The 68,857-nt window shown below is 48.5% G+C and overlaps 1 protein-coding gene across 1 annotated transcript; it reads left to right on the plus strand.

The window, feature by feature from the left end:
- The first annotated feature begins 17,933 nt into the window (after window positions 1–17,933).
- Window positions 17,934–44,864, plus strand: LOC139054848 (neprilysin-like). The gene is made up of 4 exons (XM_070532507.1): window positions 17,934–18,521; window positions 25,810–26,029; window positions 29,646–29,779; window positions 42,478–44,864. The coding sequence occupies exons 1-4, from the start codon at window positions 18,006–18,008 to the stop codon at window positions 44,554–44,556; spliced, it is 2,949 nt and encodes a 982-aa protein (XP_070388608.1). The 5' UTR covers window positions 17,934–18,005; the 3' UTR covers window positions 44,557–44,864.
- Window positions 44,865–68,857: the final 23,993 nt, after the last annotated feature.

The following is a 68,857-nucleotide window of genomic DNA, read 5'->3' on the forward strand; positions in this document are numbered from 1 at the left end:
TAGAGGGATCTTGCGTACAAGATTGTCATTAGTCAGAGTCTGGGTCCTGTGAAGGGTAGTGCTTCATTGTTGCGCTGTTGCTGGGACGCAAAGAGGACGCTCCTTTTCACACCAAAGAAAATCTGTACAAATTCTCTGCAGTTGAATTTTCTGCATTAATGTAGTAAGCGGTCTCCGCTATCGACACATGCCAGCACCCGTTGAATTCGTCAGCTAACAGCTGATGGAGCGTTAAGATGTGGCAACAAATATTGAGCGCCTTGACTCGCCTCTCTGAACATGCACATCGGTGAATCTGCAGCGTGGCACGACCTTGAACCTTCTACTGCAGTTCCCACCAAAGTTAGGTTCCTAAAGCTGTGTCACCTGGTGCAGCTTTCCCATAGGTATAATAACTAATTACATGATTGGTTACTCATAAACAGGTAATTGAATTACATTGAGCATAGGCGAGCAAAAATTCACTAGTTAGGTTATAAGATTACCATATACTGTAATTACAAGTAATTAATTGCATGTAACTCGTTACGTACAAGTCGGCTTCAGATGTACTAGAAGTTCGCGAATGCTCGCATAAATGGACACTATTACGCCAACTAACTGATCCACTGACGCATGGAACTTGAGTTTAAGGTGAACACCGCTGCAATAGAACAGAGCACTCTTTATTTAATCGTAACGCTTTTAAAATTGTACGCTCTCATAAAACCAGTGCCTTCTTTGGATAAACGCAGCGGCAAGCCAGTTCAGCACTCGACGGCGCCAGTGTAAAATTCTCCAACACATTTTTATTGTATCCCATGTACTGACATTAACATCACCACGCTTATATGCGTACACGTGATGTGGATTAAAGCACGCAAATAAGCACCCGATTATTTGAGGCCTTGTTCTCTTGCGTTTAGCAAAAACTGTAGCACGGCTTAACATACTTGACACCGGCGTCTGATGCCTTATTTGAATGATTCACTACCTTCATAGCGACGGAAGTGCTCCTGGAACGTCGAGGAACAACTCAATATTGAGCGACTTCAAGGAGCCTTCTTCGTATTGTTTGAGTGGGTAAATTCTCCATGTACTCACTTCGGAGACGCTGAAAAGTATTGCCCAAATGAGCTGCCAGGACAGAGGCAATTTTCAGTAGTGTCGATGTATATGGAAATGGTGCCTTGTCACTACTCCATTCCATACTGCGTTCGCACTTGGATATAGTTCGATGTTTTTTTACCGCCATTGGGCGCAAGTTTTTTTTTTACATAGCCTCAGTATTGAATGAAACAAGTGTTAATCCTTAGAAACAAGCACACTGCTGTATACGGCTGCTAATGCGTTGCCTTAGATAATTTTTATTTTTGATTTTTTTAGACTTTTTTTATTTGTAACCTGACGCGAGGACCGTCACGTACATGCTCGCGTGAGTGAACGCTGTTGGCGCACAGAGAAGCATGGAAGCGGCGCCCAGCGAAGCATAGACGGAACGCGCGGAGTGATAACTTGCTTTGACGGAACTTGCTGCGTACCTTCCACAGCGTTGACTGCTATGTATGGAACAGAGTATAAGTGCATCGTGGTCTCTAGAATAGTGAGCGATGCTAACGTTTGCTGTGAGCGTTCTTTTAATGCCTTTTTTGGACTTCGTCGTGCCTCCTCGGTCTCCAGACAACAATGACCGGCCCTTGAAGGTGACGGTCGTTGCTATATACGAACGGTCAGCTGTGCGGCCTGGAGCCGCTGTTGACGTTGGCATACACTCATAGGTGCCTCGTGGACAGTTAAGTTCACGCGCCCGGTGAAGATAGCCTCGGAGATCGTCACTTCATGGCCGCCAACCATGAGGGAAAGCCTCTGTGATTTCTTCAATGTCTCTTTGCACTGCCACGGCACCCGTGATTTTTCTCTGACGTCACGAAGAGTTCTTATATGAAAGAACGGGGATGCCATGAATTCCCGCGGCGGTCGCCAGATCGCCCTGGGAAACAGGGCAACTATGTTATATGCGAAGTACTAAGGTGGGCGGTTTAGAGCGAGGCTATGCTGCAGCAATTACCCTAATCAATCTCAGAAAGGCTTCCTACCAGATGATGGTTCTCTCAAGCACGATCAATATTTTTTAAAGAGGCTCCATCAGGCTCGTATATCTGATGAAAATTTATGCCGCGCATTCATTCGCTTTATTAACCCCTTAGATCCACGTGGAGCTTAGGCAAGTAGTTTTTTCACACAACTGTGTACAAATCTCTGGATGTACAACCAGGCCATGGTCGCCGCTGCTGATGGCATCACATCATCGATTTCAACCTAAGCCGGGATTCGAGAAGGCTGTCCGCTGATTTTGCTGCGCTTTAACTTGGTCTGAGCGCCCATCATCAGACGCTTTCATGCTGGTGAGCGGCTACATAGCATCTTCGCATGAGCCGACGATGTCACAGCCATCGTGGCAAGCCCTGCTCGACAACATAGAAGTATTGATGGAATCGAGACTGACAATGGATTGTTGCTTCAACCTGACACTTTCGAAATAGGGCTACTTCTATCTCATTCCGTAAAGACGAGCCTATCTCGTTTATATAAGGCCGTCTCCAGGGTGACTTCAACAGCCCAGCGCTCTTGGACCAGCCTATTGGCTTCAAGGTACTTTCGCATGACGTGCACATCGTGGTCAAAGCAAAGAGAAGCCAGGCGTCTGTCATCAATGTTGGCACCTTGGCAGTGCCTCGAGGCCGTCCTCATTTTCGGCTAGCCTGCCTTGAACTTCATGATATGGTGAGGCACATTAGGACCGAGTGACTGGCAAAAAGTCAACGATGTGCTTCATTATTTCCTAAAGAGGCCGCTAGCTTATCATACAACGCGCTTAAGGAGTTCTCACACAGCAATCTACCCAATGGTGCTGTGCCATGCCGCTTCCTGCCGAGCTCAACAGTCTCTGGCGTATCAAGAGCGCGTGCAAGCTGATGACGTCGCCAGACCTAAATGTGCGTGATATGGCATCCAGTGATCTGTTCCAGCCTCCAGCCGTCTACGCCGGCCACCTGATGAACGATATCTGGCGGCCCAGCGCAGTGGTTTCACAAAGGATGACTTCCCAGCGCTAGCCACGCAGATCCAGTCAACTTAGACGGAAGCGCCAAAGCATCCCATTGTCTCAGCTTCAAGAGGAAGCTTCACCTTGGTGGTGCTCGGATCAATTGCGGTGAGAAACCTCACTACAAAACAACGTATAAATTGGACCTGATGGCTCGGGGTCTTTCAATCTGCCACCAAGGGTGTTGCTGTCCACGCCCAGCTCAATCAATCAAGGCGAAGTCATGCAGTGTGTGGCGGGCTACCCTGCCGGGTCACATTTTCCGCGCAACCTAAACTCAAACGAACGCGTCACCACTTGAACGAGTAAGCTCGTTCGAGTAAGCTTTCTGTGTTTAAACAAATATTCGGTACTTGGTTTTCGCAGACCAAGACCCTGAACTTCTTCTTTCCTGCCTCGGTGCAATGAACTTTAGCTTAAAATTATGTCGCATAAACAGAGGAAATATTACACTTCTCAGAGGGAATATAGTATCTATATATTAAGTTCATTCATACTTGAGCAATGGGGGAAGGGGAAGTAGGATAGCGGTTTGTATGAGTCACTATGGAAGCTCTATATGCGAAGTTTTGTAGCAGGTTGATTTTCTTAGCCCACTGTTGGACCCAGTCTCCGAAGGACGCCATCGCTTTAGTCAGGCACTTCTGGAATGTCTCCAGCCCTTCCAAGGCCACGTCCGGCGATACACACTTGGATTTACCTTCCTTGCGCATGGAGTGCACGGAGGTTAATGAGACCGATCAGGGCCATTCCGTTGCTGTCGCCGCTTCCATGTGGCGATTACGTCGTCCGCTAAGGCGCATGCTGCATCGGCTTTGGCTGAAATAACTTGTACCTGTCGACATAGGCTTCTCTGAATAGTGCCGTCAGCATCACTGGCCGGTGAAACGTGGTTTTCTTGGTGGCGTTTCCTAAAGTAACGCCATTTTCTTTTTTTTTATTCTTCATGGCCTTGCTGTAGAAATGCGTGGGCAAGACTTCACGGGTTGGGACTGGCTATTGCGCCTTGCCCAGCTCGGCTGCATAATCAAAATCAATTTAACTTGAAAGTGTTTTATACCTTGCACCATGGTAAAAGTAGTGCGCTGTACGTGCGTCACGCCATCATGGCCACAGAAGGTTTGTGCCATCCCCGCAGGAAAGCGACACTTTGCCATTTTGTATTGGTTTCCCGTGCAAGGGAGAATAGGGAGAGGGAGATCCGTAGGAGTATTTGGAAAGTGGAAGTGAAGGAAAACGATGACCACGTCGTCCCCGCTGGTCGCTCGCTTTTAACCGCATGCTCGCCGTCAACGCAAAGAAAAAGAAACTTTGAGGCCTTTGCTTTTGCCTTCTGTGAGCTCGGAGCACCAGAGTTTTTTTGTAAAGTAACATTGTCGGCTAATGAAGCTGTCGTCCGGGGCGTTTACAGCCACCTGGGGCTCATCCGTATTTTTTATTTGATTTGTACGATTACCAAGAAAGCTGCCAAAACCGAAATGTTATTATTGCCGGGGACTTCAACTTACCTCATAAGTGGTATTCAGTGTCATGTGACTCAACGGACAATAAAAGTTCTAAAGTCTTACTAGACATATTACTAGCGCATACGCTTACCTATACTATTTGCCTCCCTAGAACGATTACAGACTTACTGAAATCAATCGCAGATCTTGTGCTCTACTAGCGTCTCTGACTAGTTCATGAGCGCTGCCATATAGCGTATCTAGCGGCACCATCTGTGGGAAGTCGGCATGCTGGCGTGCACGGGTACTCCGTGTTCTATGCCATGGTGTACGCCCGTCGGCAGTCCGTCGTGGTTCTCGCACTCACGTTGTCTGCTTAGCATGAAGTGGCGTCTTCTAGGAAAACGGTTCTGTGAGTAGTACCGAAGCGGTTCAAGCCAGCATGGCCGGAGCATCTGCTGACCTTAAGGAGGACGGGGAATCCAGCACCACGTGTGCGAGTGTGTTCGCGCCTACAATCAGCCTCTGAGGTCAGTTGTGCATCCGCCTGATCCTGCTGCGCATGATCCAGGGACCTCCCTGATGGCTTTTACTCAAATGACCGACATGCGCGCTGAACAACAACGCGACTAATCCTTACGGTCCATCATCGCCGGAGTGCAGTCTGGCAGCAGTGACGCCACGTGCCGCATGTTCGCTCTGCACGACGGTATCGTCTACCACCGCAATATAATCCCTGACTGCCCTGAGTTGCTCCTTGTCTTTCCTCATCATCTGCGATCTGTTGCTTTCGAACAACTTCTGTATGCACCGACGGCGGGACACCTTGGCGTTTTGCGTACATACGAACGCGTACGACGCCGGTTCTTCTAGCCGGGTCTCCACCGCTCCATGCGTCATTATGTCGCAACTTGCGAATTGTGTTAGCGCTGGAAGAAACCTCCCCTGCCACCTGTCTGACGACTACATCCAATTGAAGTTCCCTTTGAACTGTTCTTTCGCGTAGGCCTTGTCCTGCTTCGCTCTTTTCCGACGACGACTTGAGGGAATAAGTGGATCGCCGTCGCTACTGGTTACGCGACACGCTACGCGATAACAAAGGCGTTGCCGACTGGCTGCGCAACAGACGCCACCGATTTCGTCCACCACGACGTCATTCTCCACCACGGTGCACCTTGACATTTACTTACAGACCGCGGCCGCTCGTTCTCGTCTCGAGTTGTCGACGGCCTCGTCCACTCTTGTGTCACTGAGCACAAGCCGTCCACCGCCTCCCACCCACAAACGAACGGTCTTACGGAACGTCTCAAGCGAACAATCACAGAGATGTTGTCGGTCTACGTCTCCAACGATCAGCGTGACTGGGGCGCCACGCTGGCCTACGTGACGATCGCGTATAACTAGTCCCGACATGACACCGCAGGATATTCAACTTTTAATCTTCTGCACGGTCGCGACCGCACGTTGCCGTTTGACACCATCCTCCCTTATGTGCCACGTGTTGCAACTGTGAACGCTCGAGAAGTCATCGATAGTGCTCACATGGCACGTCAACTTGCCCGACCTCGTTTAATAGCCTCGCACCCTATACAAAAAGAGCTTTATGACTGGTGTAATCTCGATGTTAAGTTCGCAGCAGGTGCTTGGGTGCTTCTTTGGTCACCAATCGTCGGGTAAGCCTCTCCCAAAAGCTTCTCTCTCGCTACACAGGGCCTTAGGAGGTCCTACGTCAAGTTAACGACGTCAATTATGAGACTTCGCCGCTACAATTTGAAGCATCTTAAAGTTCGACGCCTGTTCACGTCGTCCATGTTTCGCAGTTGAAGCCATCGTTCACTCGCAATTCTTTGCCTACCATGCGCGGAGACAGCGCTTCACCACTGGTATTCTTGTTACGGAACGGTGAAAGAAGAGAGAAAGGAGAAGATCGCGGGACGCTGGCTGCTGCGTGTTCGTGGTCAGCGATCTTAACTAGTCGGACTCATTGTGTACATATATTGTAAATGCAATCTTCTATACTCCCAACATTCCTGTAACAATATGTTTCAGGAATGTCACCTTAGTGTAGCACTCCCCCTGCGATTCTAAATTCTAAGGTTTGGTTTAGCAGCAAAGGTGAGTAGTTACGAGAACTATGATGATCCTAACCGCGTAGGGACTGTTCTGCTCCAGAATAAGTTGCGCTGTTTACTTTGAGAAGCGCTCAAATTCTGGAGATACATCGCGAGACTCCGTTGTTTGCTGAATGAGATTCTCGCCAGCGAATAATAGTATTTTGCTTAGAAACAACAGCATGCCCTACACTGTTAATCACATTTCTCGAGTGACCGAGCGATCGGCTGCAGACTGCGCGGGCGTCCGAGGCAGCGGTAGATATTACTGTGTCATGGAGCTGTTTGTTCAGTTTAGCGCATGGCCTAAGCACGCGGACGAAAAAGGATACGAAAGAAGACGATAAAAATAAATTTGTTTCGTATACTTTTTCAGTCTTGTTAGTGCCGCCCTCTACGACGCACTCAACCGTTTTGCATAAATTCTGTCCTCACTCATGTCTGTCACATACTTTGTATGCGATCACCCTTGGATATTATGCCTTATAAGGCTAAAAGGCAACGCCGAAGCACAAAACTCATATATGTGACTATGGTTTACCTGCCGCAGTAATCGCTCTGTTGAGCAAGGCCATCGGCCTCATGCATGGGTTAACGTAGACATAGTATAGTTATTTCAAGTCCACTAGACTAACTACGCGAGAATGATGCTTCTGGCTGATGCAAATGTTTTATAACGATAGGATCTTAGATGTTTAGGGGTTCGATTCAGTTGGCCGCACACGAGCACTCTTATGTTTTCGTTCCCACGCTAACTGGTCATATAGCGAAAATATTTTCCGATTGACGCTGGCGATTCCCACACCCTGGTACCTCTTCTTTGAGCGAAAACCTAGAGAGCCAAAATAGAGTTAATAATATCGAATCATGATTAATCAAATATTTGCACAACTGTATCCCGCAAAGCGATTAAGGTTCAGTGGTGTCCACCTCTCATTTAATCAGTTAAATCGATTACGCTTGCTCGACTAATCGTTTTCGAGAGGTCGACAGGAGCGGCGCAAAAATTTTGAGATCGTACTGGAATGGAGACGCACGACCAGTGACTTTGCGGCTGTGGTAGAGCGACTGTCGACTATTTTTCTTTGTCCAGTGTGAAGCTGAGCCGAGCACTTCCCCTCTCTTCCCCCCGCACCACACACGCCACGACAGCATTCGAACCCGGGGACTTGAAATGACCTCGCGATTCAAGGCATACCATAATAACCCAGTCGTTGATTTTCCTGTCACTCTCAGCCCACTAAAGACGTGGCACAGTATGCGTGCTGGTTTGAAGCGTGTACTGACATATTGATTGAGTTCATGTCGACTGCAGCAAATTTATAGCCTCCGAGACTATTATTGCACGTTGGTTGTGTGGCCAATCAAAGAAGGTGTCGGCTTCCCCGAAAGATCCTCACCCAATTGACATTCCTTCTGTCTGCAGAAAAAAAAAAATACATTGTGGGGCTTTACGTACCAAAAGCACCGTTTGGTTATGACGCGCGCCGTAGTGGCGCACTGCGGAATAATTAGGACCACCAGTGGTTCTTTAACGTTCACCCAGATGTATGTATAGGGGTGTTTTCGCATTTCGCAGACATTGAAATAGGCTGCCGTCGCAGGGATTCCATCCGGCTACCTCGTGCCTAGCAGCCCAACACGTACCCACTGAACATATGTTCTAAAATCTTAAACCAGTAATTTTCTTTGCCCTTTGTGCATTACAATTACTTGCATACTTCAGTAACATCCTACCTTTCACTTCTGCCATGTTAAAGCGAAGCTTTCTTTGCCTCTTCCTTCGATTCTCCCACTTCTGCTGCTGCAGCTGTCTGGGACACCGCTAAGAGGGTATTCAGAGCGTGTGTATACAAGGTAGGAGCGAGACAGAGAGTAATGACGACGTAAGAAAGTGATTTGGGTCTTTGCACCGCGTCGAATGTGTGCAATGCCTTCCGCAGCTCCTGAGCCGAACAATATCAGCCTCTTGACAGCTGTAATTATCTGTCATCTCCCGCAAAAGCATTGCGGACATTGCAGCGCTTGCTTTCTACTAGCATGCAGTTTCTGAGGCAAGCTAAATAGAATGGTAGAAAGGAGAGGCGAGATGAGGCAGGGCAGAACCAACGGAGTCGCGAAGTAAGTAACAGCCTTGCCAGTTTCATCATATGTAGGGCAAACGGGCAGACGCCTAAATGACAGATTACATGAGCATAGATATAAGGTGGAAAACCAGCTCTCCGGTCATATAAGTGCGCATTTTAAGGCTAACAAGTGCGTCCCAGATTTTTATAGAACCAGTGTTCTGTACAGAGCTGATCATCAACTCACAAGGGAGATATTGGAAGCGCTTGAGATCAAAAAAGCGTGGTGGTGATTGTATCAGTGAAGCCTCGGTTTCTCTTTCGACAAAGGAACTGGCGTATCTTGAGAGCGACGCTTAGAAGTTATTCTGTATCTTGACTTCCTTGTGCGATGCAGATGACTGCCCTGTTTATTCTTGTTGTTTTGATCCTTGACAGCAGCTATATATTACTGTCAAGAAATAAAACACTCAGTTGTTAGTGCGCCTACGTGCTATCTCGTGTCCCCCTTCTTCGTGTGTTGTTTTATTCGGCGCTGTCTTTGTAATCATGCCTCTGCACGCCCTGCGTAAGTTGTATGCTTGAGAAATTTGCATGCCGTTTATTTCTCAGAAATAGCAGAAACGTACTGCACCGCACTTTGAACTTAAGTTTATTATGTTAGCCCACAACCACTGCCGTGTCTGTGGTAGTAGCGTTTCCTTACCTTCTCACGTTACCTTCCACGATCGCCCCAATCCCTTGTATGGGAAATGTGAGTGAAAACTGGCAAGGCTTACTTACTTCGCGACTCCGTTGGTTCTGCCCTGCCTCATCTCGCCTCTCCTTTCTACCATTCTATTTAGCTGGCCTCAGAAACTGCATGCTAGTAGAAAGCAAGCGCTGCAATGTCCGCAATGCTTTTGCGGGAGATGACAGATAATTACAGCTGTCAAGAGGCTGATATTGTTTGGCTCAGGAGCTGCGGAAGGCATTGCACACATTCGACGCGGTGCAAAGGCCCAAATCACTTTCTTACGTCGTCATTACTCTCTGTCTCGCTCCTATCTTGTATACACACGCTCTGAATACCCTCTTAGCGGTGTCCCAGACAGCTCTGCAGCAGCAGAAGTGGGAGAATCGAAGGAAGAGGCAAAGAAAGCTTCGCTTTAACACGGCAAAAGTGAAAGGTAAGATGTCACTGAAGTATGCAAGTAATTGTAATGCACAAAGGGCAAAGAAAATTACTGGTTTAAGATTTTAGAACATATGTTAAGTGGCTACGTTTTGGGCTGCTAGGCACGAGGTAGCGGGATGGAATCCCTGCGACGGCAGCCTATTTCAATGTCTGCGAAATGCGAAAACACCCCTATACATACATCTGGGTGAACGTTAAAGAACCACTGGTGGTCCTAATTATTCCGCAGTGCGCCACTACGGCGCGCGTCATAACCAAACGGTGCTTTTGGTACCTAAAACCCCACAATTTAATTTTTTTTTCTGCAGATAGAAGGAATGTCAATTGGGTGGGGATCTTTCGGGGAAGCCGACACCTTCTTTGATTGGCCACACAACCAACGTGCAATAATAGTCTCGGAGGCTATAAATTTGCTGCAGTCGACATGAACTCAATCAATATGTCAGTACACGCTTCAAACCAGCACGCATACTGTGCCACGTCTTTAGTGGGCTGAGAGTGACAGGAAAATCAACGACTGGGTTAATATGGTATGCCTTGAATCGCGAGGTCATTTCAAGTCCCCGGGTTCGAATGCTGTCATGGCGTGTGTGGTGCGGGGGGAAGAGAGGGGAAGTGCTCGGCTCAGCTTCACACTGGACAAAGAAAAACAGTCGACAGTCGCTCTACCACAGCCGCAAAGTCACTGGTCGTGCGTCTCCATTCCAGTACGATCTCAAGATTTTTGCGCCGCTCCTGTCGACCTCTCGAAAACGATTAGTCGAGCAAGCGTAATCGATTTAACTGATTAAATGAGAGGTGGACACCACTGAACATTAATCGCTTTGCGGGATACAGTTGTCCAAATATTCGATTAATCATGATTCGATATTACTAACTCTATTTTGGCTCTCTAGGTTTTCGCTCAAAGAAGAGGTACCAGGGTGTGTGAATCGCCAGCGTCAATTGGAAAATATTTACGTTATATGACCAGTTAGCGTGGGAACAAAAACATAAGAGTGCTCGTGTGCGGCCAACTGAATCGAACACCTAAACATCTAACATCCTATCGTTATAAAACATTTGCATCAGCCACAAGCATCATTCTCGCGTAGTTAGTCTAGTGGACTTGAAATAACTATACTATGTCTACGTTAACCCATGCATGAGGCCGATGGCCTTGCTCAACAGAGCGATTACTGCGGCAGGTAAACCACAGTCACATATATGAGTTTTGTGCTTCGGCTTTGCCTTTTAGCCTTATAAGGCATAATATCCAAGGGTGATCGCATAGAAAGTATGTGACAGACATGAGTGAGGACAGAATTTATGCAAAACGGGTGAGTGCGTCGTAGAGGGCGGCACTAACAAGACTGAAAAAGTATACGAAACAAATTTCTTTTTATCGTCTTCTTTCGTATCCTTTTTCGTCCACGTGCTTAGGCCATGCGCTATACTGAACAAACAGCTCCATGACACAGTAATATCTACCGCTGCCTCGGACGCCCGCGCAGTCTGCAGCCGATCACTCGGTCACTCGGTCACTCGAGAAATGTGATTATACAGTGTAGGGCGTGTTGTTGTTTCTAAGCAAAATACTATTATTCGCCGGCGAGAATCTCATTCAGCAAACAACGGAGTCTCGCGATGTATCTCCAGAATTTGAGCGCTTCTCAAAGTAAACAGCGCAACTTATTCTGGAGCAGAACAGTCCCTACGCGGTTAGGATCACCATAGTTCTCGTAACTACTCACTGCTGCTAAACCAAACCTTAGAATTTAGAATCGCAGGGGGAGTGCTACACTAAGGTGACATTCCTGAAACATATTGTGACGGGAATGTTGGGAGTATAGAAGATTGCATTTACAATATATGTACACAATGAGTCCGAGTAGTTAAGATGGCTGACCACGAACACGCAGCAGCCAGCGTCTCGCGATCTTCTCCTTTCTCTCTTCTTTCATCTTTCCGTAACAAGAATGCCAGTGGTGAAGCGCCGTCTCGGCGGATGGTAGGCAAAGAATTGCGAGTGAACGATGGCTTCAACTGCGATACATGGACGACGTGAACAGGCGTCGAACTTTAAGATGCTTCAAATTGTAGCGGCGAAGTCTCATAATTGACGTCGTTAACTTGACGTAGGACCTCCTAAGGCCCTGTGTAGCGAGAGAGAAGCTTTTGGGAGACGCTAACCCGACGATTGGCGACCAAAGGAGCACCCAAGCACCTGCTGCGAACTTAACATCGACATTACACCAGTCATAAAGCTCTTTTTGTATATGGTGCGAGGCTATTAAACGAGATCGGGTAAGTTGACGTGCCATGTGAGCACTATCGATGACTTCTCGAGCGTTCACAGTTGCAGAGCGTTCACACGTAAAATCAACATTTCCGTGCCCGTCCTGGCAGACGTCCGGCTTTGGCATTGCTCGAGATCGCGGGTCGGTTCCTCACCGCGGCATCCCCATTTCGAAAGGAGCGAAACAAACAAAAGGTAGTACACTTAATAGATTAAGGCACACGTTAAAGAACGCCGGGACGTCAACAATAATGCGGAATCCGCCACAATGGCATGCCCCATAATCCGATCGTGTTTTTATCACGTACAGCCCTGTAATTTAATTGAAGCTTAACACTTCTGCCACAATGCGATGTGTCATGTGAGGGAATGATAACGCTCAACCGTCTCAGAAATTATGAGCAATAGCGCACAACAACGCCTCAAGCAAAGACATTTCCCGGTGAGTTCTATGTACTGATAAGACAGACAGCATGGGTGCACACAATGTAACGTTTAACATTTGCTCACCACTCTCGTATTGGACTAAACGCTGAAGAAATTAAACATTCGCCCTTAATATCGCCGTTAGTTATCGTCAGTCAAAGTGTGTCTGTATCATAGACACACTTTGACTGACGATAACTAACGGCGATATCACGTTAGTCAGTCAAACGTCAGTCAAAGGAAACTGAACAGAATGCTTCGCTCACCTCGATTGCCACATTGCGCAAGATCCGCATGTTTTTTCCTCACTTCTTGTTTAACGGTACTGTACAGATATTCACCAGTTTCATGTATCTTATTTAATTCTGCACTAAGTGGCATTTTATACCGTATATTGTTTATCTTTCCAAAAGCCACCATTGTCATCTTTAGTTCGTGTTTAACAAGTTAAAGATCATTCTTTATCGAAGGCTTATGCACTTGTGCTTCAAGCCTAATTCTACCTCTCAAACATTTAAATAGGGCCCTACAAATGCATATCACTGTCGATGAAAAGCGCTGCATAGAAAGCACTTATTCGAATAAAGAATAAATGATCAATTAATAAATATTCATTGAATAAAAAATGAAATCGACCATCCCTAAGCTAAATCAGTTCACAACGCCTAAACACACCGCGGCTGATAATGCGTGTCAAATGTTTGCGCAGCCAAGAATAATTTTCCCATAAGGCAGTTGCTGCTCCACTGAAAGGCGCCTGCAGGGACGTTTGGGTCAGCAAGGGTTTGGTATGTTGCGAAACCACGTACTCGAGCATATGAGGGTTGGACCCTCCCGCGTGTAGCCGTGCGCGGCTTAGCGCTGTCTGGGGAAAGGGTGATCATGGTGGTTGAGCCGATGATGCGTGTTCAGAGAACTTCAGACCACTAAGGCCACCCCGACGAAGGTAGCACACCTCTTTGGCCTCTGCTTCACACAGACGGCACCTCCAGACTGACAAATCTGGAGTAAATCGACAGTCGCCTTTTCCTGTTATTCTCTAGTCAAATCTTCGTCTCTCTCTCTCACGTTTTGGCCTTCCCTGTCTTCTTTTATCTGCCATTTACTTCCTTTCTCGCTACCGACAAGGCTTAACCATGTGTGGCTATCCTACCTTGGGTATACCATATTTGATTATAGTAGCAGCCTATAGCTGGCGTCCTGCAGACTTGCATGCAAACGTTGCCGCGTCCCCTCGTTGGACTCCGTGGTGAGTGGTCGGCGCTGTTGCCGAACAAGCAGAATTTCTTATGAAATCACAAACTTCTGTTGCCTATGATCGGCGTCGCAAAAGATGCCGCACCGAAGCACCATTCCAGTTCTCTTTTAGGAGAAAACAACATACCAGTAAGAAAACTCTCTCCATTCCTGGTGGCCATGTGCCCGAAAGGCAAAATTGGACCGACATAGAAAGCCTACAAAATGTCTAGTGGGGACCTCTTCCCAGAAATAGAAGAGAAAGACCAAGCACATAAGCTCGCGGAACATACCAGTACTGGCAACGCGACATCTACAATTTCATCCCACAGAACACAGTTGTGTGATATCTGCGGACGACTATCTTGGCTTGAGCGCTGAAGAACTGCTGGAAGGTTTCCAGGAACAAAAGGTTACCAAAGTACAAAGAATTTTCATCCGGGTAAAGGACCAAGAAATCCCGAGAAACACGTTATATTCACCTTTGGGACAAGCGTAATTCCTGACTCGCTGCACAGAGGTTACGTAAAAGTAAATGTGAGATCATATACCGAACCCCAGATGATGTTTCAAATGCGAAAGGTGTAGACATGTTTCACATGCATGCCGAGGATCTACAGCATGTGCTAAATGTAGCTCCAACGCTCACCACTCTGACAATTTCTCTTCCTCACTCCCCACACTGTTAACTGCAAAGAAGACCATCCAGCGTACTTGCCGTTTTGCCCTGGGTGGAAAAAAATAAAAAGAAGTAATTGCACTAACCGGTAAAGAAAAAATCGTGTTCTCTGAAGCAAGAAAACGATTGCCATACCTTTCGCGAAGATGTTATGCCGAAGTGACACTGGTGGAGGCAGTGTCACAGACGCGTCAGGAGTCCTCCGAACACACGCATAGTGGTCCCGTAGTGACCCCTCCCACCCCCATGGTGAAGGCAGCCAGTACTGCTCCATCCTCTTCACAGGCTCTGTAGACACCATACCGCAGGGTCCTTTTATGGTTTTATTTTTTATGGTTTCACCGGTTATGGCAGGCTCTGATGATGAACGCTGTTTGGCATTATTTTATTTTCCACCTTACCTAACCAATATCGCGGGTATATGCTTCCGAGCATCTGCCAGCGCCGCCGCGAGCCGTCGCTCGAGGAAATAATGAAGCAAAAGGAAAAGTTTAACGCACCTGGCGTTTTCTCCGGCCGCAACTCGTTCATCGAGCATACAGACCAGCTGACTACGAACCGAATCATTTTCCTGTTCCCTGAATCAGTCTAAACAAAAAAGGTTGAACTAACAAAGCAACAGCGATACACGTGATCGCTGAATAGATGGTGACAACTGAACTCATCTCGACCTAATCGCGCGGGCACCGAATCGATGAGAAAATTGGCCTTCACGCCCCAGGAGCTGCCGAAAACTACCGCCATCTAAAAGGAGTGAAAACATTGACAAGCATTTCACTCTGTGGACATGGACTGGCAGCGAGAGCTGAGGACATTCAAAGCTCTCAAACGAAAAAAAAAAGTGCTTCACTCACGTATGGGCAGCGCTCAACGCCTGGTTCACCTCCTTCGCGGGTCGGCCCGGCGTTGCACTAACATCGGGCCGACCCGCGGCGGAGTTGAAGCAGGCATTAAGCACTCCCCATACGTGGGCCGATCCCTAAAGTAGTGAAATACTGGCCCACCCGCGCCGGAGGTGAAGCAGGCGTTGAGCGCTCCGGATACGTGGGCCCATCCGAAGGTAGTGCAATGCCGGGCCGACCCGCGGTGGAGGTGAAGCAGGCGTTAAGCACTCTCCATACGTGGGCCCATCCCGGAGATTTCGAAGGGCACGTTGCAGGTTCCCGAGCCCACAGGGGTATGTGCCATTGAGCTTGGACCCTTTTTGCACTATCACTTGGATCGGCCCAAATGATGATTTTTTCTGTTGATGTATGACGAAAAAGCTGTGTAATGTTAGTCATCTACAGTTCTCGCTGTAAAAGGCACCAAAATTTTGACTGCCGAATAGACTGATTTGTCAGCGCTTTAAGAATGCGTATGAGGAGTGGTGGTGTGGGCGGGGAGGGGCGTATGGCGCTTAATTTCGGGAGGGGAAGCCGGGCCCGGCCGCCCCTCCCCCCCCCTCGTCCTGGGTACGTGCCTGCGTCACTTTAATTTGGCTTTGATCCAAGGCAAGTTTCTGGCATGAAATATAGGTTCCCGCGCACTGTTTCGATGCGGTGTGATCGGAGCCGGGATTTTGAAATATCATATACCTATTCCATTGCTCTTCGCGTTTCTTGCGTGGTCAGAGCGGCGCTTCGGCCGCGTTATAAGGTGATTCTGTTATCGGTGTGATTAATCGGCTTTGAGAGATGGATAATACGTGTGACGTAGAAATGAGAGTAAGGCATAGCTGCGAAGCCGCGAAACCTGCTGCTGGTGCTCCTTTTTTAGTACACCCCCAAGAGTACGCCCCATTTGGTACCATTACTAAGGTTATACGCTGCCTCTTCGTGTTCGCAGCAGGCAAATCAGTTACTTTGAATCAGTTCATTGGAGGGCGCTGCTTTATTATGCGGGTGGGAGCGCAGTCACACGGTATTTTTCATTTCCCGTGATGTTTCTTTACCAGTTAGAAAAGAATTGTGCGCTATTAGTACCTAGCTTAATACCCCACCGTTCGGTGTCATTTGGGGGTGCGTAGAAATGCCTTATTGACATTTTGGTAATTACGACAGTACTTCTCGAGTTATATAATTAAATATAGTCACCTGATTAAATCTCAGCAACGAAACACTTACTGGCGGCTAATCCTCTGTGCTGGTAATAATATGCACTACGTTTTCGTCGAGTAACGCAATTGTTCATTTTTTTTAAATCTTCATGCATGATAGTTTGAACACCCTGTAATATTTACTCAGTGACCGAAATGAGATAAAAAAATTAAATAATGGGGTTTTACGTGCCAAAACCACTTTCTGATTATGAGGCACGTCGTAGTGGAGGATTTCGGAAAGTTTGAACACCTGGCCGGGGTTCTGTAACGGGCACCTAAATCTAAGTGCACGGGTGTTTTCGCATTTCGCCTCCAACGAATGCGGCCGCCGTGGCCGGTATTCGATCCCACTACCTCGTGCTCAGCAGCCCAACACCATAGCCACTCAGTAACCATGGCGGGAGCCGAAATGAGATCAAGCCGGTTTCCCTCCAAATCAGTACCTACAGCAGTCATGCGCAGCAGGGCTTATAGCCGGACTCACAGAAAATAAGAGAGAGAGAGAGAAAGAGAGATGCCACAGTTTCTCCGGAAAGGCGAAGCAGTATTAGAAATAGTGAAGTATAAAACAATTTCACTAAGAAAAATTGCACCACCGAGACACGTCAGATTCATAGTGGTGGGTGGGGTCTCGGGCTGTGAAATTGAACTGCCTCGTACTTTGAGGACTTCTAAATTATCATTTAAGGCCCCTACTTCAGTGAACAATCCTTCGAGGTCATGCGAAGAATCAAGTGCAATACATACACACACACACACACACACATACACACACACACACACACACACATATATATATATATATATATATATATATATATATATATATATATATATATATATATATATATATATATATATATATATATACACATATATATATACACGTGCGTGTGAGGGGGGCGGTAACCTGGTGGGGCCCAAATCCACCACCCCCCGGAAAAATTACAATTTACCAACGTGCCCATTTTGGGAGCTTTTATTGCGGCATGACACTTAGTGCGCATATAGCTCACAAAGCATTGGTTGTTTGCTATGACCACAAGTTAGCCACCAACGTGTCCCTTATTTGAAGGCGATTGCATGCCGCCCGATGCTTCGCCAATACCCCATGATGGCTGTGCGCCATTTCTAAAGGAGAAATCGAAACGCTTTCATTGTTCAAAATGTCACCAATCTGGTCAGTTACCTTTTTCGCCATTTCGTTTTCTGAAATTTGTCGTCTATAGCTAGTTCTTTGATTTGCCTCCATGTAGCCGATCCTCCTGGTGGGCATGTGCGATGCTTAAAGAAATCAACATCAACGTTTAGTAGGCACGAGCGCGGGACCCACGAGGGAAATTAGAAGAAGAAGAGCGAAGCGCCAGGCAGGCTGCGAGCTGCTCCGTTTTCTCTTTCTTACCGCAGCGAAGCGCAAACGCCATGACTTCAAACTCACTGCCTCCGCAGACGACCGCTCCAGGTGAGGTTGGGCCGCCCCTGACGCACCCACCGGGACGGCCAGAAGCTGTTGCGGTTGGTGAGGCGCCAGCTGAGGAGTTGGCTCAACCGCTTGCCGGCGAGCGACCCGCCACCACCCTCGCGATGCCCCGAGAGAACGAGGCCGCCACAAAGACGTCGCGTCTGACGCGCGGTCGCCGCCCGAGACGTCGCAGGGGGCATGCGTCTTCGGTGTCATCCACCTCCTCCTCCTCTGGCCGTTCGAGGGAACCGCGGCGGGTATCGGCAGCCGCAGCATGCAACGACATGAGCACGAGGGACAACCCGCAGGACTTGCCGCTGCTGCCACCGAGCGACACCACTGCGCGACGGTATTCGGCACCAGACGGCCTCGCTTCGCAGCCGCACGCGGAGCGCACCCCTGTGCGTCGCGTGTCGATCCAGCTGAAACCTGTAGCGCCTGTCTCCACTCAGTCGTCCCGAAAGCAATCACAGCAGGTGGGCGCTGATTACTTCGTTGCATTCTAGCGCCTAAATCATCATATATATATATGTATAATGAGAGAGAGAGAGAGAGGAGAGACAATTTGTAATTGCCACTTACACTGATTTTATAGTATCGTCTGTTGTTTGTTCCAGCTAATTTGTTTACACAGATTGCGGGTGGTTCTTTTAGTTTCACTCAAGTAATTTATTTATTTATTTATTTATTCATTCATTCATACCTCAAACGCCCCATTCGGGGTTTTACATGAGGAGGGGGCATATCTAGGTCTTATTTTCAATGAATGCCTTGGGAGATAGATGACTGGAGTGGTGCACCACTTCAGGAAGTATATGATTCCTGTTTTTCGCATATCGAACTAAGAAATAGTTCAGACGAGCGGCGGTGGGAGTTTCAGGGCGACAAAGAGCCTTTGAATGGATATGATGACATGAAGTTTGATGCGCAGGCGTGATGCCGGTCTGGTGAAGCAGCGAGTGACAAAACGTTTAAAAGAGACATAGCCTTGCTGTTTTGCGGCGGTGCTGGGCCGTCGGAAGGTTCAGTGGTGACAACTTAGTGACGCTGTACTTTGTTAAGAGTAGTCGGAGTAAATAAACCTTGCTGCGCGGCTCTGTATGAATCCCAATGATGTTGCCAGGTTAGATTGGTATGGGTCCCACAAGAAGCATGCGCATTCTAGTTTGTGTCGAACAGGTATTAAATATGCTAGTAGTTTTACTGAAGGCGGAACAAGACGCAGATTACGGCGCAGGTACCATAGAACACGACTGGCATCATTGTTAATGATGGAAATTTGACAGGACCAACCAAGATCACTGGTCAAGTTAATGCCAAAGTATTTATGAGCAGTAGTGGCACGTATTTCAGAACCGGTGATAACGCAATTTGCTGAAATAAGTTATTGGTGGCGGTGGAAACTAGGGAGCAAGGTTTTTGTGTTGTGTTTCTGACGTTGAGAGACATTAACCAAATATATTGCACCAGGTTTGAATGACGTTAATGTAGCACTAGAGAACACGAGAATCAACGTCGTTAGTAATAGGACAATGCATTACAAATCATCAGCAAATAAACGAATTTTCGAAGGGCAATCTCTCGGTAAGTCGTTAAATAATATTAAGAAGGATGGTGGTCGCAGGGCAGTACCTTGCAGCATGCAGGAGATTGTGGTTAATAAATTAGCCCAGCAAAGGTTAGCGTAAACAAACTGTTGGCGGTCTGTCACAAAGTCGCGTACAAATTAGAGAACACAAGGGTTAAGATTAAGACGCGATAGCTTTAGAAGGAGCCGTTCCTGGGGAACCTTGCCTAATGCCTTTTAGAAATCTAAATAGAGGGCATCTATAGGCACGTTTTGAACAAGGTATGAGCTGATCTCATTAACGAAGGGAGCTAGTTGAGTCTTGCAGCACATGCCTTTCTGAAGACTATGTTGATTAGGTTTAATAAAATTAGAGAATGTTAGATACCTTACAATAGAGGAATAGATTATATGCTCCGTTATATCGGAGCAAACACTAATAGGGTGAAATGGATGGTAATTCGGGCACGAGGATGATGATCTTTTTTCTGGCACTGGAGTTATCTTGCGTGTTTTCTAGTCCAGTCCAGATGATAACAATTGCTGAAAGATATGACACAATAATACACTAGAGAAGTGCGCAGGGTTGTTGCGCATATTGGAATTCCATCGATGGCGGCCGAGGTTGTTAATTTCAGGGGTTCTATTTGTTTGGTGATACCATATACCTCAAGTGATAATATGCCTAGCATGGTTGGGTAGTTGAGGTAAGGACAGTTTGCTGGGAAATCAGTCTTAGGTTCAGAAGTGAACACGGAAGGCAAGACATAGTTTAGTACTTCAAAATGTTTGTGGCCAGGAACACGCTTATTGTAATCATCATATAGTAATAACGGTTTATATTTATCGGAGTTGATGTGTTCTTAGAATTGTTTGAGATAATAACGGTTTATAGTTGTCGGAGTTGATGTGTTTTCAGAATTGTTTGAGATAGTTTTACAACGTGGTAGGGAGTTTTGTTGAGTAAAAGGTTTGTTTAGCTGCTGCGGCGAGAGAATCAAACGCCTTTTCACTGGCGTGATATTCATCCCAGCCAGAAGGGGTATTGGAATATTTGGCTTTGCAAAATAATCTTTTTTTACTGCTTACTCGTCTTTGTGTTTTTTAAGCATGGGGACGAAGGTCGCTCAACCTATAATTGACTAAATAACACTTTTGTCAGCTCCATTGCAGTCAGCAGTCCTTTTTGAAGTGGATTTTTCGAGGAAATGAACCGGAACATTGAATAAGATTACAACCTCTCTTGTAGAGTGACAATAATTAAGTAACAAGCATGTCCACCACATGGCCATGCGGCTGGCTATAAGCCTTGTAGCTGTACAATAAATGGCGAACGAGCAGCCGGCCGACTTGACGGTTTTACACAGTGCTTTCGACAATTTCCATAATTCCAAATTTCCAAAAATATGATCAGAACAATGCACAGTCTTATTTTAAATTTTATTTGCGCATCCTTATGGATAAATTTGTTTTTACACTGTACTGGATGTTATGGGTAACGTTTCTTAAACCGCAAGGCATTCTTGGTTCTTGTTGTGAGGTGGCTATCGACTTCTTACCCGAAATTAATCGGGCCACCTCAGTGCCAAGTCAAGACTCAATATCTACTGGCACTTTTGATCAGCAGTGGAATACGCTAATGGCAATTGTCATGGAACAAATTGTACTCTATAAAGATGCCTATTCCTATGCCCCCTTCTAGGTGTAGCATTTACCCTTTTCATGGCGATTCCATGGCCTCTGCCATGTTTAATACTGACGCGTGTGCTTATCTTTATCGGGCGACCACGTTTCGCCGCCTAACAAATGTAATCGCACAGCGCGGGATGCGCCTGCATGTATCCGAAGTTTCTGGAAAGTTATCGATGCTTCTATCCGGCTGTCTGTTGTCGCCGAACCCTGTCTTATCTGATTTCATCGCGTGACGCGAATGGTGTAGAACTTTGTGGAAGGCACGCGGATCCGAACGGTTAGTCTGGAACATTCGACGACTGATGTATAAAAGCCGACGCGCTCGACCCGCTGATCAGATTTTCGACGATCGCCGAGCGTGTTCGCCGCTATCGTTGTGCTATAAGTGTAGCCTGTTTTGTGGGCTCAGGTTCGCCCAATAAAAGTTAGTTTTGTCGTCCACAGTACTGCTACTGTGTTATTCAACGTCACGACCACGTGACAATACCGTGGTGACGTGTCCATTCCTTGCCTCAGCCGCCTTCGTTGCCTCCGTGTTTACAAAGGATGTGCATGGCCCCAGTGTGGCCCACTTAGCCTGTATTTCGGCGGTTATCATAGGCGGTAACCGAGTGGATGACAGGAAGCTTTGCCAGCAGCTTCATAGGACATCTAAGCGCTATCGAATCTCATTACGCCTTGCCCAAAAATGCGAGCAGCGTATATACTGCGCTTGTACTAAAAACGGCGCTAGAAATATATTTCAATATACCCAAACTTTCCCATCGCAAATTAAATCAGGATTAGCGTGTTTTGGTCCTAGTTCTTTATTTGTAAAAGACATTAAACAAGTGGCTTGTCATGTTTGTTACCCAATAAAGTTCCTCGGTGCGTCCACTATCAGATTTTCAGTCTAATCGCTTCCGGGTGCGCTCATTTGCGATAAATTTTTCTTTCTACGTTCAATGTTCGGAACGTACAGTCGCGGACAGAATAAAATGAACCACGGGATCTCCAAAAACGTTCAATTCCCGAGCAGCCTGTAGCAGTGACCAGTAAAACTGCCCACGACAACGTTGTTAGCATATTCTAGTCGAGGTCCAAAATGCAAATACCAGATTGCATTGTGAGGTTGCGGAGATATTCAGCTTTTTCTTAGATTTCATGGTCCATAATATTCTGTCCGCGACTGTACATGTTCTGTACTTTGTAATAGCGTGTAGCAAAGATGCATTACCGCTATTAACTAGCTTACTCGGCGGACCGTAGCGAAACGTTCACCTTCGAACATTCGTTCGCTGTCTCTGTGGTCTCCCTCACCCACAGTCGCCGTCACCCGGGCTTCGGTAAATTGATTCAAGAGTGCGCCCACTCACTTATTTTCGATACGTTGGCGACAGAGTGGGCGTAGCTTTGCCTATGAGCTAGGTTTGATGTGGGCAAATAACGTGCGGGAGCTTTAAAGCAGGAAGTGGCACTACTCCTTTTGTCACTATGTAAATAGTAGTACTCACTCTTACTGATGTTCGGTGGTTGAAATCCTTTCTGGGAGCGGGTTAGCGATACAACGCAGACGGATTAGTCATTTTCTTTTACTCAAGGAAAGCTGCGCATCGCGAAGCGCCGGCAACGCAAGCAGTCGTTATGTAGCAGCGCTCTGTGAACTTTGGAACGCAGATTAATTCCATTCCTTAGAATGCTGATCACTATTCTTTACAGCCAAATGGTGCACATATCTTCACTCTACCACTCCCCATTTTGCAGCTTGAATGGAGCACAGTGCGCTAGCGAACACACAGTTGCATTTCCGACAGCTGCTCGCGTTGTAGCAGGGCAGACTAGAGGTATAAAAGTTCATGAAATTTTAAGAGGCGCGAGCAAAACTGGCTTCTTTCATGTTTTCTTTTTTCAGAGAACTAAGAGAAACTGAAACAAAATTACGATTGCGCACAGAGCTATGAAAAACCCGAAACATTTATTTCTCTAACGTTAAAAAGAGTATACATGTTGCATTATTACACCACAAAAGTTCCAGCAGAGCTTCCGCATTCAATATCTAGGCACGATTCCCACGTCACGCATTGATTCCACATCGAAGCGCAAAGACCGATAGCTGTGTCAACCTGAGTCCGATTCATTTTCACTTGATGCGTGAACGCGTCACTGTGCAGCGGACGAAGCCTTCCAGACGTTGAGGTTCGAGTGCACGCACAAAAAATTTGGCACGCGATCCCCTGCGAGCATGTTGCGCAGTTTGGCGTGCACATTACAAAACTCTGACCATCTTCTTTCACATGGTGCAAAAGACGGCGGAATCAGCAGTGCACAACAAGCGAGGGGGCTCAAGCATTGGTTGAAGCAAAGTCCTTGCCACCACGTGGGTGGATCCACGTGGTGCAACAGAAGAATTCCGCCACAGAAGTGTTCTGAGGGAAAGCACTCTTCTTCTTAATTTGATCCTGTTTAAAAAAAAAAAAAACTCGTTTTCCCCCGAAATATTCATTGTATTTTTTTTCAACCGCTCACATCTCTAAGGCCGACACGGTAATTGTTTCTTATTCGTGCGCTTTCACTTAGGAAATGTGCGGCGCGCCGGCGAAAGTGCCATCTCTTCCCTCTAGAGCAAACTGCCCAGCGAAAAGGGTCAACGCGCTCGTGTAAAACAACACTCCTGAGCCCAAAAGAAAAATATCGAGGACGCTTACTCTTCGCCTTTAAGAGTGGATCGCGATAGCATCCAAATACCCCTGACTGCTTCTCACGCTTCCCGGTAACTGCAGCGTGCGTAACCGTAATATTTACCGGAAAGCGCTGGCCGCGAATGCTATGCACGAAGGCGCGTTATTGGTAGAAACGCGGCGTCTTGCGTGGGCCACCATGCGGCGGCGGCGACCGCCATCTGGAGGTATTGCAAGGAATTGGGCGCTTCTTTGGGGGTTCAGAGGCGCACAGTGGGCGATCCTCATACATTCTTGGAAGACGCAGCCGGCTGCCGTTATGCTTGCGCTGTCGTCTCGTCGACCGATCGGTAGACCTGCGTGACGTGGAGGGCCTGCGCGGTTGTGGTTCAGAATGATTATTCGACAAGCGACGCCTGCGGCGTCGACACCGGACTTTCTGCGACACGGGGTCTTTAACGCTTTCGCGTTAGTACATGACGGGAGTGTGGCACAAAAGAAGGACGACCAGGGAAGCTCGTGTCAAGATTTACGCCATGTCGCATCTGCACAATGCCCTCTGGATGCCTAACTAGGCGGAACCCCTCACAAATGCTGTGCAGGAGCTGCCATGCCTGTCTCCATGGTCACCCCAACAGCAACGACAGTAGAGGGAGGAGGTGGGGAGAATGTTAGTGAGGGTGAAGAGAAAGAGAGAGGGGAGGAGGCAGTTTTTTGAACTACTATGCTAAAACCCAGGATGGCGCCGAAGCGTGCACTGAGTGCCGACTAGACTAAGGCTCGCATAAAGTGACGAGCGGAGCAAGAACAACAAATACAAGCGGAGCAGGCAAGGTAACATTTCACATCCCGTCTCGACGGGATGATGCTGATGCTGCTGCAGCTGCAGCAGTAGCAGCAATGCCCTCTGGAGCTCCCTGGCCTTCGCCACTTAGCTTACTAAGGTTCGATTCCAGAGGGGACGTAGGTAGAACTATAGAGAGGAGGGAGAAGTGGCAGTTCCCATAAAAGGGAGGGGGAAGTGACGTGAGAACGCAAGCAAACATTGCTACTATACGACAGCGATTGTGGGAAAACTAGATAAGCTTATGTTCAAGGTACGGTACATTAAGTTGCTCCTATTTTTGAAAAATAAACACCAGGAAAATATGTCAAGCAAACAAACCACGCAGGGCATGCAAAAACAGAGCCGCATTGATTAAAGCGCACCGCAGGGTCCAGGCGACACTACCAATGCGGTGGACCGTCATATCAACGCTTATGCGCCCGCCACGTTAGCTTTGCGGTTATGGCATTGCTAGAGGCTGTGGATTTGATGCCAAACGCGCCAGCCACATTTTGACGGCGGCGCAATAGAAAATGCACGTGCACTTAGATTTTGGGACACGCTGATGAACATCACAGTGTCAAAATTAATCCGGAGTCGGCCACTACGGCTTGCCTCATAATCCGTGTGTGGTTTTGACACGTACAGCCCCATAATGCAATTCAAGTTTATTAGTTCTGCCACAATGCGATGTGCCATGTCAGGAAAAGACAACGCTCAACCCTCTCAGAGGTTATCAAATATGGCGCACAACAACGCCTCAAGCAAACACCTATTCCTGTGTGTTGTGTGTACTACGCAGACAAACAGCAGTGGTGCACCGAAGGTATCTTTTAACATAAACTCACAACTCTTGTCTTAGACTAAACGTTGAAGAAATCAAGCTTTAGCCGTCCAGGTCATCACTAATTATCGTAATTCAAAGCTTCCTGCACGAAAAGCTTCGCTTTCATTGGTTCCCACGGTGCGTGGGATCGGCATAATGTTCAATCTCTTACGTTGTCTCCCTGCACGCGCCACAGCCCTCCGATGCACCTGCACCTAAGCGAGCCTCCATCATTAAGAGCACCGCTACCCGATCGTCGAGCGCTAACCCGGTAGTGGCGGGCAATCTTGCGAGATCCAGCGGTCTGGCACCCTCATATTTTGGGTCGAAGGACTCACTGCCACGCAGGTCGTCCAAGGCCCGGCGACTTTCGCTAGACAGGTGGTTTGCGAGCAAGATGGAAGACCCAGCACAAGGTGATCACTTATATATATCTTTAGTTTTATGTTTGATTTCCCCTCTTTCGAGGCTAACATCTCCGTGAGCAAAAATAACCAAAGCAAGAAAGAATGCGTGACGCAATCCCCGGCCTTTGTGGCACGTTCAGCATTCTATAGTGAAACTGCTTTATAATGAAGTGAGCCTTACACGGCATATCTCTCGTTTTATGGGTTACAGCGTTGTAAAGCTGGTATCTTAGAGAACTAAAGAAGGTGACACAAGCGTGCTTACACCGAACAAATTTTATCCTGAGCGCGCTAGGAGGCTTCGTGTTCCTTTTTGCTATAAACACCGCGTCACAGAATAATGCTCGCTCAAAGAAATTGTTATTGTGCTCAAGATAAAACGAAAACAGGGTTACACACGCGCAAAGAAGACAAACCCTTTTTTGTTATGATAATGTTTTTAAAAAAGTATGAATTACCTGGACCAGGAACGAGCCATCTTATTGATTAGCACGAACTGATACTGTTGGCGCAGCGTGTTCTATGGTGAGTGCCGGCAGAGATGCACAGAACAGCCATACGTAGCTGAGCAATGCTTTTCAGCTCCGGTGCCTCAAGGAAAGATGGACGGTGTCTTTTGCGTGGCTCTATTATTAACGCACTGGCTCTACTTGCACGCTGCCAACGCAAATTCACAACAAACTCCGCGTAGGCGCTTTGGTGTAACCTAATTCTGAAACACGGAAATATGACCATAGGCGCGCGTGAATTATTAGCTTAAAAGGCAATTTCTTGGTAAAATTATTCTTTAAAGTAGTGCGCCCAATACATCTATGTTAGAGAAAGTCGGCCAGATCCTGCTGTCCACTTCAGTACATAGGTAAATTTGAAGTACAGGCGAACGTCCTAACAACTTCTGATTCTACCGCAAAGAGTTATCAAAATTTGCAGGCTAGGATGGCTTCCTCGCAAGCATGACAGAGGTAGTTCGAGTGCGGCAAATTCTCAACCTGCAGTGAGACAAGTCGAGACAAGCAGATTACTATTATAAGATTGCAAGTAAATCAGTGTCACCTGGAGCGGAGGCTTGGCACGAAGCAGTGAATGCGAAAACTTAAAGCTGAAAGCCATTTGAAGTTCCTGCATCCGCGCTGCGACACAATCTTTTTAAAAGCATCAGCTGTACGTTTCTTATTCTTCATCAGTAAAATAGAATACTTGGCGCAACTACTGATACTTGGTACTTCGCACAACTACTGAAGCTATGAACTTTTGCCCACCCTCATTAGACAAAAATGCTGGCTCCCCCGTAACTGACAATAGATGGAAGCATGAAATGACTACCGGCAAAGCAGATTGGTTAAAGTAATAACGACCATTACTCACAGCCACATCACATCCATCTTCGGTGCGCCGAACGTTGTGGCCTGGTCATAGAGTTATTGCCTCGTTACGTGCATGAGGTAACTCTAGCCTGGTCACGCAGCGTTGCGCAATCTCTCGAAGGAGGCGGCGCAAAACCTGCACCGCAGAACTCACGGACCGCTGGCACAGCGGTCCGCGAGCACAGGCTACTCTGTCTCAGAGGCAAAAGAGTACAGGCAACTCTGTGTCAGCGGCAAAAGATCACAATGAAGTGTAGGGTGCATTATATTTGCCTTTTGAACGTTGCTATTCGAAATATTGGAAATGACAAATAAATATCTATCGTAGTAGAAGTTACAGTTTGATCGACATTGCGAACAAACATTAGAAAGAACTCGGAAGCAATATTTTCTGTAACTTCCTTGGCCAGTAGATAGTGTACGTAATGCGGTATTGTACAGATGGTTGGGGGCCAGAGACCGCATTTTCTTAAGTTTTGACTCATTACCCGGGTGACCTTGTTTTGTTCTCGCAACGATGCCCAGATTTTCTCGTTTTGTTCTTGTTTTGAGTTGCCAGATGAAGGCTCAGTGTTTTCGCTCAAGTTCACTTGAAGGTCACTGGCAAATGGACCTAAAAACATTTCATGCCTAAAAAGGCCAGTGCTTTGTCGATGAACCGTAGGCGGTTTCTATTCGCCTTATATTTTACCTGTCACATCGGCACAGTAATCTATTAGTGGCACCACTTAGAAATTATGTGGGCATGCAGCGTCGATTCCGCTCTCCTCTTTCCTCCTCTTTCAAAGGCGCCTCGATTACGCTCTCATCTTGATAACTGTCCGAATGCTGCGTAATCCGTATCCACAGAAGGACGATGGCCTCTCCCAGCTGTCTCCAGTTGCCTGTTTTGCGTCCGCCGGCTACATTATATGCCTGCAAATACGCAAACATGCAAATACTTTTCTAATAGAAATTTGCCACCTAGACGTCTGCTGTTGTCGACTGCGTTTACTTTTACAAGACGCACACTCTGGTACGCCTTAAAGAACACGGAGTGTCAGCACTGCAGAGTACAACAGCTGGCAAACTGCACTTCGCCATCATGTAAAGTTTTTGCTCTTTGAGCACTCTTCGTGTCTCCCTTAAGGTTGTACCTACAAATATCTGTTATATCGCTGGCTGCGCGATATTTAGCTTCTGCTCGACTTTCACTCACTGCCACACCACAAACGTCCCGACAAGTGGAAGGACTGGTTCTTTCCCTGTGGTCGAAAAAAGGCCTGGTGGCCGCTTATCGCGCGACCGATAAGTAATACGCTCTAAAGTCACCAAAATGTCCTGGAGCTGGCATTATTTCCGCTTTCAATACGGGTACCAGCAGAATGTGCCTACATGCCCATATTCGCTATAACTCTAACAAGTATTAGTTGTTTCTAGCCGCAGTAGCCTACTGGATCAAACTACCAGAAGTAGTCGCTTGCCTTGCCTAATTTTACCTCGTGTTTTAAGGTTACTGCAGACATCAACTTCTATATGTGACGTGTTTATATTACATGAGCTAATTAGATATAATTTGCTGTCTTAGTTGTATTACATCACGAGTAGCTTCCTTGTGAGACTGTTATCTTAATATAGCGTTCCATGTGTCGCTGTTTACTTCTGCGCCTCTGCTAGGACCCGACCAGGGCCAGGAGCGCGTGTAAATAGAAAAAAAAATGACTGTGAAAGCTATGCGCAAATCCCCCACTCGCACAGCTCAGATACCTTATTCAACTTCAATTACGGCCCATTGAGCGGAGCGCGACAGTGCATCTGTTAAACTTCGTCGCTTTTGCAGCCAAAGGCTCTGCGAGTCTCTAAAGACACCTCCACGCCGGAAAAGCTCATGCGCGTTGATATTGTGCAGCACGACGACGGCGGTGCTCCGCCGCCGTCGTGCTACGTCTCAGATATTGCACGCCTCTTCTCACCTGCTGGCGTGACCGCGCGTACAGGAACTCGTTCGCCACGCTTCAGGCTCAGGTTGCATTCCTAGTAGGTGCTAGATTTTATCAATTAGTTTTGCGCGATCGTGGTATCGAGTTTAGACAGAAAGACCAAAACGGGGTAGGCTAGCCAAAGATGTGACGCTTTTGAAAAGCGCATCTGCTCCTGATAAAGCAATCGCTTCGCATGAATCAAGCTGGCACATATGCGAGCCGCTTATCATTGAGTGTTCGCGCTAACCACCGTGCTGCAGGTGTTCTGAATAAATCGGTACTTACACGCTTCTGCCGCAGCCTTCACCACTTCGCGCGAGAGGGCCTTCTCGGGAATCTGGCGGAGCACGAGCGATAGGGCAGCGTCGAGAGCCGCCACAGTGGAGCAGCAAACCCTCAAGGGGCTTCAACGCTGGTCCAGTTACCGACATCCGGTGAATATTCGCGGCGACAGCAGCATAGCGCACGCTCCGCGCGGCTTTCGTCGATGCATGCGTGAGCTTTACGCATCCGTGTAACATGACGTGTCCCACTAAAAAAAAAATTATTTTGCCGCAGCGGTCGGAATTTGCAGTCGCGATTCTAGCGGACATATGACAATGGTTGTAATATGTCCCCTTATGCCATCAATAAACATAGGGAATACACCAGGTGGGCTTCTTTTCTGAAACAGACTTTGAAAATCGACTGTGGCAGGTGGAGTCTCGTTTGAGCTTTGTACGCATCTCATCACCATATCATTATATTCTGCCTACTTGGGCAGAGGCATCGAGGATACTATGCTGGCCATCCGTACGGCCACATCAGTAATTACAAAAGCAATTAATTCTTCCGTACCTGTCCTTGCTATAGCTCTAAAACCCTTCCTACGCAAGAAAATGAGGGACCATTGACAGAGACGAAGTTTATTACCTGTTTCAGTGCCCCGTAGCAGTTAATAAACTTCACGTCATTAAGCCAGACGTAGGAAACTGGCCAGCAGTCATACAAAGAAACGACAAATTGAGGTTATTATCGGCAGTCTTAGGATACGCCACACGTATGGCACTCAATGCTACCTGTTGACGTCGGATGAACGTTCTGTCCGCGATAAATGTAGGGAGACGCTAACAGTACTTTACGTGTTGTAAGAGTGCCGAGAAGTAGACGATCAAAGAAACAACTTTGACTCGGCATACTGGCAACAAATTTCCCTCCACCCGGAAATGTTTGTCGGCATTTAAAACTACATTTTAGTGGTACGAGCATTGACTGACATCCTTGTTTCTTGTGCAAGACTTCCGGTTCACCTTCCTAGACAAACGGTGACGAAACTCAAGATAAATAAGAAAAATTAAGAAAAGTAGAGTTTCGTTATAGATATGATATCAGAGCATAAGTTAGTTACAGGTTGAGTTACTGAAGTGTGTGGAATAATTAGAATTAATTAGAAATCAGTGATTACCGCACACCAAAGAGCCGAATCATAGACATTAGAGACCCCCAACGTGAGCACGACTCGCGAAATTCCTGGAAACCCGAAAGTAGAAAGCAAAATTAATGACGTCACTAATGACGTCAACACGAGACGGTGTAATGATATTTAACCGGCTAATTAATCAAAAACAGTTGCATGGCATAGACCGGACAACTGCCTGCCTGAGCGGATGTGACGTCGCTCCCTCCTCTCTCGTTTTTCCTCTCCCGGCGCGCACCTGTTCGTTCGCTCGCAAAGGCTGCGCGCGAATACGCTCGTGACGAGCTCTGACGTTAGTACCGGAGAGGGCTCATAAGGTGCACTACGTGCGTCGCTCGCTAGGGGCTACGCACCACTAGGTGGTTGGCGCTGCGCTGCCTCCTCGCCTTCCCTTGCTCTTCGCCCAGCATAAAATGCCAGAAAAAAGACTTTCACTCGCTTAACCTAAAGAACACCAGCGTCGAGGTGCGAGTGCCCCTTAGAGACGGCTTATACCACTAAGACACGGCAAATCTAATGTCATTTACAACATATTGCATTCACTGATAATGCCATTTGTTTAGTGTCACACGGTAAAACGTAATGACATTCGTTGCAAATGACATTTACAAACGAGTGAGTTCCCCAAATTCATTCGCATTCGTTTTACAGCCGAATGTGTATCCTGGACACCACAAACCTACCGGTCAGTATTTCAAACAGTACATGCTTCTTTCTTTTTGTTTAACAAAAAAGAACTATTATTCTATCAATATCCTTACCAAATTATTAGTTTGATGACATTGAAGTGCATCACAGTGCGTAATTATAGAAATCTACGCTTAATCCAAAGTCTGGACAGGCGGCTTTAGCTTTCGCTGCGGGAGTCGGGTTGACTCGCACCGGAGCATCGGCCGCGGCCACATTGATTGACTCGACGTAAATGCATGCGTGTTTTCCTATGGCACGCACCAAAACTTTGGATATTTGGAGTCGGCACGCTCACCAGAAGAGTGATGACATGCAACGGATGTTCTCGTTCCTGTTTAGCAGAGGTAGGGGTCGCGCCCATCGCGCTTTTCGCCATGTTGCTTGCCTTATCTTCGGCTTGGCTTGACTAGACTTCATCGGCAATGTCGACAAGTTAGTGATGGAACACTATGCTGTGAAAGGGACGATCACATATTCGAATGGAATCGAACACATTAGAAAATAATTATTGGACAAAAGTGGGTTTCAGGCTGGCTCGCAAGTCTTTTTTACTATCGTCATTGCCATTATTTTCAAATGACATTTGTTTTCGCCGTGCGACAGCGCGCTATGATATTGACATTAATCGCAACAAATGTCATTTGTTGGAATTGACATTAGATTTGCCGTGTGACAGGGGTAAGTCAAAGTGAGGTACCCCTGCTAGTTCTTGACAATAAGTTTTCGAGATTTTTCAAGTGGCTGGCACATTGCGTTCAGTACATTGCGTGTTATCAGCGTAGGATAAGGATATCAGGATAAGGATATCAGCGTAGGATATCAGAGTAGGTAGCTTATCCTCTGACGAGAAGCTGCTGCTGCTGCGACAGCAATTTTCGAAAGCGCGTGCCTCCTAGACCTTGTTTGATGACTCACTGCTGAGTCAACCCTTTGCAACAGTACTTTTATCGTCCTAGCATACATCACAAGCCAGTTTCATTGTTTAAATATTTATATATTTTACGCACTTTACGGCGATCAATTTCTAGACTTCGCTTTAAGTTAAAAAAGGGTAATTATTAACTTCAAAGTAAACTTTATGGTATTTACTCAATTTTCGATAATTGACCGACGAATACCGGTAATTATAAACTCGCTTCGCGTTCCCCTGAAGACATAACTTATTTGCACAGGTGAACTTTACGTACCTCTCAGCGCCTAATTTTAGGAAAACCGTAAAACTTTATTTTGATCGCCCAGTATATTCAGACAAAGTTGTCGAAAAATTCACGACGCGGCTTCGACTCCACCCACCACTACACTGATCTAAATAACTTTTGTCTATGAAGGTCAGCACATACGCAGCGTCACATGGCCATTCACATCAGTTGATTCTCCTTTCAATAACAATGAATAATTAAGAAATAGTATGCAGGCGAGTGTCTCAAAGGCAATGATAGGAATGGGACCCTTGGTTCTAAGAATATATATATATATATATATATATATATATATATATATATATATATATATATATATATATATATATATATATATATATATATATATATATATATGTGCAGAATATGAGTTAAAGCAGCAAAATTTAAAAAGTACAAAGAAAGCCAGTGAACGCGGGTGATACCATAAATACAACGGTAAAGGAAAACAAAGTACATATACCAAAAAGCATAATTATACAGAATATATTAGAGGGCTTGAAACTTACTGAAGTAAGAAAACATTTTCATTCATGTTTGAATACATTCAAAGATGTCCTTAGTTTAAGTGAATGTTGTAGGTCGTTCCATATTTTTAACGCTGAAAACGAGGGTGTCATTTTCCCCTAGCCGTTACATTTAGGTAGCAAAAAGTTGAAATTATGCTGAAACCTAGTGTGCTTGGTATTAGTGATTAATCTGTGGTGCACAAATTCTTAAGCAAGCTGCTTGTTAAGTAATTTAAAGAGAGAGCACCTAAATGATACCTAAAGAAGCCAGATACAGGTAGTGTAAAGTTAGCCTGGAGTAGCGGGTGAGCATTGAGCAAAAGGAACTATTGGGGATTATGCGAATAGCCTCGTTCTGTGTGTGTTGAATAGACGAGCGGTGACATTTATGTGTTTCCCCAGGAGGAAATACCGTATGTGACACGACTGTGAATGAAAGCAAACTGCAAATATACCAATGCGTGTTCAGAAAAAATGTTCATGATTTAATTAGCGCTCATACGCCGAACACTGCTTCTTGTTTAACAAACGCACCATAATTAGTGAACCTCAAGTTAGGGTCTAATTTTATGCCTCGAAATGACGCAGAGTCGGCTGCAAGAATAAGGTGACTGTCGAGAGTTACTTGATACATACATATTTCCCAACCCTCTGCTTTGTTTTAAACATTGTCACCTAGTAGTGACGCTGAAGAAAGCAGCAAAACTAGAAATGACGAAACTAACGTGTTATTGGGCGAACGTGCCCTCAAAAAACAGGCTGCACTCAAAGAATGGCGACAGCGGCGAGCACAGTCGGCGATCGTCGAACATCTGATCAGCTGGTCAAGCACGCCAGCTTTCATACATGAGCCTTCAAAGGTTCCAGAGTAACCACTGCTGCCCGCGTGTCTTCCAGAAAGTTCTCCACAATTCGTGTCGCACATGCAGTCAGATTGCACAAGCATGGGTGACAACTGACCGCAGCAGGAACAATCGATAACATTCGAGAAACTTCCGATACATGCGTGCGCGTCCCGCTCTGATCGAGCGATAACATTTGTTGGACGGTGAAAAGCGGTCACCCGAAAAAGGTATACAAGTACACGTGTCAATGCCCCCTCTCAAGAAGCATCGTCCCGCTTCTACAAACATAACAGGAGAGCGAAAAAACAAAACAAAAGGAGACTTATTAAACAGTAACAAAACAACAAAGAAACAAAGTCAAAAGCAATGCAGTAAAAGAAAGGAAAGTCAAAAGCTGAGCTATGCAACATCTCAAAGTTCGTTAGCGCTGGTAGAAGGCCTAAAATCGCGCAACATGGACTATTTCTCGTCGTGAGCGGCGCTGCTGTGATAACGAAATGCCGTCTCGCACGACCTCATAGACGATGCGTCAATGCGTCGGAAAATATTGGCGTAAAAGCTTCTCGCAATGTCGTCGGCATATTGGGGGCCAAACCCAAACACTGTCGCCGGGCTGGTACTCAACGTAGCGTCGTCGTAGGTTGTAGTGTCGGCTCTCCGTCCTCTGCTGGTTGTTGATCCGCAGGCGGGCGAGCTGCAGGGCTTCTTATGCGTGCTGGAGATAGGTGGCGACGTCAATATTCTATTCGTCGGTGACGTGCGGCATAAGCACAGCGTCGGCAGTCATTGACGGGTTCCTGCCGTAGACCAGCTTGAACGGTGGGATCAGTGTTTCTTGCACCACCGTGTTGCAAGCGAACGTTACGTACGGCTGGGCGGCATACCAGGTTTTGTGTTCGACGTCGACGTACATTGCTAGTATGTCGGCGAGGATATTAGGCGCTCCGTGAGACCATTCGTCTATGGCTGGTAGGCAGTTGTCCTGTGGCTTATCTGGCTGCATTTCAGAATGGATCGGGTGAGCTCCGCTTTAAAGGCCGTTCCTCTGTCGGTGATCAGAACTTCTGGGGCACCATGTCGCAGCAGGATGTTCCCGACGAAGAATCCCGCTACTTGTGCTGCGCTACCTTTCGGCAGAGCATTCGTTTCAGCGAAGCGGGTGAGGTAGTCCGTCACCACGACGATGCACATATGTCCGGATGTCGCCGGAAAGTGTTCTAAGAAGTCGATCTCGATCTCCTTAAATGGTTGGCAAGGAGGCTCAATCGGATGTAGTAATGCTGCTGACCTTGTCGGCGGTGTCTTGTGTCGCTGACAGTCTCGGCATGTCTTGACGTAACGGGCGATGTCGGCGGTCAGGCGCGGCCAGCAATATTTTTCCTGTATCCTCGAGAGCGTTCGGAAGAATCCCAAGTGCCCAGCGGTCGAATCGTCATGTGGGGCGTGCAGTACCTCTGGACGCAGCGTTGAAGGAACAACAAGAAGGTAGTAGGCGCAGATTGGTGAGTTCTGCTTTACCTGTAGGTTCTTTTTGAAGCGAGAACGAAGAAAATCCTCCCTTAAATCCCTTAGGGACAACGTCGGTATGCGCTTCCAAATAATCGACGAGGCCTTTTAGTTCCGGGTCTGCTCGTTGCTGTTCAGCGAAGTCTTCCGTGCTTATTATTCCCAGGAAGGCGTCGTCATCCTCGTCACCTTGCGGCGGCGGCTCAATTTGGGCACGCGATGGGCAAGCGGCATCCGAGTGTTTTCGCCTAGACTTGCAGGTTGCAGTGATGTCATATTCTTGCAGGCTAAGGCTCCGCCGCGCCAGCCGTCCTGAAGGGTCATTTAAATTGGCTAGCCAACACAACGCGTGATGGTCACTGACGACATTAAATGGCCTGCGAAATAGATAAGGGCGCAATTTGGTGTAGCCAAAATGATGGCGAGGCATACCTTTACGGTTGCAGAATAATTGCCTTCTGCCTTTGACAGCAACCAGCCAGCGTAAGCTATCACCCGTTCAAGTCCATCTTTCCTCCGTACTAGGACGGAACCGAGGCCTAGGCAACTGACGTCAGTGTGGGTTTCGGTATCGATGTTTTCGTCGAAGTTCGCAAGTACCGGCGGCGACTGCATGCGTCGTTTGAGTTCTTGAAATGCGTCGGCTTGCGGCGTCTCCCACTTGAACTCGACGTCACATTTAGTTAGATGTGTAAGTGGCTCAGCGATGCATGAAACGTCCTTGACAATGCACATGTAGTAGGTACACGTGCTAATGAATCTACGCACTGCCTTCTTGTCTATGAGCTACGAGAGCTTTACGATGGCAGCTGTCTTCTGCGGGTCGGAACAGACTCCAGCTTGGCCGATGATGTGGCCTAGCAACAGCAGCTTCAGCATTCAGGAAGTCCATGTCGAGAATTACGTCTCGCAAGCACTGTTGGAGGACAACGAGCGCTGCAGGGTAGGTCAGGGCATGGACTGTAATTCCTCCCGTTCAGATTCCCGTCGACGTTATGAGGTGTCCTCCAGCTGTCCGAATTAGAGGACCGTCCCATGCAGTCTTGACTTCCTTCAGCTTGGCGGTGAACAATCTACTGATGACGGAGCAATCGGCTACTGTGCCCACTAAGACGGTGACTGCGTCGCCGTTTAGGAGCACGTCGAGGTCGGTTGTTCTTTGTGTTGCGTTGCAGTTACGTCTTGGCGTCGGATCACGTTTGTGTCATGTTGACGTGTTGCTGGTGCCTCGCGTCGTCATGACTTTGGTCGGTGCATTATTTGCTTCTATGCTTCGTCGTGATGGTGGAGTGTCCTTGTTCTGTCATCGAGATAGTCTCTGCAGTCTCTGTCGTCGAGATAGTCTCGGCGTCTTCATCGGCGGCAGAGGCTCTTCGTCAGTTCGACGAACGGCAACTGCAACTCTCGGTTGCTACTTCTGGTTTTCCGGATATGGGCTCATGGACCGTTTCCGGGCTGGGTCAGTGTGTGAACGGCGCTGGGGCGGCATGCAGCCGCCTGGTGATGGCAAATGGGATGGTCGTCGATGGCTCCACTGAGTGGCGGCGATGTTGTCGGCGATTTTACGGGCGCGCTCCCCAAGCTGTAGACCCGGCGCCATGACTGCGAACCCTCGCAGTCCCCAGTCGCGGTATGGGCATCGGCGGTAGATGTGGCCGGCTTCTCCACAGTGATAGCAGGGTGGACGGTGGTAGGGGGCGCGGCATATGTCCGTCTTCCTCGCATAGCTGCGCTGGGCGACGGGTGGGCGTGTTGGTGGCGGTGGCGGTGGACGACGGAATTGCGTTGTTAGTGCCCTGGCGTGGTCACGGAGGGAGACCATGACGGCGGGCGATGGCGACGTAGGTCATCGCTTCTGGTGGTGGCTGCGGTGATTGTGGTTGCACCTCAGGAACTTCAAGCGATCACTGAACCTATTCTTTGACGATGTGGGTGATTGAGGCCACCTGAGGCTGTGACCTTGGAAAGAGCTTCTGCAGTTTTTCGCGGACGACCGCTTTGATGGTCCCTCGCAGGTCATCGCTGCCGAGTGCTTGAGCGTCGGTGGGGTTTGTGGTCAGTGCTCGGCGATTATATTGCCTTGTCCGCATGTCGAGCCCCTTAACTGTTCTGGCCTCGGAAATAAATTCGACAACTGTCTTAAGCGTGTTGCGTATCAATCCGGCGATAAGCTATTTCTTCAGACCACGCATCAAAATGCAAATATTTTTGTCTTCCGGCATGTCTGGGTTGGCGTGTCAGGAGAGACGAGTCATTTCCCGAGTAAAGATCGCGAACTTCTTGTTCGGCAGATGCATGCGGATTCTCAGTAGAGCTTGGGCTCGCGATTTGCGCAGGACGATAGTGAACGTTTGCAGGAAGCTGTTGCAGAACAGATCGCATGTAATCAGGGTTGATTCCCGGTTCTCAAACCACGTCCTGGCGGTGTCTTCTAAGGCGACGCACACATGCCTGAGCTTGTCGTCCGAGTTCCAGTTGTTGAATGCAGTGACCCTTTCGTATGTTTCCAGCCAGTCATGCGGGTTTTCAAATGATGATCCACGGAAGGTCGGTGGCTCCCTGGGCTGTTGCAGCACGATGGGGCACGCTGGTGCTAACGTTGGGGTTGTCTTGGCGATGACGTTCCTTGTGGTCTCAGGCAAAAGTCCGCGTATCTGGCGGCAGTCGTTGCAGAGTGCGGCTACTTCGATGTTCCTTGGCGGCGCTGATGTTGTCTTCCGCGTTCGTGCTGGGGACACGGCTTTGTGGGGGCGTCCGGTACGTGCACGCAAAGCACCTCCACCAGGTGCCCCGTAGCAGTGATGGTGAAGAAAGCAGCAAAACTAGGAATGAGGAAATTAGCGTTTTATTGGACGAACATGTGTTCTCAAAAACAAGCTACACTCAAATACCGGCGACAGCGGCGATCACAGTCGGTGACGCTGCAGGTGGGTCAAGCGCGTCAAGATGGTCAAGTGCATCAGCTTTTATACATAAGGCATCGAATGTTGCAGAGAAATCGCTGGTTCCCGGGTGTCTTCCGGAAAGTGCTACACAATTCGCATTGCACATGGAATCAGATTACACAAGCTTGGGTGACAACAGACAGCAGAAAGAACAATCGCGAACATTCGAGAAACTTCAGACACATACAGGCACGGCCCGCGCTGAGTGATAACATTTGTTAGACGGTGAAAAGTGGTCACCCGAAAAAGATATACAAGTACATGGGCCCATATCGTGAACTGAGTTTTGAGAGGGCTTAAAGTGAATGATTTAACAGACACCACTCTACAACTTTTGCTAGTTAATTGTTCAGTTAAAGAGTAAGGTTAGTAAAAACGTATATCACATGAAAACAGCGGTATCATCAGCATATAGAATAGTATTAGAAAGATTAAGAAGATCGGTAAGTCGTTAATAAAGATGCAAAACAAGCGTTCCGGTATTGAGCCCTGCGGCGCCCCTTGATTAATAACATTGGACTCGGAATAAGAGCCCCTTACACAGACTGTTTGCTCACGGTGATTTCAGTAATTAAAAAAAAAGTAAAGCTCGATCTGTTATACCTCAGGATTCTAGTTTGGCAGATAAAATGGTATGATTAGCCGTGTCGAAAGCTTCAGTAAAATCTAAAAATACTGATCCATGAAATTTACCGCTATCAATGGAACACCTTATGTATTCGGTTAGTGCTATAAAAGTTGAGATGATCGAACAGCCAGGAGGGAAACTATTGGGCCCAGTTTACGTCAGAGAGGTCTATTGAAAAGTGGCACATACCGAATTATGCAGCAAGTGTATAAGTGATTGTCTAGGGCAGTCTTCTGACACTGGAGCGGCGCTGAGCAGAGGAAGGATGAGGAGAGGGAAGTAATAGCATAGCAGAGACAGGATAGAATGACTGGCACAAATTTATCAGTAGTTCGCTTGTGGAGTGACTTCCCCAAGAAAGTTTGTTATTCGGCCCTGGACACTGCCAGTATCATATTCTGCGTTGTGCACTGCATTTCTTGGCATTTTAAATTTGTCTTGTTCATTTTCCAATTAGTTGATCTCGTACAGTTGTTTTTACGGGGTTACGATTTGACGGTTTTCTATCTGACGCCACCATTCTACATCGAACAAGCACGCACCCAGAGAATGACCGCCTCCGAGAACTTTATGAGGTGTATTGAAAACCTGGTGGTTGTTCACAAGGAAAGCCTACTTCAAGTAGCTTTGAAATTGTGCTAGGTTTGGCACACGTGCCTCGCTCACACTGTGACATACGGCGTCTCGATCGGCGAGCAAACGAGTTGGGCGGGGTTAGTTTGCGCATAAAAGGCCCTCTAAGCGTCGATCGCTACTAGACCGTTTGATGTCGCCGCTGCCACTTCAGCCCCTCACCGCGGGACAATCAGGGTGGGAGCCAGGGACGCAACGTAAAACTATTCCAAACTTTTCTATTCCTATTCTGCAATCAGCCCACCACGATTGATCAAAAACGTTTTTTTGGACCACCCCCACCTCACTTGTATGTCACGCGACGTCACGAAAACTGTGATAGCTCCCCATCTGGTATGACGTGTACAAAATGATAATGTATAATTTGACCGAACAAAACAAAAATACTTATTTCTGATTCGACGCCTTTTTGTCATTAGCCCTGTCCTATTAGTCAAAAGTTTTTAGGCTGCTCCCACTTCACCTGCCTCTCATGCGACGTCACAAAACCGCAAAAGCTTTACGCGGCAATGTCACGCGTACGCGTTACAGATGCATTAATATGCCGGGCTACCCCGTTCCGAAAGGAATAAAAGATCGCTGCCGCCGATCGCTCTAGCACTGGTTACTCGCCCCTGCCGGAGAGCATGGGTTTCTTTGCGTGTAATAAAACTTTTTGCGTGGCCGTGTAACGTGTTCGAAAACTTTCGACACGTTTATGACCTCGTTCTGCCAACTTATCTTTGCTGAGGATCCATTTTATCGTCATTCTTAAGCTTCCGTTGCATGCCGCGGCGATTGCCGACGAGCCACCGCAAGCTAAGTAAGAGAAAGCGGACCAACCGCAGACGTCAGCACCGCATTCATGCGGTTATCGATATTCAGTGCAGTGGCTCGGCAGCATCGAATCCCTCTCCACTTGAGCATGATCCTCGCCTCTTGTAACCCAATTAGGTTAGGCAAGCCGCTCAGTTCAAGCAAAGTTATTCGTTTTTCAAGCAAGCAAAATTGACTTCCTATGAACGAGGAGAGCATTTGATTGGTTTGTTCAGACAAACCTGTGGTAACCGCCCGATGCTTGCGTCGGCGATTACGCAAATGGGACGTCAAGAGATTGGATTAAAACATACTGGAAAATTTTTACGTTATATCGCCCCAGAAAGGGAGTCCTCCTCCGCGGCACTCTGGAAATGGCTGCAACCGCGTCCGAGCTCGGTTTTCGCGGACGATCGCCACAGTAGTGAAGGTGTTAACAGAGGCTGCGCGAAGTTAATAGGTTCTATACGAAGAGCGCTAGTCAAGCACACGTGTTAAGTCGCGAAGGACGCACTTACGCGGAAAATAAAAGTACGCAACGTCGACGCGAACGAAGACAACTGAAAAAGAAAAAAGTGAACTGGGAATATACTATGGAGATAGTGCTTGCAGTAAAAGATTGCGTGCTGTGTTTCTTTTCGCGGTATTCCAAGAGCTGACAGCTGCTTTGGCAGCGCGAACGAGAGGCATTGTGAACGATGATTCCCTGTTGCTTTTCCCCTTTCTTGGTCGCATTTGTGGACTCTGGGGCGTAAATTACAAAGTGAATGAGTGAGGCTCCTGATCCGTGAATTTGTGCAGATAGGCTCATTCCAGGGAGTGTCACAATTTATGGCCAGAGATGTTGTACGGTGTGCAATACCTACGGGTTTCGCTGCGAACACAGAAGCGTCGGGCAGAGCCCGTGACGTCTGTAGTGACCTATTGCGTGAAATTCTATCAATATAATATCAAATCAAATCAAATCAAATGTTTTATTTCCAACAAACTTGTTGGGGGTCCTCCAGGCGAAAAGCTGCGACATACAGCTTGAATGTGCCTGAAGGCCCTCACATGGCAGCAGTACAAATACAAATACAATATACAAATATAATACAACGTATTGTTACAAACACAATGGGTTACATTTACAATAATTACAAAGATCACATTTCAAAAATTTCTTTACAAAAATATGCTCTAAGCTGTTTTCGAGTCAAGGTATTTGTCATAACAATTTCTTTCCCAAATTTATTTAACAGTGAAGGTAGCTTGTGTCTTAGCGACTGCATGAGGTCATTTGTACGCCTGTACGGTACTAACCACCTGTCTTTGCTGCGGGTACGCGCATCAGTTCTGTCATATTCAAGTCGTGACGTACTTTTTAAAAATATTTGAAACCTTTCGGAGCCGAAGCAAAAAGAATACAGTAGCCTGTATTGATAAATGTTAGTTACTTGTATTATGTTATATCTTTCAAAAAGTTGCGCAGTAGAATGGAAATAAGGTACATTCGCCACATGTCGAAGTGCTCGTTTTTGAAGTAGAAGAAGTGCATGAAGATTACGTTTCGTGGTGGTAGCCCATACAAGCGCACAATAATTCAGATCCGATTGAAACAAGGCATAATATATGTACAGCTTTACTTTCTCAATAATACTCAATATCATATGGGGAACAAATCGCGGTACACGAGTGCATTTGAATTCCACTTTCATATGAATGCGCCCACAGCTGCTTCGCATCGAACTCCTGGACGGTGCGTTCTAGTACTTGCGGCTTCTTTACGGGGCGCACTGTATTACGGTATGTAGCCTGAAAATGTACCAAAATGGTTCCTTCGAACATTCCGGATTTGCGTTTGTCAAAGTAGTTTTATAATCGAAGAAAAATATTTCCGTACCAAGATTAACTATTTCCCTCATTGCTTGTGGCCTTCTTTTGCAGCCTACCAGTAGCGACGAGAATGCTGGGCCGCTACCCTACAGGGAACAGCCGAGCGACGTCGGCAGGATCTTGCGTATTCCGTCGTTGGTAGCACTCTTCATTCTCGCCGCCGTAGTAGTTATAATTCTGCTGTTGCCGCAATCGCGCCAGACCAATGGCGATAAGAAGGCAGTCTGCTCCACGGCTGACTGCATCTACCATGCACACGTCCTGGGCCTGAACCGCAGCGGAAGAGCCACACCGTGCGAGGATTTCGGACGCTTTGTATGCTCTGGTTGGGACAACAAGTACCGCGATATCGCATTCACGGTCCAAATGGATGCCATAATGGATTGGATCGCGCGTTTAACGCAATCTAGCCGTCGTGCCAACTGGACGGCAAGCGTTTCTGGCAGACCTCTGAACATGATGCGGGAGTGCTTGCGAAGCATCAACAGCAAAGACGACGTCCGAGAATTGGTGAGTTTCGTCAGTGGTCGCATATTTTCTTGGCCCACAAGAGACTGGCGCGAAACAGGGCCGCTCGAGCCGTGGTATCCCCTGCGAACTCTACTGGAACTAGCCGTGTTATGGGGACTTCCGCTGTGGTTTCGCGTCGACCTTGTACCCAGCCATTTGGAACATAGAAAAAGCCTTGTCGTTATCAGTCCATCACCGTTTCCTACTGCGTTTCACTACCTTCACAGCCGGTTTCTCCGTTATGCTGATGTGTACCCTCTCTACGTGCAAGACTTCATAGACATTATCCTCAGCCATCGGCCTGCAGCACCTGCTTTCGAGGCATTCATACGGGCTAGCGCAGAGATGCAAGGTCACGTTTTCGGGAACATGACTGCAGCGGCCGAAGTTGTGCACTTCACACCTAGAGTTCTAACCGTTGAAACGCTGCAATCGCTTGTGAAGAACGTGAGCGCCGAAGATTGGATAATCGCTTTTCGGTCCGTTGGCACGACACCTCTTCACAACGATAGCCTCATCCTAGCAGCGAGTGAAAGCATTTTGACGGCGATGGACACCCTCTTCGGAGTTTACACAGCGAGAGATATTTGGTTCCACACGGTGTGGTGGTTCGCGCAAGCTATTGGCATTGTAGCTGTCAAGACCCTCTTTTCAGACCTCAAGGTCCATCCACTTGGGAAAGCCCTACAGTCCATTGTGTGCGCCCTGCACGTCGACGGCTCGTATAGTGCGCTTCTCGCCGCCAATTTCAAGTCGCATCTCTCCACCACCGAGCAGCAGACCATCAGGCAACTGTTCGACAACATCCACGCAGTCGCTGTGCAGAAGGTGCGCTCATCCACCCTGCTCACGTCATCCACCAAGTCTGCACTAGCAACGATGCTTGAGAACACCGAAAGCGTCGTTTGGCCGCAACATGATTTCGACAGCAAGGGAGCTCTCGAGAGCTTCTACGGCTCAGCTTACGCTAAGGCTGACAGTTTTCTTGGCGAGTGGTTGTGGAGCAGGAAGCAAATGCAGCGAGCCAGGGTCAGCGCTGTGCACACTGAGGCGAGCAGTGTGCATAGGTTATCCTTAAGGTACCTTGGTTGGTACGACGTCGCTCTTCGCATCCTTTCCATCTCACCTGCAGCTCTGGCGCCTCCTTTCTACTACTCCGCTGGTACAAGCGCTATGCTGTATGGGGGGATCGGTTACATTTTCGCTGCACAAACGCTATCCGCTCTGAACACAATGTTCTACCTTATGAAAGGGGATGAAATCCTTTTGCCAACTGACGTAACCAGTCGCCGTGCTCTGTGGAGCACGTATTCGTGCTCCTCTGACAACAATACCTACCTGCTATTTCCCGACCTTCCAGCTGTGGACGTAGCTTATTCGGCCTACTTGCAGTATAGAGACCAATCGTCTGACCTGCCCCTCCAAGGCTTCAAGATATACAGCGCCGAGCAGCTCTTTTTCATAAACTACTGCCATGCAGGATGTTACATTGACAATAAGGGAGGTCACGTAAATCCCCTGTGCACCGCCGTTCTAGGCAAGTTCGCCCCTTTCGCCACGGCGTTTTCTTGTCCGCCGGGATCAGCAATGAACTCTGGTGACAGGTGCAGCTACTTTTGACATTAGAACTTTGTGAACTACAGTGCACAGTTTGCCTCCATTTCTTTATTTGCTTTACTATGCTGACACTGGGAATATTCCTATCAGTGGCCCAAGTGACCGTTAGCAAGTGCCATGGTTTCTTGCTACCTTGTGTGATGCACGTAGCTAGTGTAGACAAGACAGAGGACCACACCTGTTCTGTTTTTAAGCATATTCCTTTTTTGTAGTGTGTTCCATGCAAGAATCTGCTTATCTACTGTCATGCGCCTACTAGCCAACCAATGTTCTTAAGGTGCATGTGAAAAACATTTTCAGTGTTGTTTGTCCTCCTTGCTTTATTTCTAAACTATCTATCTCTTTACAGGGCAGCAAACCGGACGGCAGTCCGGTTGACGAATCTTGCATTTCTGTGTCTTCAGATATCCTCTGGCTAGTCCCTTGTCTAAGCTATCCAATTTCGGTTTTCTCTCGTGACTACTCACACGTTTTACCCACAATATTCGAACTGATTGCTGAAATTCCTACTGATGAATTAGCAGAACTCACAAGATAGCGAATCGTCCTTTCCAACATGATGATTTGCTGTTTGGAGACTAACATATTCATTTGGTTTACTGAAAGCAGCGGTGACAGTAAAATATTAAGCGTGAATTATGCACTGAGTATCAAACCGTATGCGCCCCACAGCACGGTGGCAAACCTCCTGCTCATTCCGTACGATGAAAATATCTATCTGCATTTTTATCATTACAATGTAACCCTAAATCACTCTGGTAACAGTGAAGGATAAAGAATGAGATAGCTTCTGCGTGGTCAGTGACGTTTTGTTTTTGCATGTTCGCCTCGCCGGTTATCCCGACACCCGCTCGCTCAATACAACACAGTGGTGGCCCCGCACGTCTTGGTATCACAAAACCATGCCAAAATGGCGCTTAGGGTCCATGACAATTCTCAGGAATGCGAAACGTCCCTCTGCCGGACATACCAGACTAGTTCCCAAAACGTTTACCACGTGCCACATGAAGTTCACGTTCTCATTTCCCCCTTATGCTTTCTCGCAATGTTTCAGAGAGAAAGCTGTCGCTGTTATCGTCGCGCCGAGCCTCTCCCGCGTTAACCGACCTTTCCAACCAGACACCTATTAGAGCCATGGCTAAATTCAGAGCGTGAACTACTGGGCACAAGCTAAAGCACAAGAAGAGACAGGACACCGTGCTTTACTTGCAACAAAAAATTATTTGATAGGTTACAGACTTTATAAACCCGACATGTTCTATGTCATCAAACGTGATCAAACGATATGAAAGGGAAAAAAATGACTATTATTCAGTGTTAGCACGCCAGAAAATTGCCACTTGCCGTAGCCTTAGCTTATGCCCCAGTAGTTCGCGCTCTGAATTTATACTACTTTTATAACATCTCGCCCATTTTTTACTTCGACCTATTAGAAGTGCCTATTAGATGAGCGAAATTAGCAAGCAATAAACTGCGGTAAAAGTATTGCGGGTGCCTCATTTTAACACCTCTACATGCCTCATATTTACTCAGGGAATCAGGGAATAGTCACTTTTTGTTTAATTTCTGAGAACAAGAAAGTATTTTCCATACGGAAGTGCTACGTGTTCTCACAAAGGAATGGAAGACGCAGGGAACAATATAATTGCATTATTTTCAAATATGACTCAAAGGTTGCCAAATTCGGCAAAGAATTGACGCAAATTGGAAGGTTTAGTGTTGCGCTTGAACTTCCCTTACGGTGCTCCTAGGTGGGTGTGGCCGTGACACTATGGCCCAATGCAGCGCGTGTAAGACAACTGCTGCGGTCGAGATGCCCCAGAACCTACCAGGCCTGTCGCAACGCAAATGAGATGACAATTAACGCCCGTGGTGCTGGAGATCGACTGGAAACCGTCGGAAACACACAGCGAAATTGGAGTTAGTATACCAGAAGTAGCACCACGGCTGCACGCAAGCAAATTGCAGTATGAGACCACGCATGCGTTGCATGCCACGGCAACTTCGCGTTGTGCATTTCCAGTTTATTTCTTTTTATTTAGCGTGAGGCGCTAACACTTGCAAAGATGATTTTGCTAGAAGAAACATGGCAGTGTATTCCCGGCCTGGTCTACCAAGTCGTCTTCCTGCACTGTTTGCTCCTATCTTTTCCGAAAAATGGTTGTATTTTCTTTAGATTTGTGTCATGAAGCTGCGAGATCGCAATATTAGTGACAACACAAATAAACCCATGCTTAGCGACAGGGTGCGAGAGAAGCCAGTGCCTGAGCGATCGGCGGCAGCCATCCTTTATTCCTTTTGGAACGGGGCAGCCTGCGGCTATTCAGACGAAAGTTCAGTTTTCTTCGGCATATTGATGCATCTTTCACGCGTTCACGTCACTTTGACGCGGTGAGATTTTGCGGTTTTGTGACGCCGTGCGACAGGCAGGTAAAGTGGGTTGCAACCAGAAAGCTTTCGACCAATTGCAGAGGACTAACGGCGAAAAGGCGTTGAATGAAAAATAATTATTTTTCTTTTGTTTGTTCAAGTCATGCATAATTACTGTGTACACGTCATATGAGATGAGGAGCTATTGCGGTTTTCGTGACGTCGCGTGACAGATTGAAGTGGGGGCGGTCTAAAAAGTTCTTGACCAATAGCGGAGAGCTGATTGCAGAAATGGTGTGCTATAACGTAAAACTATTCCAAACTTTTCTATTCCAACTCTGCCATCCGCCCTCCGCGATTTTTTCTAAAAATTTTTTTGGACCACCCCCACTTCACCCGACTTTCACGCGACGTCACGAAAACTGCTTTAGCTCCCCATCTGATATGACGTGTACACACTGATTATGCATCATTTGACCGAAAAAACGAAAAATAATTATTTCTGATTCGACGCCTTTTCGTCGTTAGCCCTCGGCTATTGGTCAAAAGTTTTCGGGAAGCACCCACTTCACCTGCCTGTCACGCGACCTCACAAAACATCAAAAACTCAGCGCGTCAAAGTGACGTGTACGCGTTAAAGGTGCATTAATATGCCAAACAAAGCTGAATTTTCTTCTGAATAGCCGCAGGCTGCCCCGTTCCGAAAGGAATAAAAGATAGCTGCCGCCGATCGCTCAGGCACTGGCTATCTCGCACCCTGTCGCTAAGCATGGGTTTATTTGTGCACAATAAAACCTTTTGCGTGACCCTATAACGTTTTCGGGCACTTTCGGCACGTTTACGACCTCACTCTGCCAACTCTTCTTTGACGAGGATCCGTCTCAGCTGCAAGCTTAACCTTCCGTTGCATACCACCGGGATTCTGGACGAGCCGTCGCAAGCTAGTAAGGGAAAGTGGACCAATCGCAGGCGCTGGTACCACCCTCTTCATCGGATTATCGATTTTCAGTGAACTGGCTTAGCCCCATCGAATCCCTCTCCACTTGAGTGTTCTCCTCGTCTCTTGTCAGTCAATTAGATACGACAAGCCGCTCAGTGTAGGCAATGTTATTCGTTTTTCAAGCAAACAAAAGTGACCTATGAACGAGGAGAGCGTTTTATTGATGCGCTTAGACAACCCCGCGGGTGACCGCCCGGCGCTTGCGTCGGTGGTTACGCAAATTTGACGTCAGGAGATTGGAATAGAAACATATTGGAATAGTTTTACGTTATAGGGCCCCTGCCCCGTTTCGATAGGAATAAAAGATGGCTGCTGCCGATCACTGATGCACTGGCTACTCGCACATCCTGGAAAGCATGGGTTTGTTTGCGTATAATAAAACCTTTTGCGTGCCCGTGTAACATTTTGGAGCAGTTTCGGAACGTTTACAGCCGTGTTCTGCCAACTCTTCTTTGCTGAGGATCCGTCTTAGTGTCATATTTAAGCTTCCGTTGCATGCCGCCACGATTTTCAACCAGCCACCGCCAGCTAAGAAAAGGAAAGCGGACCAATCGCAGACGCCGGCACCACCCTCTTTATCCGGTTATCGATATTCAGTGATGGTGGTGGTGAAAACTTTTAATTGCTGCAAGAGAGTTTGGGAGCCACAGAGTGGCCCCGCTACATGGTCGGCATCCCTAGTCCGGGACATAGCATGACAATGCCCCGTCTCTCGCCCGTTTCACCAGAGCCCTTTGGGACTCAAGCGAGGAGCACTTGAGGAGGGCAGTCTCCCATGCCTCTCTGGAAGGGGTAGGGGAAGGGCGGAGGTGGGGATTTTGAGTACATGCCCACACCATGTGGAAGATATCACAGGTCTCCCCACAGTGCGGGCATCGCCCATCCGTGTTAGGATCGTAATGCTTTAAGATTGCAGGACAGAGCAGCGTACCTGTCTGCAGGCGCCTTAAAGTTCGCTCCTCCGTCTTACTGTGCCCCTTGGCAGGGGCCGGAAAAAGGCGGTAGTTGTCGCTATAATGCGTTATTTCCCTGAATCGCAGCAGCGGCTGGTTAGTCTCCGAGCCAGAAGAGCTGGGATGAGGAGCCCGTTAAATAAACGCTCGGGCAGCCGCGTCAGCGGCCTCATTACCTCGTACGCCCTGATGGCCAGGAGGCCAAATGATTCTTTTCTGTGTTGGATCAGTGGCAGTCCGTCTTAGAATGCAAGCAGCTAAGGGGGAGATCTCCCCAGCCAAGTAAAGATCACATACTTTTCGGGAGTCCGTAATGATGATTCTCGAATTGGCGTTGGCGGCAGCAAGCGCTATCGCTACTTCCTCGGCTCGCAATGAATTCGGGGCTCGAAAAGAGAGTCTATCGACGCGCATTTCCTGGTGAACAACAGCGGCCGTGTAAAATCCCGTGGGCGACGGCCCTGCTACGTCTACATAATATACACCGGGTCGGGAGCCGTGTTCTCTCAAGAGCCCGAGCCCGCGCTTGTCGTCTGCTTTCGCGCATGTCAGTGTCCATGTTACGGGGGAGCGGGGAGACCCAGAGCATATGGCGCCACAGTACTGGGATACGCTCCGTCTCCTCTGGAGTCCAGTCGTGGTGGATGTGTAAGCGGTTTAGCAGGCGGCGCCCAGGTGCCGTCTGCATGAGCCGCGTGTATTGGTTCACGAGGTGGGCCTCCCGCAGCTCCTGGTAGGAGTTTAGCACCCCCAATGCCTTCAGTTTGGCATTAGAGGTAGCCACCGGGAGATCCAGGGCTCGCTTAGTTGCCTCGCGTATGATAGCGTCTATTCGCGCCTCGTCTTGCTTAGTAGTGCGGAGATATGGCACGGCGTATAGGATCCGTAGGATCCGGCTAGTCACGAAGGCATAGACGAGCCGAAGCGCGTTCCTGCCCCGCAGACCACCCCGCTTGTTGGAAACGCGGCGGGTCATACGCCCTACCTGTTCGCCTACTCTCTTGAGTTTCACAATGGTGCAGTCCGATCTGAGTCTGTGGTGAATGAAAAGGCCCAGAATACGGAGCTCCTCCACCTCTCTAATAGGACCTCCTGACAGAGAGATGTGAATTGCTGTCCTATCCTTTGGTTTCGCTCTGACATGCAGAAGCTATGATTTCGCTGGAGCACATTGGAGCCCACAGTCCATAGCCTACGCATCGACTATGGAAGCGGCCTGCTGAAGGTGGGCCTCCATGTCCCCCAGGCTCCCCTCAGTGGTTCAAATTGTAATGTCATCTGCATATAACGCGTGTTGAATGCCTTCCACCCGGGCCAGTTGGCTTGGGAGGCGCATCATAGCTATGTTGAACAGGAGCGGTGATAACACCGCTCCCTGAGGGGTACCCCGTGTTCCCTTCATGTAAGGGCCGTATTCCTCACCCTAAATCCGAAGGAAGGCCTGCCGATTAGTCAAGAAATCTCTTACATAAGCGTAGGCCCTAGCCCCACAATCGGTAGAACTCAAGTTGGCCAGGATGCTTCCGTGTTTAACGTTGTCGAAAGCCCCTTTCAGATCAAGGGCGAGGATGGCTTTGACATTGTGTTGCATAGTTGTGGGTCGTATTACATCCCTGTGCAGCTGGAGGACATCCTGTGCAGACATGTGGGGGTGAAACCCGAACAGGGTGACTGCATATAAGCCCTTACTCTCCAGGTATGGAGAGAGGCGATCCCGAACCATCGTCTCCATAAGCTTGCCCGCACATGAGGTCAGTGATATGGGCCTCAGGTTGTCCGTATTCACGGCCTTACCTGTTTTAGGGATAAACGTCACAAGTGACGTTTTCCACTCGGGAGAGAGTGGACGCCCGTCCCAGATCTGGTTGATGTATTCTAAATATGGAGGTAGGCTGGGTCCAGTAGGTTCGCCAACAGGTTCACTGTTATGTGATCCCGTCCCGGAGCCGTACCCCGGCGCATTTTTTCTAAGGCGGCCTTAAGGTCTGCAACTCAAAAGGGGCATCAAGTGTTTCATTAGGCCTGCCAGAGTATATGTACTCAGGCCCAGGCGGGTCCTCCGTACGACAGAGATATCTGTCGCACAGAGTGTCCGCAAGTTGCGCCGTCGTACCTTGATACCCTTGCAGAGCCCGCCGGAGCTGCTTTTGCGTCTTCCCTCTCGTTTGGGAGGGGTCGATTAGACTGCGAAAGAGACGCCACGTCCCCTTCGAGCTCATCTGATGAGCTGCGGCGTCGCAGCGTGCTATCCAATTTGAATCTGAGAGTCCGGCAGCATACGCTGCAGCCTGCTCTGTGAGTTTGGCTATGCGGTCGCGTAATTTGCTATTAGTTTTCAGCTTTTTCCACCGTTTAGTTAAGCTCCGGCGCGCCTCCCACAAATGCAGGAGGTGGGTGTCCACTGCGGGGATCTCTTCGGAGGTTTGTAGTCTTGTGACGTGTTGTTTCTGAATGTTGTATATGTGGTTAGCCCACTCCGCGTAGCCGCCGGAAAATAGTACGGGAGGGATGGTGTGATTTCGGAATTTGTGCCAATCGATCAACTTGGCCTGACCCCATTTTTTGCGCGCTGCCTTCTCCATGAGTGTAATCCGGAGAAGGAGGTGATCGCTTCCTAGAGAATCTCCCAAGTTCTCCCAAGCAGCCGCTCTAGCATTTTTAACGAGAGAAACGCCGGGACACGTGTCCCGGGTTACCGAATTCCCCACTCGGGTGGGATACGCCGGGTCCGTGACCAACGTGAGGCTGAGGGTCGAGATGAGCTCCGCCAGCTTACGTCCTCTTGCCTGTTCGAAGTGGGAGCCCCAATGAAGGCTGGGAGCATTGAAGTTTCCAACGATCACTAGAGGCTCTTTGGCTGCCATTTTTATCGCGCGAAGGAAGATTTCCTTAAACGTTACGCGCGGCTTATGCGGATGGCAGTATATGTTGAGGATATGTATTGACGGGTCGCGGCGTCTCAGAGGCAGTACCCGGACCATTGTATATTCTTGCACGGTACTCAAGTATAAGTCCACCTGAACCACGGTGTAAGCTTTATTCCCCAAGAAGCACGTAGAGGCGCCCACCTGAAAGGTGCTGTAGCCTGATAATTTAGCGTCTATTTAGCGTCGATAATTTAGCGTATAGTGCCGGCATGTCTCCTAGGGACTGCAGGTAGAGCTGGAGGTGTGACCGTTTTTTCCAAGCTCTGAAACCCCTGCAGTTCGATTGGATGATCTGGAATTTTTCAAGGTTTTTATCATTCCTATTAGATCTGCTAGCCATCTTGTTCTATTTATTTACGGGCGAGCGGACTAGCTCTGGCCGGGAGCCAGCGCAAACCCAGCGAGGGGCCGCACCGACCCACCAGCTGCAGAGCCTGAACCATGTTCCTCCGCTGCCTGGCGGGAGGCTGTCTTACGTTTGAGGTGAGGGGATTCGCAGCTAGTGGCGTTCTTAATTTGGGTGCTGACCCAGGGCTGCAAGGCATTAAGGACCGAGTCAATGACCTGGGCCATAAGGTTGGGAAGTGCATGCGTTAAAGCTGCCTTGAACATGTCCTGGAAGGACTCGCGGACTGCCGACATGATTTGATTCGGAAGGGCCGCCACTTGCTCCTCCAGTTGCTCGGTTTGGCGCTGCAGTGCCTCTAGGCCGGCGACGCGACCAGCAGATCGAACTACCGTGTCCCCGTACTGCGCGCGAGACGCCAGTGAGGCAAGATGTTACGAATCATCCGTCATTCTCGTCATCTGGCTCAGCTTCTTGCATTGGTTCGGATGACCCGGCCTGTTTGGCCTCTAATTCTTGAATTTTGCGCGCTAGAATTTGGTTTTGGCGCCTGAGCTCTTCTACCTGCTGCTGTAGGGCGGTTTCGGTTGGGGAGGGACAGGTAGGGGGCTTGGAGGCTGCTCTACTCCAACTGCTCACCTGTGGTTGGACGGGTGCCAAGGGCGGGAAGTCCCTGGCGTTGAGGACCGGGGGCACTGCCTGGGTCGCGGACCTGACAGGTTTCGATGTGCCGGGTTTGGCCTTGGTTTCCTGATCGGCTGGCGCTTTCTTGGCCTTGGGCGGAGGAGCCTGCTTGGGCCCCGTCTTTGTCTTCGGTTTGGATCCGGATGGGGAGCTCGGTTTGATGGCTTTCCGGAACCGCCCGGCACAGCCAGGAGCTCCGGTAGGGTGGCCGCCTCCGCAGATGAGGCAGCTACAGTCATGTTCTGCCGAGCCGTCAGGAGTGGCATCGGTAACCTGGACTCCGCAGCGTTTGCAGCGTCCCGGCTGCGGTCGCGGGCACGCATCGGTCCGATGGCCGACTGTGCCACAGGGGTGGCATGCTGGCACTGTTTTCTTGTACAGGCGAACAGGGAGCCGTTCGTAGCTGCACAACACCGTCCGTGGTACCTTGTTCCCCGCGAAGGTGATCACCGCAACCGGGGTTCCCCCTAGCTTGCGCACAGAGAGCACATTTTGTTCCGCACTGATTTTTCGTTTAACGCTTTCAGACGTTTCGTCTGGCGAAACAGTCATGACGCCTCGACAGAACGCTCCGGAGAGTTTAGGGTGTCCCCGGAACGGGAGCTCGCGTTCCCCTACCGGCAGCACAATATCCCGGAGTAGCTTCTCCGCGGCGTCGACAGATTTCAGTGCACATACAAGGACATTTTGGTCCCAAACGGGCCACACCTTAAGTCCAGCATTTGCGTCGTCCACGAGGATGCTGCGGACTGCATCGCCGGCTCGTCCAGGACCAAAAGTTGCCTTGAGGTCGACCGTAGTTATTGGTTTCAGCACCACGATGATGTCATCTTTTGCAATGCGCGGCGTGTTCTGCGGCCGCCACCGGAGTTGCTTGGGGCTCGTCGAGGCTGCGTTCAGCGCACTCCCGCCCTGCGTATGCGCAGAGCTAGCCGGTGCCTGTTGCTGGGTGGCACCAGCACCAGCGTCCCTCGATGCCGCCCCCACGTTCTTCTTTCCGCTCCAGACGCGGACCATATCTTGGAGGTAATCGTCCTCGGTTGGTAGAGGATCCTCGCATTGAGTCGTATCCTCGGATTGATGGGTATCCATTGTTACGATCTGCAAGGACTGCGGGTCGTATCCGGTGACTTGATTTGGAGCCGCCAGAGCCGAGGTATCCCCGACCGGGGCCATCGCAGGCCCCGGCGCTGTTAGGCTTAGCACCACCGTGGCGTGACGAATGCTTCAAATGACCGAAAAGTCGTCAAAAATTGGCCCCACCTTAACAAACGTGGTGTAGACGGGTGCCGCTGAGGTTCCTGGAGACGATGATCCCGGGCTTGCAAAGGGAAAAGTTGGTGTATCGCAATTGAGTGCGATCTGTCACGGAGCCGACGCGGTATGCGACCGCTCCCGTCACCGACCGCCTTCTGGCGTTCATTGCAGTGGCTCGGCCCTATCAAATCCCTCTCCACTTGAGCGTGCTCTTCACGTTTTATCAGCCAATTAGATAAGGCAAGCTTCTCAGTGTAGGCAATGTTATTAATGTTTAAAGCAAACAAATGTGACCGCCTATGAACGAGGAGAGCGCTTGATTGGACTGTTCAGACAACCCTGTGGGTGACCGCCCGATGCTTGCGTCCGCGGTTACGAAAATTTGACATCAGGAGAATGGAATAAAAACCGATTGGAATAATTTTATGTTATTACATAAAATTATGGTGTTTTACGAGCCAAAACCATTTTCTGATTATGAAGCACGCCGTAGCGGAGGGCTCCGGAAATTTCGACCACCTGGGGTTCCTTAACGTGCACCTGAATCTAAGCACACGGGTGTTTTCGCATTTCGCCCCCATCGATATGCGGCCGCAATGGCCGGGATTCAATCCCGCGACCTCGTGCTAAGCAGCCCAACGCCATAGCCACTCAGCAACCACGGCGGGTTTTTACCTTATAGCGCCCCAGCTTGCAGAAAAAAAAGAAAACCCTTTTTTAGTCTGATTCGTAGGTCCCAAGGATTGATGCGCGCTGTACGAGAAGTGATTCGCTTTCATAGATGAGACAGCGCAAACAATAGTCTGCGTACTCGCTAGACTATTTGTGGAGCGCTTCGTCTGCAAGACGTAAAAAATTGCGACAGTTATTTTGGACGGAACGACATCGGCTTTATATATCGTGAACGCAACACATGCCTGACTTGCATCACTTTCATCATCTCAAGATATCATGCTTTGTACACGTTCCTCATCTATATATATATCAATTGCATAGTTTGATCTGCCGTGCGAGCTCGGCGGGAATAAAGCGGTTCTTTAGAAGTGGTGGCAAGTGCTTTTTCTTTCCCCGATACTTCTCGCATGTCTACGCTTGAGCTCCACTAGGGTCGGTGCGTAACGCCTCCGGCCATACTCTCTCCAGCAAATCCAGGCGCTTCGAATGCCGCCGCTCTAGTGCAGCCTCCTCCAACCGTCGTGACCATCAATAACCAGCAGCGCGAATTACAAGTGTTTGCTGGTCAACCAGGCTACGACGTCGAGGGCTGGCTTCAAAACAATTACCTCCTAACTGACTTCGCCAAGTGCTACAATCAACAGAAGTTGCAGAACATCTCATTCTACCTGTCCCTTGTCGCGAAAAGCTGGTTTTTGAAACATGAGTGCAATCTTCATGACTGGGTGACGTTCACGCAACAGCTTCGGCAGATTTTCGGGGCTGCCGCTGTTCGCGCTGAGATCGTGAGGAAGCTCAGTGAGCGTATCCAACTCCCTGGGCAATCATACACTTTATACATTGAGTATTTGCTTGCATTGTGCAAGCGTGTGAACGCAATCATGTCTCAAAGCGACCGATTACGCCACATTATTAAATGCCGAAACACCGGTGACGTCAGCGCCCTTGCTAGGCCTGCTAAAACCCAGTATGTGGTGACTACTTGCCGGCGACTTCAGGAATTCCAGTCCCTTCAGCTATGCACCGATACCTCGGCCCTCCGACTTCATTCGGCCACGGACTTGCGCGCGCAGGTCCGCGACATCGTTCGTTGGGACATTCACGTTCAGTGCTCTTCTTGAGCTCCGGAATGTGCCGTCCCTTCTTCACCAACCGGCTTACGTAACGTCATTAGGCAAGAGATTCCGTCGGCTTCGCGTCTATTGTGCTTTGACGACCGCTGCACTCGTCAGGTGCCAACGTATGCCGACATTGCGGCGCTCTCTGCAGCCATTACCGTCCTTCTGTCTACCACAGGAGGCCACGCTCCAGTGGCTTCGTTGTCACCGCCAGTTAATGCGGAGCGTTACTACTCTGCTCCGGGCCCTGCCAGATATATTTGTTATTATTTTCGCTATCGAGAGCGATCTCCCGATTTTGTCAAACACGTACGCGTCAACAAGATGAGCTACGTGGCTATGCTTCTGAGGGACGCACATGCGTGCATCCAGCAACGGGCTATCGGCGCATGTCCTACCGTCCTTCCTATCACCGATTACCTTCTCCTCCAAATGCTTCTGATATGCCTGCGCATTCTGGTAAATCTCGCCGTAGGTCACCTTTTCAATGTCGTCGTTCCATGTCGCCTCTTCGGCCCGCTTCTCGTGTCACAAACGCCCAGTACGAAAACTCTCCGATGCAGTTTTAAGAGCGGAAACTGCATCCACCGAATAGTCTATACTTCTCTAGAACGACCATGGAACTTCTCAGCGTTTATGAAAGGTGTACGCGTCGACGTTCTCGTTGACACAGGCGCTGCCGTTTCGATTATTCGTGCCGACTTTTGTTCCCGCCTCCTAACGGTGACCACGCTTTACTCCGGCTCTTCTCTTCTAGGAGCGACCAATGCCATTATTCGTCCAATGATTCAGTGTACTGTTCGAGTATCCATAGACGGTATTCGTCACGACACGCAGTATTTCGTGAATGTACCCACGAACTCATTTTGATGTGGGACTTCTTATGTTCTGCGTCCGCTTCTCTTTCCCCAGCGTCTCACACAACTAGCTGCCACCAGCTGTTCTCTCCCTAACCATGAAGAGTGCATTCGCCTTTTGCCCTCCTCCGATTACGTTCTTTCGCCATCTAGCGAAGACATTCGGTGTCAACTCCAACAACATTGTGGACGGCAAAGTGCTCGTTCTAGCTTACAGTCATACCCTATCACGAGGGATTCTAATTACCCCTGGCCTTATTCGCTTCTTTGAGAGGTCTGCATTGCTTAGCACCTTAAGTCGAACTCACGAAGCACAACGGTTGCCCCCCGGATCAAGTGTCGCTTGCGCTGTTGAGACTCATTCCGTTCCAATCGTCGCCCATTCGATTGTGCCACTAGTCAAGGTCGCCGCCAAGTAATGGCTCTACAACAGCATTGTCGGCAACCATATGCCCTGACCTGACGCCTGCCAAAGTCAAGATCTCCTCGCCATTCTTAACAAAGACAATTCCTTCTTCGACGTCAATTCTACCGTCCTCAGTATGACTACCGCCGCTACTCATCGCATACAGACTGGCGGGTTCCACATTGTTCAACGGCGCCCATATCGGGTGTCTCTTACAGAGTGCAACATCGTTAAAGAAAACGCATGAGACATGCTTTGACGAAATATCATATATCCTTTCTCACGGCACCGCTACATTTACGACACCGACGAACACCCATCTGCTGGCTACTTGGCTTTCTACAAAGCGTACAACAACGTTAGGAGCGGTTTCTTTTGGCCAGGCATGTCTACTTTTGTGGCCGAGTACGCGGCCTCTTGCGCCCAGTGTCAACAACGGAACCGACTGCCTTCGTCTCCTGCTGGTCTTTTCCAGCCAATCTCATGTCCCAAGATGCATTTTGCCATCGTTGGGATAGACCTGGTCGGGCGTCTGCCGGTGACGCCAGCAGGTCATCAATGGAGCGTGACAGCTGTCGACCATCACACATGGTACGCGGAGGCCAGCTTGCACAAAAGCGATAGAAGTCTGCTTCCATACCCATTCTCCAAGGCGAAATGAAGGTCTGAAAGACGCACTTAAAGATCCGTACAATCCGTTTAGAAGGTGGTAAATGGTCGTATATCGCTGCGAATGTCTGGGGGCTATGACTATTTCAAGAGGTTCTAGAAACCCCCTTAAAGCAGCTTAGAAGAAGACTCTCTTGAAAGGAGATTTTATAACATCATTGCAAGCTTTTAAATATAGGCAGAGAATTCTTGTACAATGCGGATTTTGAAAACCGTTTTCTTTTTTGTTTGATTTGCTTCCCCTCCCGTCTTTCTTTCCTTACCCTCTTCCCTGCGGTGTTTCCCCAGCCGGTAGCCTGCATGTTTGCATAATGCACGAATCATATACAGCAACAATATTTTTATTATAAAAAGGATGACCATTAGACAAGAAGGGCAGCATTACTGTTCATTGGTACATCTTCTATGTCAATCTTGGAGCCTACTAAAATAATCTCAAGACCACTTGATTTAGCGGATATCTCGTGCTGGCTGAACGTACAGAAAGCCAGATAATCAGCATAAATAGCCGTTTTTGATAAAGGACACTTGCAAACCATTTTTTTTAATTTAGTGAGCAATATCAAAGCAATGCCTTCACCAATGAATTAAAATGCACAAATAGTTCACAATTTACAAAGCGGTATAAAACGCTAAATAAATAAAGGTACGAAAATATAAATTATCTAAAGTAAAACGGCACATGTCTGTACGAGTTACTTGACATGTTGAACACGAGAATAATATTACACAGAACAGCTTGAAAGCAGGTACTAATATGAGCAAGAAAAGACCCGCTAACTAAATGTGGGCAGAAAGCTGTCACATAGAAGCACTAAAATCAAAAGGCAACTACAAGCATTTACCAGATCAATAAGTTACACAAAATAACAATAACTAAAAGAATGCACATCTCGTGCAAAAGACCTCAGAAACTTTCGTCACACTGGTGGGGAAACACAAGTGAACGCTTATGCAATATTTGAAGAGTAATTACAAATAAATAACTAGGAAAAGTATCAGACATAGCTACGGAGAGGACCAAAGTGAAGACGACAGGCAGACCTCGTCTCTTCCATAGCACTATTCGATTTCTTTATAAACATGCAACAACAAGCCCTGCCCAGTTCGCCACAATGCTGAAACAATAGCTGCAAAAGTTAAAGTCGAGCTTATTTAAAGGCATGGTTTCGTCTGGTGGTCGAAACAGCTGAAAGCGTGTGTCGGGTCACTTTCACGGATTGACAGGCTTGGCAGCTTCTTGCCCAGCTTCGAACGTCTTTATTGATGCCTGGCCAACCGAAGCGGTGTCTGATAGGCCTCCGTGTCACTCTGATGTCGGGATGGCTTAGCCCGTGGAGTGAATCGAATACTGGCCGCAAAACTGATCCGGCACGAACCGGCGAGGAACTGCTTGCGATGTGTCGCACGTGAACAATGTTGTTGTGTAGGGAAGTGGCACCTCCCCAAGCTGGAGCGACGAGCCTTTCCCGCGATTGGCGCAGCTCGGGGTCGTTTTGCTGGACGGAGGCTACAGCTTTCAAATCCACAGGGCAAGCAGGCACAGCGCCGACACGCGACAGTGCGTCAGCTGCCAGATTATAGGTCGCATAGATATTACGAATGTCCATCGAAAATTTGAGATAGAGGAAAGTTGCCGAAGCTCACATTCTGAGTACGAGGAACTGTTCTTGAAAACGAAGGTTAACGGCTTGTGGTCTGTCAGAATGTAAAAGCTACAGCCTTCAAACAAAAACGGAAAAGCTTGACAGCGCAATAGATGGCCTACATCTCCCTCCCGGAAGTGCCAGTAGTGAGGTTCTAAGGGTTTGAGGAGCTTTTAGAAGCCCAGCGGCCTGGAGTTTGTGCCACGGTGCTGCTGCAGTACTGTACACACTGCGATGGCCGACATGTCTACCATAAAGCTAGTTGGTGCTTCGGGCAGTGAATGAATGAGCAGCACTACAGTCGCCAATCACGTTTTGGCTTCTTGGAAGGAGTCTTCCTGCTCCGATGAAACGTGGAAGGTAGGCAGTGCTTTGGTGTAGCGACACGGCAGCTCGGTAAGTGGCTGGAGAACTTGCGCAAAGTATGGTATGAAGCGCCTGTGAAAATTTACGAGCCCAAGAAACTCGCGCAACTTTGGGAAGGAGGTCGAAGAGGGGAAATCCTCCATTGCCCGCACCCGTGATTCCAGTGGCTCGATGCTTTGCGGTGAAATGCGATGGCCGAGAAAATCCAAAGCTTCAACTCTGAAAACTCTGTTCTGGAGCTTTCGGACCAGGCCGTGTTCATCCAGTGGCTCGAATAGAAGGCGAAGGTGCTCTTTGTATTCTTTGTATGTGCCACTTGCAACGAGAATGTCGTCAAGGTAGACGAAAATGAACGAGAGTCCGTGGGTAACCTCGTCCATGAACCTTTGAAATGTTTGCGCCCCATTCTTGGAACCGTGCGACATGTGGAGAAACTCAAACAATCCAAATGCAGCAGTGATATCCGTTTTCGAAATGTCGCTGCGTTCGACAGGAATTTGGTGGTACAGGCTCATCAAATCGATCTTGCTGTATATTTGGTACCCGCCAGGCGAGCGCCGAAGTCATGTATGCGGGGACGGGCATATTCATCCGCAGTAGTGACGGCATTCAAAGCTCGATAATCACCACAAGGCCACCAATCTCCATTGTACTGTTTTGAAACCAGTTGGAGACGGCACTAACTGCTGGAGGAAAGACGAATAACGCCGAGCTGTACAATGTGTTCAAAATCACGGCGACCGACTCCCAGCCTTCGTCCAGCAAGCCTCCTTGGCCGGGTGGGGACAGGTGGGCCGGTGGTGGCGATATTATGCGTCACCTTGTCTTTCACAGGCAGCGCACCGTTTTGGGGCTTCGTGAGTTGCGGGTACTCAGCAAATATCTTGTCGTACGCCGAGACCGGCCGAGACGTATGAATGCAGATGAGGTGAATGTTGGACTGCAGGCCAATTACATCGAGGAATGTGGCATTACTCTTTAGGCGCCGATCGCGAACAGTGCAATCTAGATTGAAATGGCTGAGGACGTCCGGTTCCAGTATGGCAAGGCTGACGTCAGCGATCACAAACACCCATCTGTGCAAGCGCCGGAGTCTGATTTCTAGCCGGAACGGATACGATTCAAGAAGGCAGCGCTGTTCACTACGTGGACCATGGGTGTGGACTTGCAGCGTTGGCGATCTGCGGCAGTGGCGGAAATGATAGGCAGCTCGGCTGCGGTGTTGACGAGGAGGCGGGTGCCACTGATGCGGTCGACTACGAAGATAGGCGGCTTGCGCGAAGGTCGTTGTCGCAGGCAGCCGTTAGCGACTGGCTGGTGCGTTTCACGTCCACAAATAAGGCTGGATGCAGCGACTTGCTTGTTCGCGAAAGTGACGGTGATAAGAGGACAACAACCGCAGCGAGTCTCTAGGTGTGCTGCGAGAATGTGCAGGCGAATGGTTGCGCGGAAGTTGATCTCCAACGTTGCCACCCGTCGTCAGCTTCTCCAGTGCCCTGGTAAGGCGGTCCACTCTTTCCTCCAGGTGCGATAGTCGGTCTCCTGGCTCTCAGACTCTCGCAGTGGTGATAGGTAGCTGTACCGCAGTTGAGGAGTAGCATATGCGGTCAGTGAGTGCAGCTAGCTGATTGAAACTCGCCTCGTCGGAAGCCGCCAGCACCATGCGTTCGGACTGTGGGAGGCGCCGCAAGAACAGCTCGTGCAAAAATGGAAGCTTGCTCTCGTTTGCAGAGTGGCCACCCATCAACTGATGCAAACGGTGCTGGAATTGTGACGGTCGTTGTTCTCCGAGTTCCTCGGAGAGGAGCTGTTGGAGCCGACTCTGTTGCAATGGTTCAAGGCGCTGCAAGGCCGTGCGTTTCAGGTTGTCGTATGCTGTGGCCGAAACCGTACGCGCTAGCAAGATATCGATGGCATCGGCGATGTAGCAGGGTAGCGCTGCGACGACGTGCAGGTACTTTGCTATGTGTGAAGTGATGCACCGGAGTTGCAAACGGGCCTCTACTTACATGCACCAAACTCGAGGGTTGTGCCACAAGCTGGGAAGCTGAAGATCTGCGTCGATGACAGCAGAGGTAATGCTATTATATTCTCTATTAGCAGGATTAGGACAGCGTCGTCCATGGCTGTGTTCGAAAAAAAACGCAAATCTCCTGGGTCACCATTTGTTGGGAGCACGGTTTAGCGGAGGCATGTAATACGCATTTTGACAGGTTGAGAACGATAAACCGACTGGCTTTATTGCACATTAAAAGCAAGTTTGTTGAGGGGCACCCCAGTCGGGCAGCCACCCAACTTCCGAGAACGAGCAGGGGGAAACGACTCCAACGTGGAGGCCAGGCGAGGTAACTGGATTTCGCAGAAGCGGGGGACAGCGTATAGTGACGGACGATCGCTGCACATACAATAAATCTAAGTGAACGGGTTGTACACACAAATCATCAACCAATGTAAGTGTCGCCTATTTAGCAAGTTTTCAGGAGGCTGTTGTCTTGAGTATTTGGTAGATGGCTGAAGCCTCCCGAAAATTTTCAAAGTAGGTACCACTCGGCATTCAAAGAAGGGAATACAAATGTTCTTCAGGTAAAGTTCTACCTAGAATTACACAATTGCGGCCCTGCAAAGGCACAGCTGCAATGACATAGCATTGCTACAACAGCATTTCCTGTGGTAAACTGAAAGCTCCAGTCGCTACAGAGATCACATAGCTAATTCACAATTGGTGAAGGTTTGAGCTTATACCTACAATATCATTACAGGCAGGGGTTACGTTACAGCGCACCCAAGAGTGGCGCCAGTCAGAAGGCTTGAATTTATATCTACAATACCATTACAGGCAGGGGTTACGTTACCGCGCACCCAAGAGTGGCGCCAGTTAGACCACGATTTAACCTGTATAGATGGGCAGTGGCGGCAGTCGTCTTGTTTATGCATGTTGTCTCACTTGTAAATATTGTAACCACATCGTTTTATGTGACTATTCTAACGTAACAACATTGGTTTCATTAGCTAACTAATTCATTGTTATTGGGCCACGGTTATGAGTTGGGGCAAATGCTTAACGGGCAAATCCGGCGTTCTTTTAACGATTTTAGGATATCGTCATTTTCAAATGGCTTTCAGAGTCCTGTCACCGCTAGGGTGTTCCATCTGCTTAGAAATTCATCGATAATCTTAAATAACCAATAAACGACATACCAGCAACGAAAACGGGTACCTGCTTCGGGTGACCTCACCATGAGCCAATGACGCCATTTCCTACGCTACCATAATTTAAACACGCAGAACGCGTGCCAAACACGCAGTACACGTGGCACTAACGCCAAACAAGCGAAGCTGATGATGTCTCCTGACGACACAGGGAGCTGTTAGAGTTTCCTAACTAGACAGCAGCGATTTAAGCAACGATTTCAGAGGCAGTGGCGGTGTATTTTCTGATGTAACAAAAACAAGGTGGCCAGTAGAAACTCATGAAGCTTAGAACGACAAAAAGCTGAGCCAGTTGGTAAGGAATCATAATGCAAAAAATGGGTTAGACGGGCAGGCACGGACACAAGAGAAGCGGACAATACGAGTGGTTGCGTTCCTGTTGTCCACTACTCTTCTCTTGTGTCCATGGCTACACGCCCTACCCCTACTTTGCATTATGAAAGCCAAGAGTCGGGAACGCAACCAATCTTAAAAAATTAGTTTGAGGAAGATTATATAACTTGCAGCCGTATAGTTTGACACAGATAATCACAGTGCAAAATAGAAGATATATTCAAAATTTTATTTAGATCAGCGGATAACAAAAAATCGCCAGAGTTGCTGCACATGCACATATATCATATCATGCACATATGATATTGCAGCGGTCTGCCGTTGCAGCTTGGCATTGTGTGACTAGAGCACCACACGCATGAAAGCGGGAGCGCACCGAAATGGCCGCTGTGACCTCCCGTGTGCAGTCACGCATCCGCCACTGTGCTGCGCTTCCTAGGCGACGAAAGCAGGCGACACAGCCTTCCATGCGCGAAATTATCCATAATTTCCACCGCAGCGCAGCTGAGACGAGCCTATATACCGCGACGCCATGCGTTCACCAGCAGGGCATCGCGTAGTGCAACTAAATCACCACCTCGTATGTCAGAAATCCGCTGAGGAGCGTCGGGTGGGAGCGTAGCATTGGCGGCTGCACCATCGATACTGGAGCGTACGACATGCGCGGATGTGGACGCAATTACAAATAAATTGAGTGCATGGATGTAAAACATGGAAAAGCGCATACGGGAGGAAATCGAGAAAATGAAATGTCGCATGCTACCAAGCCTACAGTCTAGCATTGTAAGATTTGAAGAGACACTAAGCAAAAAAATTGAGCAGAACTTACAAGAAATGACAGAGCAGACAATTCATCAAATGTTAGAGTCGCATCTCTGAAAACTCCATGCTTACGAGATTAAGATCGACCGTAAATTACAAGAATTCGCTGAATCCTCGCGCACTAAGACACCCAGACTGACAGGAAAAATGGGCGCTAGGCAGATTGCGTCAGATGATGCACTTGACCTGAGTATAGAACAAGGACTGACCTCTTCCAGTTTGCAATATGGCTCGTCAAGATAAGTTAACAATATTACAATAGAACTGCAGGGGTCTTAAGCGTAAGCGGGAATTTCTGCAATAGTATGCGGACTGTCTAGATGAGAGGCCGGATGTAATCGCGTTACAGGACGTTAATGTGTCAGTTAAACTCAGGCCTCACAGTACGCATCAAACTAACACTTCGACTTGCATACTTGTGCATAAAGACAGTACGGCTGCAACTATACGCCTCAAATTTAATGCTGAAATAGAACATGTGTTTATTCGTATCCTCCCTAACACTCTTTCTAGTAAAGGGGCGTACGTACTTAACATATACAGCCGCCCGAAACACAGGACAGCAGTCTTTGACGAAATTTTTCCGGAAAGCAAAGCAGGCTGCGAAAACCGCGTCTCTCATTATAGTGGGGGATTCTAACGCGCACAACTTTCTTTGGCGTTACAACAATGAGAACGTAAAAGGCAGGAAATTGGCAGCAGCAATATCGGATATGGCTCTTACTATTCTGGCGAACCCGCAGCCGCCTACAAGAATAGGCAATAGCGTTTCAAGGGACACATGCACCGATTTAACGCTAGTCAAAAATGTTAAAAATTGCGAGTGGCAAAATACGCACGAAACATTAGGCAGTGATCATTATATACTACCAATTCGCCTAGACCACAAGAAGCATCGTAAACACAGGGCACAAGCCCGTCTTGCAGATTGGTCGCTTTTTCGAGAGTCCAAGGGTCGTCAACTCGACTCGCCTATTGAAGATTATGAGCAAAGGGCTGAGTCGCTGCTAGCTGCAGAGAGAAGTCACGAGAACGCTGCACACCTCAGAATATGTCCTGGCAGTCGACAACCACCTGCTCCACCTCTGGGAGGCCAGGATAAGCCTCACCAGAAGGTGGAAGAAGCAAAACACCATCGCATGTTTAAAATCAAGATCTCTGAAATTACACGACAAGCAGAGGAATACGCGTGGACCTTAGCCAAGAACAACTGCCTAATCAAGTGCGACTCATTGAGAGGCGGGCTTGGCGTCAACTCCACGTGGAGCCTCCTGCGATGCCTCATCGAGTCCAGCAAGACGAGCGGAGAGCAGCAGCGGAATCTGAAGATAGCCCTCCATGGCTATGAGCGTACGGATGAGCAGCTGGTGGCAGCCCTGACGAGCAAATACCTCTGTACGACCAAAGATGATGAGCCTGTGTTGCTGTATCAAGGCAAAGATAATCCAGAACTCTCCAGAGACTTCGAAGTGGAAGAAATACAGGCGGCGCTACTAACCATGAGAAGCGTTACGATGCCAGGACATGACAAAATAACGGTTGCTTTGCTCGCCAACATGAAGAAGATGCTGAGCCAGCTGACAGATTATGTAAATGAGTGCGGGGGAGCTGGCAAGTTGCCCCTGGCGTGGAACTCGGCAGACGTCAGCTTTATCTCTAAGCCGGGCAAAGAGGTAAATATTAACAACCTCCATCCGATTTCGCTTCATGTGCCGGCAAGCTGATGTAGAAAGCCGTGCATTCTAGACTTTCAGCGTATTTGGAGGAAAACGATTACATGCCTCACACCATGTTTGGCTTCAGGGAGCGCCTATCCATGAAAAACGTACAGCTGCCGCTCAAGATGGAAGTTATTGACCCACCCAACAAACGCAGTAGCAGAGCAATCTTAGCCCTGGATCTCAAGGGCGCTTTCGATAATGTGAAGCACTCAAACTTCCTGGAGAACCTGCGGAAGTCGCAGTGTGGAAGAAGGACTTCTGAATACATAAGAGGCTTTCTATTAGACAGAGAGGCTCATGTGAAAATTGGTGATTTTAGGTCCCAGCCAATCCCTATGGGCACTAGGGGTACGCCACAAGGAGCAGTCCTCTCCCCTCTGCTCTTCAATATTGCCCTTATAAATTTGCCTGAACAACTCGATCGCATAAAAGAAATACGGCACGCCCTCTATGCAGATGACATCACGGTCTGGGTGACGAAGGGCAGTCTGGGGCAGATAGAAGAGGCGCTCCAAGAGGCTGTTTCGACAGTCCAAAAATATGCCGAGGAGTGCGGACTGCGCTGTTCCCCGGAAAAATCGGCACTTCTAATCATGCGCAGACGAGAAGATGAAGCCCCGGTCAAAATTATGGTGCACGACCCTGCGATCCCGGAAGTTGAGACAGTGCGTGTCCTGGAACTACTGGTTAACAAGGGTGTCAACGCAGCAATGATTACTCAACTCCGTAGCTCATGCGAACAAGTAATGCGAATGATCACTCGTATCAACAATTAGACGAGAGAGATAATGGAGAACGACACTCTTCGGTTGGTCAAAGCCTTTATACTCAGCAGAATTGTGAATATGGCTCCGTACCTTAGTATAAGGAGGTGCGATTCAAAGCATTTCGATGTCATGCTCAGAACAGCATTTAAGAAGGCACTAGCACTGTCGGTCAAAATATCTACAGAGCGCTTGTTGCAGTTCTGGGTGCACAATATAACAGATGAGATAATTGAAGCCAACCTATTAAGTCAATATGCCAGATTCGCAGGAATAAAAAGGGGACGCTAGGTACTGGAGGACCTGAATATCAGCTGTCCTTACTATACGGCAACAAGACAAGACATTCCGAAAGAGTGGAGGGGCAAATGCGCGACACTGCCCTTTCCTAACATGCACCCAGAATATCATCAAGCAAGGAGGAGGGCAAGAGCCAACAAGATGGACCAGATCTATTCTAAATTAGAGGGAGCCTTCTTTGTGGATACTGTGCATCCGGTGGGAGCAGTCTCCACCATATCGGTGGTGCATCAAAGGCAGACGGTCAATGGACTTTCTGTTCGGCACGGGGAAATTGCAGAAGTGGAAGAGGTGACAATCGACATAGCCGCTTCGCATCGTAGTTGCGAATACATCATTACAGACTCGCGAACAGCATATAGAAATTACACGCGGGGCCGAATTGCACCGCTAGCTTGCAGGATGCTTAAACAATCTGGGGCCTTCGCGTCGCGCAAAGAACTGATTTGGGTGCCAGGTCACAGGGTGCAGAGAGAAACGAGTGTACACACACTGCCGCCCGAGCTTTTCTCCCCCGGGGTCTCTCCTCCTCCCTCCCGGAAGACTCGGACTTCCCAGTGCCATTAATAACTTTTGCAGACGTATTACAGCAGTTGCGCTTATCGCGACGAAAATACCCGGGCCCGACTAAGGGATTAGAAAAATCAGAAGAGTGTCATTTACGAAGATTACAAACCATGTATTTTAATAACCCAGTCAAGCTACATGCTATCGAGCCACAATCATTTTCGACCGAGTGTAAATTCCGCGGGCAGAAAGCAGATTTGTAGCATATGGTATGGGCCTGTCAGGCTAATAGTGCTTTAGAAACTATAGAACAGCCAATGTGGGAAGGATGGGAGGCAGCCCTGTCCAGCTGAACCCTCAAGGACCAGCGAGCCCTCGTGGTAAGAGCTAGGGCGGTGGCCTTATCCAATGGAATTTTATGGAATGACAATCCGACCACCCTTCCCCTAATTCCCCTGTGCTTTTCCTTTAAATAAACGTTTTCATCATAATCATAATCACCATGATCATCATCCGAATGGGCACCGGTGTTGACGGGTCGGAAGACGTAACGCCGGGTGCTACCTGAAACAGCATCGCTCCATTCGGTGGGTCCGCAGTGGTCGGCCTTGAGAGTGGTGACGGGCTAGACACCGCCCCAACGTGCGCCGCACCACTGGCAACGCTTGCCGCCTCCGGGGTGGGCGGTGCTCCGCTGGAAGCGACAGGTGCTGCCGGTAGTCCTCCTGTGGGCTGGAACTCGGAAGTGGCAGTCGAGGGTGCTGATCAGCTCCCGAGGCGAGGCCTAACATGGTCGGCGTGTCTGTGCCACGTGGCCCCGTCTGGCATGCGAACGAGCCGCGATGAAGCGCTGGCAGGAGACACCACCTGTCCGGCGGACCAGGGTGGGCCAGGACGAAATTTCCTGGCGAAAATTGGAGCTCCCGACTCTGGCAAAGACCCGGGACGACACCCTTCGTCAGCAGCCAGCTTCTGCTCCAGCTGCTTCAAGAGCACTGTGGATCGGAGGTCCGAATGCAAGACGTCCAATGGTGTCTTGACCATCTGACCCAGCAGGAGATCACAGGGGGCACGGCCAGTGACATCGTGTGGCGTGGTCCACTGAAACATTATCCGGGCAATCTGCGTACGGAAATCACCAGTCTGGCTCTTCTTGAGTTTGTCCTTGATGTTTAGCACCACCCGCTCTGGCTGCACCGTTTGAAGCAGGGTAGTTCGGCGGAACCATCATCCGGCGGCTTCGGTTCTTCGTCAGCCAGGCGAGGTACTCTGCGCTGGCGAAAGCAGGACCATTGTCGGACACGATGGCGTCCGGCAACCCCTGGGCGCTGAAGACCTGTCATAGCGCTTGCAATGACGCGCCTGCTGATGGA

Source organism: Dermacentor albipictus, chromosome 1, assembly GCF_038994185.2.
Source record: "Dermacentor albipictus isolate Rhodes 1998 colony chromosome 1, USDA_Dalb.pri_finalv2, whole genome shotgun sequence".
Lineage (NCBI taxonomy): Eukaryota > Metazoa > Arthropoda > Arachnida > Ixodida > Ixodidae > Dermacentor > Dermacentor albipictus.

Bases quoted from the DNA above. Each gene is read 5' to 3' on its own strand.
- LOC139054848 (XM_070532507.1), top strand. From the start codon at position 18,006: ATGACTTCAAACTCACTGCCTCCGCAGACGACCGCTCCAGGTGAGGTT. The intron at 18,522-25,809 runs GTGGGCGCTGAT...CACGCGCCACAG, and splicing joins CCCGAAAGCAATCACAGCAG to CCCTCCGATGCACCTGCACC. The intron at 26,030-29,645 runs GTGATCACTTAT...CTTCTGCCGCAG, and splicing joins GATGGAAGACCCAGCACAAG to CCTTCACCACTTCGCGCGAG.